The 72,089-nt window shown below is 43.3% G+C and overlaps 1 protein-coding gene across 1 annotated transcript; it reads right to left on the bottom strand.

The window, feature by feature from the left end:
- Nucleotides 1-753: 753 nt before the first annotated feature.
- Nucleotides 754-42,935, bottom strand: RB1CC1 (RB1 inducible coiled-coil 1). Its single transcript, XM_079722360.1, has 23 exons — nucleotides 42,880-42,935; nucleotides 41,837-41,956; nucleotides 40,764-40,890; nucleotides 40,415-40,585; nucleotides 35,579-35,781; nucleotides 33,733-34,159; nucleotides 29,811-29,981; nucleotides 27,015-27,199; nucleotides 26,662-26,848; nucleotides 26,496-26,577; nucleotides 26,310-26,371; nucleotides 24,961-25,064; nucleotides 24,092-24,218; nucleotides 22,103-24,003; nucleotides 13,832-13,997; nucleotides 11,136-11,244; nucleotides 10,824-11,052; nucleotides 9,659-9,713; nucleotides 8,596-8,643; nucleotides 6,460-6,518; nucleotides 4,553-4,680; nucleotides 2,524-2,594; nucleotides 754-1,779 (listed from the first exon to the last, which is right to left on the bottom strand). The coding sequence occupies exons 2-23, from the start codon at nucleotides 41,905-41,907 to the stop codon at nucleotides 1,702-1,704; spliced, it is 4,761 nt and encodes a 1,586-aa protein (XP_079578486.1). The 5' UTR covers nucleotides 41,908-41,956; nucleotides 42,880-42,935; the 3' UTR covers nucleotides 754-1,701.
- Nucleotides 42,936-72,089: the final 29,154 nt, after the last annotated feature.

The raw sequence follows: 72,089 nt of genomic DNA on the forward strand, positions 1-72,089 counted from the left end.
CTCACCTCAACGACCCAATGGTAAGAACTCAACCAGGCTTCATTTTTCTTCCTTTTAACTAAGAAAACTGCATTTTCTTTTTGTTTGTCTTGTGAAGGTTTATGTGACCACTGATAGCATGGATATGAAATGGGATATAAGAAAAACTCTAAGCAACAGAAGCCAACGTTAAAGAGTGACACTCCTGAGATGTCACACGTCAGCCCACAGCCCCACGGCACAATGACAACGTGAAATCTCAAGTCAAACAGGCCCCCGGCAGATTCATTCAGACCAACCACATCTGCTTAGCAGGACCACTCTGTATATAAAGTTCTTTAGTGCTTTGATATTCTCTGCGTGAAGATGTAATGGAAGGACTGAATAGAAACATGTGAAATCATTTGTTCATTTATTCATTAATATGTTGTCAAATTCAGTTTTCTATACACTATGGTGTTTATTCCATTTTCTGTACTATTAGACATACATATTTAAAAAAATATTTAACTTATTTTTACGAAGAAATGAAATATTTTCTGAAAAAAGAATCACTTTATTATTGTTCTCTAGCAACAAACCTGAAACAAGTCTCAACCAACTCAACTACTCGTTTAAATACCCCTGCTCTGTGGCCACTTAGCTGAAGATCGGCTTCACACAATTCTATTCTACGTAACACTGTTTTACCCTGTTACATAGCATATAGTTAAAGAACATTTTTGTAATAAATATGTTTCTCTTTTGATATGATACAGAACAAGTTTTTCACACTTCCCAGCAATCACTCAAATATATTAAAAATGTATCCTTCTTTAAAAGGCACACACACTTACAGGTTCAAATCTTTATTGTTTTAAAATTCTACATGTCTTTTACAATACAACATTTTGTTATATTTAAATGACCTCTAAATGGTTAATGTACAATGAATATGTTTTTTCTGAAACTGAACCATGAATTACGACTTCATCCATATGATTATTCTAAACAGAATAATAAAGTGTTGGGAAGGTGTGTGTGCTGCTTGAGAAACCATCACTAGCACACTCCTCCCTGTAGAACCCAGGCGACCAATCTGTTCAAAGTGCTTTTGAAGATTGCTGATTATGGCTGATCTTAAAGTCAGTCAATCAAGTTAGAGTTCCTTTTTGTTTTGAAACATCAAAGGGCATTTAAAAAAATAAATGAAACAATTTGTTTTAGTAATCTACAGAGGCAAACTCAAAATTATGATTATCTGCATGCAGTAACACTCCTCCTTAAATAGTTTTGAAGAATTTATACATTTTATAAAGAATGTGTTAAAGAGTGCAAGTTTTCTGATATTGATTTCACAAAAGGACAAATGCTGGTAATAACAACTAACACTGAATATCTAAGTTCAAGCTAAGGTATATGCAACAGGCAAAGAATATGGCTGATCATAAACCACAATGCACGGGGTGTGCCCTTTGAGAAAGTGAACTAGTTTGGTCCGCATTTCTAGAGTTACTTGGGTAGAAAAACAAAAACAAAACCATTTTAACTCAGCCAAGGGTTTTGATGAATTTATTGTTCCTAAAATGTAGCCAGGTAGAAAGTAAATGATATACACGAAAGAAGTATGCTGTCGTGTTGACCTGTATATAAAAAGATGGCCTGCTGTTTTTGGAGTGATGAATGAGCACTGTTGGGACAAATCAGAAAAACGTCACAGAATGTCTCAATTTCTTCCATAAATTATACTTTCTTATTCCATGACACAGCTTTCACTCTGTAAAACTTTGTCCCCAAAGGAACTTTAAATCTGTTTTGTGCCTAAGACAGAAAGAAAAGGGTGATTAAACCAAATTACAGAGGTACCATCCTACCACACTATGCAATGCTCGATCATTGTGGGGAGAGGGGTGTCTTTATCAAAGGACGCAGATCCGCCCCTCACCAGATGAGCATATAACAGACGAGCCACTAATACTGACAGAGGGGTCGGTAATCACTGCTAAATAATACACTACAAAGTGAGCCATATGTTACTATTTTAAACATCAAAGAAACCTCAACAACACACAGGTCAAGTTCTATTGCTGTTTTGGCGCACAGGGTCCACAAACGAGCTAGGAAGACCGCTCACTGCATCTCTCTGACTCTACAGCACTGACACTGCCAACATCAGTCAGGTGCGTTCTGAGCCATCAACATCTCACATTATCTTTCTTCAGTGGGGGTAGCATTATAAAAGTAAGGAAACATCAGCTCTACCTACAAACAGATCAATCACCAGTTATGTTGTGTTCTTTTTTTGCACATGAAAACACTAGTAATTTAATACTCAGAACAGAAACTTGTAGTTTTCCTGGATATGTTGATAGCTTGTTGGCCATCTACCTCTACTACTGGAAGGTAAATCACATAAATATTCATACAATTGCTGGTGCAAACTCACACTCATTAAATTCAGGCCTAATTCAAGTGAATTAGAAGGCCAAGAAGAGCACTGTTCTGCATAAAGCATCCTGAGAATCTTCTTACAACTCCTAGGTCCATGTCCCACGATGGGCTTACCTTTTTGGCCTGACAGTACTCCTTCTCCATCACTTTTCCAAGGACCCATGGTCTTCGAGATGCACCTGAAGCTATGGAATCAAACCATTAAATTTTTTTTGAAAGTACAACTATAATTATTCATGAAAACATAACTGCCAGAGTCAAAACAGTTTAATGACATTCTCGAGAGTGAAATCACAGAAATGCATAACAATTTATAAAACAAAACTGAATTCGTTTTACTTTTCAACCACTAATTTTGGCTTCACTTACTCATTAAGTGCAGATGGTAAGTCAAACCACAGAACTGACAAAGTTCAAGAAACAAAAACACAATCTGAGAACAAATCATGAACAAATAAATCTAGGAATTCTAAATTAGCTCAGCAGTGCCACCTACTGAAAGTGCTAACACATGACCTTTTCTGCTACTGAAAGCAGACAGTTATTACACAGACAAAATTTATATTCTAGGTTCAAAGCAAAGCATTGTCTTCTCTCTTTTTTTTGGCACCGCAATGCAAACACAGTCAGTGCACAATAAATGACTAATAAGGATTAAGGATGAAAGAAAGTCTAAAGGGCAGTACTTGTGTGGAGGGGAGACAAAAAAATGTGGAAGGAGACACAATGAAAAAGCTAGTTCTCACACGGCAGTGTGTAAGAGATAAATACTCAGTCTCTTTTAAAATTCACCGGAAGAGAAGCTGTCATAAAAGAGCTGATTCCAAAAGTATTCGACCGATAAATTACCTGTTGAGGGTAAAGCCTCTGAGAAGCTAAAACTGATTTTTATTCCATAAACCTTACTTGGCATGACATATAAAAAAAGATATCCTGAATAAACCATCTGAAATGAACATACAGATACTACCATGTGATACAAAGATAAAAAAGCTCCTGGACCACAGGACATGGCAAGTCTACTCTAAGGACTAATAGGGCCCTTCAAGGATAATTCACAATTTCTGAAAAGAGTCATCTAACACTCATGTCCAAGGAGTGATGAGTCCCCGTCATGGGCATAACAACGCCCTGGTCACGCTGGAAACAAACGTGTGCATGCTTGTGTACAGCCGTGGATCAGTGCATTTAGACGTGCATAGGCAGAGGTAATGCAAACGGGGCAGAACGTTAACCGCAGGTGACTCTCGGCGAAGGATATCCGGCTTTTTTATACTGTACTTAGTTATGCAACTTTTTTGGTAAATTTAAAAATCATTTTCAAATAAGTCTAAATAAATGAAAAACAAAAAACCTACAAAAAAATTAAAGAAAAAAAATCAAGTTCATTGTTTTCAAGGTACAAAACCAGTCAATTAAATTGCAAGCTTCTCATTTTTCACGGTCACATTCTACATAACCCACCGCCAACAGCCATGGTGGTGTGATCGTGTGCGGCCTACTTCAGACAACGGGCATATGACCATGTTCACAAGTCATTGCAAACAGGAACATCAAACCAAACGGACACACAGTCTTGTTTTTGAATAATTCTATTTAGCCTAAGTATCCCAGGGTACCTATTCTGTTCTTTCTGAGTTCTTTAAAGATCAATGTAATAGATGATAGTAATATACTAATTGTAATTTAGTATACTTTAACAACGCTTACTGCCTTTTTAAAAAAAATTACTGACAAGTTCAATGAAAGAAAAAGGTAGAAACAGGATGATAAATAGGAGAGAAAAGACATCTTATAATTTAAAAGAATTTATTTTTGCCGAAACAAGTAATGCCCTTATAAACAAATGAGCATGTTATATTGAAGCTTAAATAGGGAGGAGAATTTTAACAGTGTAATTCTGCTATTGCTACAGTATGAGATATTTGACCCAACTGCATCAGCAGAATCCAGGAAAATAATCTGGATAATGAAGATTTTAGAAAAACAAACAAACGAACAAACAAAAACCAGATTAGGCAGAGTTCCTGCTTACCTATTGAATTCTGATATAATGAGACAACGTGGGAGAAAAACCTTCCATATATTCCCTCCACGCTAGGTTTATTGTTCTGGTTACAGATGTGACACTTACCCCCCTCACCTGGTTTGAGGTCCAGGGCAGGCAGCGACTCTGAGTGCAGGAAGTACAAGGTGGGACTCACGGTGAAGAGCACGTAATTGTCGTGGCGCTCGTCCAGGATGATGAGGACCAGATCTCCCACCTGAAAACTGAACGAAGGAGTCACCTCGATTCTGCAGTGTTCGGCGAAACACTCGATGAACAGTGCAGGAGGAAATTTCATGTTTACCTGATTTTTTTTTACTCTACCCAGGCCCTCACGGGAATGCTGGACATACGCAGACGCTCAAAGGCTAACGCGCGCAACCGCCAAAGACCCAAAAGTTTTAAAAATAAAATTTCCAATACAATCTTCCGTTTAAAAGAGCGCAACCCAAAACAATGCTTGGGTGAGGGGAGAAGGAGAATACCCATCGTAGTTCATCTCGCTGTAGAAAGAAGGCGTTCATCCTGATCTTCCATTTTACAATAATAAACATAGACCGAGGGAGCACACTTGGTCACGGTGGGAAAGAAAGAACTACCTTACACTACCTCATACTACTTCTCCGGTCTCCAAGGAGTCTCCTCGATTTGCAAGAAAACCCAAGTGAACCAGCTGCGTGTACTTAGTTGGGCTCAAACAAGTCAACAGCGATGACCGACTCGGGGTGAAGCCAGCAAGGAGGGAACAGGAGAGAGTAGGTGTGACCGCCTAGGGTGCCTCAGCTGGTGCCTGTCTCTCCAGGGCCCTTCGGAAGTGTCGTTTGGAGTATCAGTTCAAAGTTAACCTAGATCTAAGATAACTTAGTGGGTCCGACACCTAATAAACCATTAACACCACTGGGGAAACTTTAAAAAGTTAACAGTCTATCATCCTCTAATTACTTATCCTACACTTAACTGCCTGCCTAAAAAGATGTGACAGGCAATGTTTTGGAGGATAATACCTTAAAAAAGGACACTTAACTGCCTGCCTAAAAAGATGTGACAGGCACTGTTTTGGAGGATAATACCTTAAAAAAGGACACTTAACTGCCTGCCTAAAAAGATGTGACAGGCACTGTTTTGGAGGATATTACCTTAAAAAAGGAAGATAGGGCCTCTCTGAGGCAGTTTTTTTTTTTTTTTTTTTAAGCTCATCTCTCTCTAATCTTTGAAAAACCTTATATTGATTTGACTTGACATACAGCTGGTAGATAAAGACTGATACACCCAGCCCTTTCAAATCACTGAGAAAAGATAAAACTCTAATGAGAAGTTAAAGATCAGGAGTGCCTGATAACCGAACGTATGGTCGATGGATCTATTACAGACAAAACAGAGGGCCTTATTTATTTTTAGGTCAGTCCTGACAAGCAGAGAAGAAATGACCAGTGTTCACGAGCGGCTAACAATGCTTTATCAGACACCTCCTTTCCAGTAGCCCATGCCAAAAATCAATACATTACTATGCGGTAATTTGGTCCTGGAATATTGTCTATTAAATTATTCAAGTGATAATTTTAACAGTGTATTGTGGATTTGTAGCATATCAATAAAATGAAGTCTGAGAAATAAAAACGAAGAAACACTCCAACTTCAAATATCAAGATTCTCCAATCTAAAATGAAAAAGACTAAGGTGATAAATGGGATTTAAAAGAGGTGGCACCAGCTGAAAAGGAAGTAGAATCCAAAAGCCTTCAGGAATGTATGTGTAAGCGATAATTAAAGCTATGAAAGGAAGGACTTCGAATACAATCCTAATGTGCCCAAAATAATTTAGAGAAACCTTGCTTTTCAATAAAAAAAAAGTTAACTATGAATGAGTACAAAACACTCAGCTGACTGAACCTGAATTTGAAAGATTATAGCCATTGAAATACATTTTCATTGACAATTCAATACCACTCAGTTCAGTGTATTATTTTCACAGAAAAAAGCACAAAATACAAATCAAATACTTACTCTCTAATAGCTATCTTTTCCGAATGCCTTGAGGATACGGAGGACATGCTCTGAGACATCTAGAAAGAGAACAGTTCACAAAGCTTACACAAGTAGCATGTTCTCTCTCGATGCACTTACTAGGTCCACGCTGCAAACATTTCTTCCAACGTTACACACATTCACGTCTGTGTCCCAGCTTTCAGGGTCCAAACTTCTCTGCTCCATTAATGTAATTCCTTTCCTTCAACAATTACTTTCAGTGGACAAATTTACCTACACTTTTACTTATGTAATTTCTTAATCAGGTTCCGCTAGATTAAAGACTGAATATAGAATCACTTTATTTACAAATACATATTTAATCCTAAAAAATATCACTAGGAAGGAGACTGATGTTTTTCGAGAAGAGTTTAAAACCCACTCTTCCGAGCAAGCATGACACAAGGAAGGGGCTGCCCTCCCTCCCCCTCTACTAACGAGCATCGCAGGGGGACACGACGGGATGGGACTGGACGGGACGGGCTAACTGCTCTGTGGCTGCCTCAGCTCGGCCGGGACTCTCCGCTCCTCAGTCAGGCTTCAGCACATTTCTCACACTGTCACATGATACATGGGACACGGGTCCCAAGGTATCCCTCCCAAGCAGCGTGGGCCCAATTATAACCACACAGATCAAGGACAGAAAAAAATGGATTTCTCTTTGTTCATAAGTTTAATTCTGACGCTCAGAATTTTTTCCATTTCCCTTTGAACACTATGAAGGGTCTCAATTAATGTTTAAAAACAAAAGAGAAAGAAAACAATAAGTAGGGACTAGAAAGACCTAAAAGTGTATTCCAACCTGTTTTCAAAATCATCCAAATAGTCTACATGCTGCCCGTGAGAACAAGTTTAATGATCCATTTTTCAGACTGTATTCAACTCTGTTTAGATTTTCTTAAAAAAGCTTAAGCTCTCCACGTATTTGTTACAAACAAGGGCTTAGACGTGAGGAAGCACTGGCTGAACAGAGCTGTCAATCGATATGAAAGTATGAGTGACCCGGAGGTGCCGCTCGCGGGGGAGCGGGTGCGCTCTGGATCTGAAGGACCAGACCCTTTCCCTCGTAAGCCTTTCCCCAGCATCTACGGTGTGCTGTGCACCACCTACTATTCCGGGTGCCAGGAGCACAGCCGTGAACAAAGTCCCTAAACCCTCGCCCAGCACAGCATCCATCCCACTGCGGACGCTGCATGGAGCACACGTGGAGCATGTCTGTTCTGTGCAGCGTCCCCAGTGGCCGCAGGCAACTCCTCCAAGGCTCCTTGAAAAGGGTTTGCTTCACTCACGGAAACAGCAAATAGCCTTCAAAAAATTGTTTTGGTGATAAATTCATGACTGACACTCTGGCAGAGCTATGGAATTAATACGTAATTTTTGCTGTTCAAGTTAAGAAAGGCAAACGAAAGAAAGCACAGATGTTTCCCTACAAGACACTTTATTTAAAAAAAAAAACTCAATTCTAATCTGTACCTTAAAATTTTTCAAAAATCCTGAACACAGGCCTTAAACTGTTCCTATTTCCTCATGAACTGTCACCATCAGAATTTGAAAAATGAAGCAATTGCTTTATTAAAGCAGGTAAGATTGACTGTAAAACTGACTCATCAAGCACTTGGTTAGATTCACAGGCTAGAGGAAAGCCAAGGCAATTTAGAGGGCCACGCAGGGTCTCAGGCAAGGTGTCAGGTTCAAACACCTTGAGTTAAAAAAAAGAAAGAAAAAAAATCCCTGACGGACAGAAGGTGCTGATTCCACACACCTACGGGCGGACGCGCCAACAAGAGCCTCGGGAGGAGCAGCTCTGACTATTCGCTCACTTAACCAAGAGCCCTAACCTGACGTTACAAACACATGTAATTATGCAATCCTAAGAGATTATAGCTTATTAATAATCAGAAAAGACAATCTGGATTTTGCCGGCTGCTTTTAACATTGTAAGACTGAGGCAGTACATGTGGTCAGGCTTAAGAGTCAACTGTCATCAGTGACCAGCGCAGCTCAACGAAAACTACCAGGAAAGAACCAATCACACCACACAGCCTTCTGATCTTTATAATGAAATGCAATGCAAACACTTTAAATGTCAAGATCAACTGGGCGAGAAGACCTTACCAGTCTCTGATTCAACCGCTTGTTTTCTTCTTCTTTCAACTGTAGTGTCTGCAGGGGTGGGAAAGAGAGACCCCTGGTTTATGCTCGAAAATATAGTCTGCGTACTCAAGTCTGGTTCTACTATAAAAGGTTTGTGGGGACATTCTTTTCTAGGAATCCTTTCCACCTGTCTTATTTACTGGCTTAAAAGAGAATAAGAACAATTTTAGGTTTATTTCCTTAAGCCAAGGATTCTCAAAGTTTAATATGCATTAGAACCACTTGTGACCTTGTAAATATGCAGTAACTATCTGAGATCCATCCCCAGAGGCTCTGTTAGGAGGTCGGGCCCAAGAGGAGGAATCTGCAATTATAATACTCAGGCCAGCAGATGCTGATGAACCTTCACTAACAAGGGCACACGTGCAAGAGCACAAATCTGTACAATTCTGACTCTGAGTTCTTATCAGTTATCTTGTAGGGAGCTAAAGTGTTAAAAATCTTCAAAGCCTAAGCAATGAAAAGTGGTCTCTGAACAAAGATGTGTAAAGTCTGCAACTGAGAAGAAACCCCTTATTACCACTTTTTTCTCTTCACTTCAATTAATCACTATAAAAACCCTAACTTTTCTTCATTATTCACATATTCTACTTGTGCCCTATTTTGGAAAATAGTTAATATTTTGTTCTTTGAAATTAATATGTGAAATTCACACTTCTATTGTACTGCTGAATCCTGAACTGTTCCTGGCCACTTGGATCAGAGATGACAGGACTTCTCGAAAGTAACCACAAAAATAACCGTTAAAAAAGATCTAATTTGGGGAAGTCCCTGGCGGTCCAGTGGTTAGGGCTCAGCACTTTCACTGCCAGGGCCCGGGTTTGAGCCCTGGTTGGGGAACTAAGATCCTACAAGCCACGTGGTGCCGACAAAAAAATAAATTAAAAAAAGAAAAGAAAAGAAAAGAAAAAACCCTAATCTATAAACACAAATAAAGTCTGCTTTCAGCGTAAGGTTTACTTCACTGCATCCCGGAGTGAACACATGTATTAAACCCTGTGTTTCAAGAAAACGATGCACTTACTCGTTCCAACAGCATTATCCTCTGCCTTTCTTCAGAGAGCATGTGGACGTTTTCTCTAAGAGAGAATGGCTTATTTTAGTTTCAGTCTTAAAATTCTGGATTTCACAGTCTCCAATAAGGTTTTGGAAATGTAACTGTTAATACACAGCACTTTACAGATTTAAGGGTTTGTACTAAATTTTCAGAAGCAGCCCATTTAAATCAGGACACATTCTGATGGTGTAGGGTGGTATAAAATTTATACCACAGACCCTGGACCTGGATTGATAAACCTTCTGAAATTATGAGCAAAACTTTGTGCATGCATTTTTCTAGGGATAATGTCTTTGAAATTTCAAGCTTTCTCCCAGGGACCATTCTTCTTATCCATGTTACAGATAAAACGGTCATTCTTGGGCGGCTTCACCGTTAAAACTAAAAACAAACAAAATGCCACAAGTCCTTGAGTGGGCTATAAAACTCAAAGCTTCAGTTCATAAAGAACCAAATCTATATAAAGACTACAAAAGTATTCCTACATGTCTACAAAGCCCTAGTCACTGTCATGTGTGAATTTGCCCATCACATTGAGGTAGTCAGAAACGAATCAGAAAAGAAAACAAGAAAGAGCGTGCAGGCTGTTTCATTTTTTTAAGCTGAGCCATAAGTAAAGCCGTAATGTATCTAAAGTGCGCAACGCGATGGCCTGACGCACGTCCGCGCTGTGGGAGGAGCCCCTCCGTCAAGTTAACTGACACACCCGTCACCTCACGTCATTCACCCGCCTCTTCGTAAGAACACGGCCCACGATCCACCCCAGCCCCTGGCAGCCACCTTCCTGCTCTCTGCTTCCGTGAGTTTGACTTTTATCTGATTTAACTTCAGTTTCCACACAGAAGTGACAACTCCCTCCCCCCCAGCACGGCCTCAGCACGCTGGACACACTGGCGACCCTAAGGAAGCCCTGCGCCCCTGACGCCATGGCCTCAAGGCCTAGACCCCCCTGCAGGGTCCCCGCCCGGCCGCCTGCACACTGCGGTGGCACCTGGGCACGGTATGAAAACGTGCCGAAGTGGATTCCTGCACACCATCAGTGGCACTATCACAGGCCGTGGCACGGAGAATTCACACGCGCAGCGCTCAGGTCCACGGGCCGCGGCCCCCGGCGGGCAGGACGGGCACTCACCGGACAGACATCATGCTGGTCTCCAGCGCTGAGTCCGGCCTGCCTTCGCCGAGGGCATCCGGGGCCTCCGCCAGGGGCTCAGGCGCACAGGCCCCATACAGCTCGGGGGCGACGGCCACCCCCGGGGAGGGGACAGGGCCGCCGCCCCGCAGCCGGCTGACCTCCTCCTCCAGCCTCTTCTTCTCCTCCAGCAAGCGCGCGCGGTCCTCGGACAGGGACTCGATCAAATCTGCAGCCCCGGGCGGACGTGAGCGTTACAATCGTTGAGTGTGACACGGAACTAACAATGTCGCATTAGGAAGCGTCACTGACCTTTGTCCCGCTCTTGCTGCTGCATCGTGCTTTTCAGCTTGTCACTGAGATCACTGATTATGTTCTCTTTTCTCATTTTCTCTCTTGTTAAAACAGTATTAAAATTGGTCTGGAACAACAGAACGATAACTACTTAAATTATCTGCATGCACAGGGCAGCTAGAGCTAAAGAAAATACGTCTGTTTTTGCATGGTGCGCCTCTATGGGGAGAAGAAAAAGCGTAATTCACAAGTGATGTTTATTTTGAAATAAAAATGGCACGCTGTGGTAAACACATTCGATTGTATTTTCCTAGTTCTGTATTAAGATATGTTCCAATTTAATACCTTGAAAATGAATGCTATTTTCACATTACTGTCCACATATTTATTGTCAGAGGAAAAGCATTAGTAAATATGTCTTAAATGTGGGGAAAAGAAATAAAATAGCCAACACTTTAACCAGTGCTGTTATGTACTGAACTGTTTTCTTTTAGTGATCTCCCTGCCTCTGGAATCTTCCTTCTGTCCTTAGCTAAATCTCGATTCCACAGTCACGTTTTGGACATGACTGTATCCCATCTCCTCCTCTCATCTGCATATCTGCTGGCTTATAATGGCTGGACCTGCCACTCCTCGACTTCTAGGAAAGCCTTCTCACCGCGGATCTCATACATACCAACTGCCTGCAGAGATCCCGTGAGCCAATTTCCCAAACTAAGAGTCAAAGATCCTCCAATCAATCATTAATGCCAATGATGCTAGAAACAGAGACATTTAACAGGAATGTGGCATTCTTGGGCCAAAATTAGTGAATTTGTTAAATACTGAGTTAAACTCATTTCTAGCCAGAAAGCAGACAGGAAGATCCCCTCAAAAAGAATATTTATGATATGCCTTTGTATTAAGCCATTGCTCTGTATCATTTATGGTAGAAAATTAACAAATATTTATAACAGTATATTAGTTACTTTGTTTTCATAACCTCTGGCTGTTTCTGCAATATCAAATGGATTTTCAGAAAAGTTAACACAATTTATAACATACAGATTAGAAACAAGACTAGTTAATGTAAGAGCCAACTAGGCCCAAGTAGCCCTTATAAAGCTAGTTACAAATCAACTCAAGTAACTACCACTTAACATCCAAACACCACTTAAAATTGGCAGGTACCTTAGGAGTCACCTCCCCTCTCGTTTGACAACTATTAAAAGAAGAACTACATGTGGATTAGATGGCTGGCAGCTTTCCACGCTGGTCTCCGTCTTATTTCATCCCCCCTTAATCCTGGAAGTTTGCAGTTGCACAGACTCAGGGGAGCACAGAGACAGGCAGCAAGAAAGCGGGAGAGAAAGACGTAGCTCACGGAGGAGGAGACATGAAAGAATGCGCAACTTCAGACTTCTAAAAACAGAGACCTGAGCGGCCTCTTCACTTTACCCCTGGTGGCTCCTCCCCAGCCCTGGACAGTTCATCTCCCTGGTCTCCGTGAAGCACACTCTGTTTCTGGTTCCTCTTTCTCATTCCCCGTTTTCCAGGCTCCTCTGTCTTTCCCCAGGTCTTAACTTTTTTTTTTTTTTTTTTTTTTTTCGGTACGCGGGCCTCTCACCGTTGTGGCCTCTCCCGTTGCGGAGCACAGGCTCCGGACGCTCAGGCTCAGCGGCCACGGCTCACGGGCCCAGCCGCTCCGCAGCATGTGGGATCCTCCCAGACCGGGGCACGAACCCACGTCCCCTGCATCGCCAGGCGGACTCTCAACCACTGCGCCACCAGGGAAGCCCCAGGCCTTAACATTTAAAGCTCCTAAGTGTGTGGAACTACACTTCTACATTTTCTTTCTGTTCTCTGGTTGACATTTTTTTTAAACTCTAAAAAGACAATAAGAAAAGGAAAACTGCACCACACCACGTTCAACGTGCACATCAACTGTAACATGCCTAGCGGTCTCAGAAACGTACTCCTCGGGGTAAAAAGGGATGTCGCGCTGCCCCCGGCCTGACTCACACCTGCTCTCACCCCGGTCCGGTCCGCTCTGGCAGCCCTCACCCTGCCCCGCGCCCCAGCCAGCGATCCTGATTACGTACAAATCCGACCGCGTCGCTCCTTTATTTCCTCTCCCACTGCCGCCCAGCACCTTAGCTGATGTAATGCTCCCTCACAGGGCATCCTGACCCTCAGTGGACTGGCCGCTGCTGACCTCACAAGCGTCAGCTCTCACCACTGATCCAGATCAATAAGGGAATCACCAAAGTTCAACAGTATTCCACCATAACCTACCGCCAGCCTATCACACGGATAAGAATTATCAGCCTGTAATTTAGAATAAAATTTTAGAGCTTAGAAAAAAAAATTCAACTATCATCTATGCAGTAGTACAAACACTTTCAGCTGCAAAAAAACTGAACTGATGGGAAGAGGTTAAATGATGTTTACGAGATCACATAGGTAGCTAAGGAACCAGGAACAGAATTTACATTTCCTAATTTCTAATCTAGCACTGCTTCATTCTGAAACACCTATGTGACATAATGACCATTAAAAAGAAAATGCTTCTATCACGAAGAAGATATTTAATAATAAATACCATCATGATCAATGTGGGAAAATCACATTTAAGATATAAGAAACCTCAGCTACACAAAGAAATTTTACTTGTTAATGTATGTTCATCTCCTCTAGACCTAGAATGAATGCAGTAAGGTGGGAGACCTACATACCTGTTGTTCAGCAATCAAAGATGTTCGCACATTCTGCATTTCTTCGTTTTTTCTTTTCTCCTGCTCTTCAAGTTGTTCTAGAAACTTAGCTTTTTCTTCCTGGAGCTTTTCTTGAAGTTCAGCGACTAGGCTTGAAGAATCTTCTTTGGTAGATTCAATGGTATGACTTTAAAAATTAAATACAGCATTAATTTTTTCAAAATTACACAGAACTAACACAACATTGTAAATCAACTATACTTCAATAACTTTTTTTTTTTTTTTTTTTTGCGGTACGTGGGCCTCTCACTGTTGTGGCCCCTCCCGTTGTGGAGCACAGGCTCCAGACACGCAGGCTCAGCGGCCACGGCTCATGGGCCCAGCCGCTCCTTGGCATGTGGGATCTGCCCGGACCGGGGCACGGACCCGTGTCCCCTGCATCGGCAGGCGGACTCTCAACCATAACTTTTTTTTTTTAAGTAACCAAATGTATTTTAAGTACAATGTAAAGTCACTGAAGAATTTTGTCTAGAAAGAATGACATATAGTGAATTTAGATTTTTAGAAGACTGTTGTAAGGATCCTGGTCAGAACACTGGGGCATGTCTGCATGAGAGGTTTCAGCTGACACAGGACGCTAAGTAGTAAGAATCCTGTAGGAGTGCAATTGTGCGCTCACATCGCGTGTGCGTGCACAGGCAGGAAGTACTTTCCTTCCTAGGTGCCCTGCACCTGTGCACTGCCCAGTGCACCGAGGGCAGTGCTGTTTCTATTTCAGGGTCAGTGCTGTGCGAGGATGAGGCAGGAAGGAGAGGACAGTTCCGGCACAAGGACGTTCAGACACTTCTGACTCTGTAAACACACGGTCATCCCCAACACCCAGGAGGAGCACCTGTGACATCAGCACAGGGTATGTGCTGACCCGCAAGGTGAACATTTTGGCAGTAAAAACAAAGAAAGAAGAGCTTATGGGGCTTCCCTGGTGGCGCAGTGGCTAAGAATCCGCCTGCCAGTGCAGGGGACACGGGTTTGATCCCTGGTGCGGGAAGATCCCACCTGCCGCGGCGCAACTAAGCCTGTGAGCCACAACTACTGAGCCTGCGCGCTACAACTACTGAGCCCGAGTGCCACAACTACTGAAGCCCGTGCGCCTAGAGCCTGTGCTCCGCTACAAGAAGCCACCGCAATGAGAAACCCGCGCACCACAAGGAAGAGCAGCCCCCGCTCGCCGCAACTAGAGAAAGCCCACACACGCGGCAACGAAGACCCAACGCAGGCAAAAAAAAAAACAACAAGAAAAGAGCTTTTAACATAAGAAATGATCCAGAACCACGCTGTGCTGGGGCAGGGCTTCTCGTGGCTCTATGGTCGGCCCTCCTTATCCTTGGGTTCCGCATCCACGGATTCAACCAACCACAAGTTGAAAATATCCCAGAAAGTTCCAGAAAGCAAAACCTGAATTTGCCTGAGGGCTGGCAACTATTTACACAGCATCTCACTGTGTTAGGTATTACAGGTAACCTAGAGATAATCTGAAGTGTACAGGAGGTTATATGCAAACACCACACCACTCTATACAAGTTGACTTGAGCTTCGGTGGGTTTTGGTATTTGGGGGAGGTCCTGGAACCAACCCCCATGACATCGAGGGACTGTTATTATTAGTCTGACCAAAAGCACACACTGTGTCACATTGCTGGAGGCTCCCATAGAAAACGCTCCAGATTACCACCAGCCCCATCATTCAGCTTTAGTTTGCAGGACTCTAAGGCCCCAAACGGCTCTGACCTCAGGGGGAATTAACCCTAGCAATTGAGCAGTAAGTAACAGCTGAATATTTTAAGTAGTTTTTTTAACAGCGTCACTGGCTGGCTTCCTCTGGGGAATTAGGAGCCATGTTTGTGTTGTGTGGGGAGAAGACGTAAAAAAGGGTTACAGTATCTCACAATTTAGTTAAAGGTGTTTCTGATCCAGCGGTGCTACCAGGGAAATCTAAGAAATTTATCAATAAAGGCTGCCCTCCCCCAAAAGAGAAACTTACATAACCCTATCTTTCCATATATTAATTTAAAACCTTAAAAAGGCCCTGAGCTTAAAACTCAAGGAAGCAAGGTGTATCTGTTATCAGCTGGGAACGTCATCCCATCACACGGAACTTGAAGCACAGCAACTCTGGTTCCCCCACGTCCATTAACCAGTGTGTGCGAGCAAAGCTATTTCACCCAGTGCTCCTCGTAACTAGGAAACCCGCACTGAACACACACCAGAGTGGCCTCTCCCCCATCAGTGACTGCATTAGATTCGGGCCTAGTAACCGAGTAGTTGATCGTGGGTTTTTTAAAACTCTTCTGAGATCACAGAATAAGAGATTCGAAACGACACCCTATTCCAGTGTTCCCGTCCCCAGGCAGACCCACAGCAACTGCTCCTGGACACACGCCTATGAGCGGCACGGGAGGAAGGCTTCCCGACACATGCAAACCACACACACGTGTCCTGCATGCGTGTTCCGTGTACACGGGGTGTGAGAAAGCCCCTGCCCTCAACTCTCAAAATAATATATACTACTGAGCTCATTTTTCCCAGTTATATGGAGAAAAGGTACCCACTTTTAATTCTGCATTTCCTTAATCCCAAGTAGGCGGAGCAGCTATTCGCATCCTGGCTGTCTTCTGTCTTCTCTGATCTGTCGATTCACATCTTCTGCCCATTTTTCTCATGGACTGTTTGCCCTTTTCTCGCTCATCTGTGGGACCTCTCTGACATTACAGACATAATTAATACTCCCATTTATATCTCGCCAACGCTTCTCCCAGGCAGGTGGCCTCTCAACGCTGCTGCTGGCAGATGGACAACCGGCCGAGTGGGGACGGCTGGGAGAGGAGGTGGCCTGGGTGCTGTCACATCGGCACCACTCCCTTCAAGTCTCCTCACTCCTTTTCAAGGGCTTCCTCTGTGCGACAGCAGCCGAGAACGACACTCTGCAGAATCCCCTTCCCAGGAGGCTCTGGTCTCAAGTTTGGCAACAAAAAGTTACCTGCATAAAGGAGTGCTAGAGTCTGTCACTCCAGAGGGGGCTGTGACCAGAGAGGGAGGCAATGAGGGTCACAAGGGGTTTCCAGGTGAACTCCCTGGGTCGACGTCTCCGTAGACACCTGGCAGAAATCTCCAAAGAATCTGTAACGGTTTCCTGATGAGCCACCAGCTTTGTACTCAAGGTGACTGTGAACCTACCAACTCCCAGCCCTTCAGCAGCAACGCTTACCCTTCTCTCCGCCAGCCCTCCCCAAATTCATACAAGTTCTAAACCTAGTATTAAACCCTTTATTCTTGGAATACTTAAAAGAGGCTCTATTTTTCTAAGCTCATATCAGACAGATACAAATACAACCCTAGGGGAGAAAACCATCAAGACAGAGACCTGGGACTGATTCTCTGACCGGCTCCAACCGGAAGGCAGCAACCACCTTGGCACCAGGGCAACGGGCGCTCCGGTGGAGCCGGGCCCCCACTGCAGAGCCGGACAGCTGTGTCTTCCGGGAGTGAGAGTCTGGAGACGTCCAGCAGAGCCCCCAGTGCCCACCAAGCTCTTCTGCCCCCTTCTCTGGAGAGATCAGGATCACCTTCCTGAGGTCCCTTCTCAGTTAAGCTGATCTTTCTTCTCGACAACCTCTCCACCACTTCACTACTACTCGACCCAGCGCGGCTTTCAAATCCCCAGATCCCAGAGGAGCTAAAAATCTAACCAAGGAGAAAATACAACTGCAAGATTTTCTTCATTTATTTTGGCAGAATCATAGGAAATATGTACAGGGATGGACCCAATGAGAGTTACAACAGGAAGAATCAGGCCAAAATTTGTGTGGATGTAAAGACCAGAGATTCTAGATTCAATATTAGCTATTATCAGTTTGCTATGGTGATAGCCTGAAACCTGGACCTAACGGGTAAAACACGGCCTGCGGGCCAGATCCGGCCTGTGACCTGTGAGTTTCACCGGAGCACAGCCGTGCCTGTTCGTTCATCTCTCTCACTCCTCTTGATACAACAGTGAAGCTAAATAGCTCAGAGACCACTTATCCCTCAAAGTCTAGAACACTGAAAAGGAAGCCTTTACAGAAACTGCCAACTGGTTCCCTACACCAGTGACGCGCAAAGGGCGATCCACAGAACCCCGGAGGTAACAGTCAAGGGATCACTAAGGTCAAAACTACTCACACGATGACGCCAAGATGCTATCTTTTACTCCCTGCTGGCGTCGCACAGATGATAAAGCTGTTGACACCTTAATGGAGAGACAGTGGCACCAACTATACTCTCAATCACCGTATCCTGCACTTCAAAGCACTCCAAGGGAAGGCAGGTTTATTTTGGAATATCCTTGATGCAGTAAAATTATTAATATTACTGGATCCTGACCACTGAGCCTACATCTTTTAATCCTCTGTGTGACAAAATGAGAAGTACCTACGAAGCCCTTCTGCATCACAAGGTACGTCTGTCTCATGGAAAAGCACCTGCACATCTGTTTTGTGTGTGACGAAGGAGCACCTTCTTTCATGGTGCACTACTTCTATTTGAAAAATGACGAGCTCTGGTTATTTAGACTTGCATTTTTGATAGATGTTTTCTCAAAAATGATCAACATTACTTCAATGAATAAGTGACATAACTTGTTACCACTGACAAAATGTGACACTTTAAAAAGAAACTAAAATCCTGGGATTTATTATATACCCCCGGTAGGGCTCAGAGAATGCTCCTTCACCAAGGCTTTCAGAAACACCACCCCAAAGGCTCTGCAGGGTGCCTGCAGAAGAGGGAGAGTGGCGGGACAAGCCAGTAAAATTCAACGAGCTTCACGGGCAGGACAGGTTCTGGAGGGGAGAGGCCGACCAGCACCACTTAACCAGACGCAGGACGTGGTGCCCTCACAGGCAGCAGAGCCAGAGCAACCAAAAGTCTGACCCAGAAAAACCTCTGGCAGTGGCTGTCACTAGGGCTCTAACAGAATGGGCCAACAAAGGCTTATTAAACTGATTTTTAAAAAACCCGGTAGCTGGCGTTCAGAGATCTAACTTCCAGAGAATCGCCATCTTTCACCCAATTCCAAGACCTGAGTCAGTCACCAACTACAATGCCAAAATTTTATACTGAGTTTTCTTTCTAACCTTCAGAGAGACCCACGGCCATTTTCCAGGCTGAGTGTATATTCAAGGAAAGTAATTAATCAACTTTTGAGGGAATACTGAGCACTGGTTCTCATGTTACTAATGCCGCTGTGGTCCACCAGGACACCACTGACAACCATACACGAGAGACGCGTCATTCCATCTAGGATCTGAAATGGAACAGATGTAAAAGCAACTGTTGGCGAATCACTGCCGGTCCCCCTACTGATGGAACGAGGACCATTATGGCAGAAAGAGCCAGGTAAAATCCCTGAAACACAGAGGAGATTTCTACCACTATCTTGCTCAACTTAAGTATGTGTCCTGTCGAAAACATATAAAAACAAGCAGTGGGTTACCATAATTTAATCAGGTAGTGACTCCAATAAAACTGCTATTTCTTACACAACCTCTTTACTGGAGCAAATTAACAAGACCACTACTACCTGACATGTAGCTACTGATACGGTGATTTCTTCCCCCTTTATTCTTATTAGTACAGACCAGGGATAAACAAACTTTTCTCTGTAAAGACAAATACTGAATAGTATAAATGTTACTCAGACAATCTCCACCACAGCTACTCAACTCTGCTGAAAGCAGCCACAGGCCACAGCTAGAGAAATGGCCTCTCTGTGAGCCAATACAGCTGTGTTTACAAAACCAGGCTGTGGGCTGGATCCCCACAGGCCACAGACTATCAATCCTGGGTAGAGACCACAGGAAGCAGTGTGATTTCACCAACAGGGACCGCAATCGACTGTCTTATCCAGGATTAGATCAACTCTCCTCCTCTGTTGAAATCTCGTTGGCAGGGATATCGATCTTCCTGCTATTCCTCAAGAAATCACACTAATCCAACCCATTTATGGCAACATGCTCCTCAGGCCTGGTAAACAGGAATTAGCCACTACTTGAGCTACCAGGGCAAGACACGTGAGTGCCGGTGGGGTGAGCAATGAGCGCCGTGGAAGCCCACAAGCCTGTGAGCACAGCGAGATTTCTGAGTGCCCAGCGGTCCAGGCCTGCGAGACGCCCGTCCAGGGTGCGGGTGAGGACCCCGAGGGCTGCGGGCAGCACCCAGTAGCCAGCTCCTCCTGGACACCTGCCCAGCCTCCTGCTGTGTGGGAGCCCCTGCAACCCGTGCCAGCTGCCCTGCGGCGGGGCCGTCTCCCAGCGGGTGCCTGACGTGTCTGCGGCCGAAGTGGGCAGTGTGCGGAGCCTCGGCAAGTCCTCCAGGAGAATCGCGGCTGAGGCGCTCAGGATCCCGAAGCGGGTGAGCGTCTCCCTTCCGTAAGGTGGCTCAGGGCTCGCTCCTGGGTCTAGAGGCCGAGAGCCTGACCGTGCTCTCCCCAGTTACCGCGCGACCTGGGACGCCTGTCAGGAAGGGGACACTGTCTCGCCCACGGAGCCAGGACGCCGGGGGGGACACTCGGGTGACGACGTGGTAGGCGCGAGGCGGGCCCACACGAGCCCCGGCAGCACCAGGCGGGCGCAGGAGGCGCTTCCCTTTTCTCCATCACAGCCACGGCGAGCCCGGCAGGGAAGCGGACTGGCGGGCCCGGCTCCAGAGCCCAGGGGCAGGACGAGAGCCCGGCGGGCAGGGGCGCCCGAGATCAGCGGTGAACTCGAGGACGCCCGCCCCGGGGGAGGACCGGCCAACAGAGTCTTGGAGAGAGACCGTCCGTGTGGAAAGGGGAACTTGGCGCCGCGCATCCACTCCGGGGTGGCGCATACGCCCCAGGGAGGGGAGACGGGGGACAGAGGCCGCGTCGCGGGAGCCTGGCTCCGGCAGGTCAGTGCGGGTGAGAGAGACGCGGGAGCCGGGGGAGGACAGGGTGCCCGGTGGCGGGCGGCCCGCCGTGCCAGGGCCTCACCTGCACCGGATTATTCCCAGAACCCCCTCTGCAACCGCAAATCCGCCAGCGAGGAGGACGAGCGTGGAGTCCGGAAGGAGAAGGGTGGCCGGGCCCGCTCCCCGGGGCCGCTCCCCGTCGTCCAGGAACACAGTCCCGGGCTGAGCCGCACCCCGAGCCCATCGCTGGGCCCCGTGGGGACGCCCGGAGCCGCCGCGCCGTCCCAGGGGCCCCGCCGGCCGCCAGCCGCGGTGGGCGCGCCAGCGTCTGTCCTCCTGCTGTGTCACCGGTGCCCTCCCAGCCTTCTGCGGTGACTGCCCGGACCTCGGCGTCCCCCAAGCTCTGAGAAGGTTCGTGTACGGCCTAGTTCCTCTAAGAGCCCGCCATCCCTCCGGAACACATAAAGGCTTTCTGTCTTCAAAACAGACGCGGAGGGTGGACTGCACACCAGGGTATGAACACCACACAGCGGACAGTCGATCACAGGAGACGGTGTAAAAGTCCCTTTAACCTCCAGCCAGAGGTTAAAATAGCCAATGCAAATATACCTATACATATGTTCCCTTGGAAAAATTAATGATAGAACCAACTGATAATGTTCTAGAAATTGTTTATTAGGCCACAAACCCCTTCAATGAATTTTAACGAGTGGAAATGCAGAAGCCCACTTTCTCTCAGCCAAGGCAGTAACGTCCGGCAGCGACCATAACGACAACGCAAAAACCCTCACCACTGTATAAACCCAGCATTTAACATTATCTTTTGAATCACAGAGGAAATAACCGAAATTGTAATATCAAGAAAATAAGCACCAGAAAGCTAACCACCAACCCAGAAGTTACTAACTACTTCTCTTTTATGCATACATACATACAGTATTTTAAAAGAATGAAAATAAGTAACTTCCAAATGAAGAATTTAGGGAAAGAACTACAAACAAACCAAAAGGAAATGTATAACTTAAAAAAGGAATAAGAAGATCCCGAAAACATAGGAAATTTTCAAAAATTATTCCTCTCAAAATCCAAAATACGAATCCATTTTTAAAAGCCATCCTAATGGATTCACGTAGCCTGTTCATTTTTTTTAGATGTCTGTGAGAAACACTACTTTAAAACGTACGTTTTTACCTCATAAAGTATCTCCACCATTACCTTTACCTAAGGTAAATGAGTAAAAAATCAAGGTGCCGTGATGACACTCACAATTAAAATCTCCATCACTGAGACTTTAATTTTATGATCATAGACTGAAGTTCATTCTTACCTTTCTGCTATGTGACTCTCAAGATGTGTAATTTTTTCTAACAGCTCCTTCTCAACAGCTTCCCTTTCCAAGCTCATTTCTTTACGGGCAGTCTCAATAGCTGCCTCTTTTTCACAATTAAGCCTCTGAATCAGCTGTCCTCGGTCCTGTTCGTGCCTCATGACACATTCCTCTTTGTCTTTTTCAAGTTTCTGGATAATAGCTTCGTATTTCTCTTCTTGCTGGGTGATTTTCTCATCTTTTTGTTTCTCAAGAGCACTCAATTCTGAGTCCAGTTTACTCTGCAGTTCAGCCAATTCTTCTTTCAGGCCTTTTTCTACTTCAAATGCTTGGTGACGCAATGATGTCACTTTGTTTAACTCGGCTCTAAGCATATCAGATTCTTCTTCATGTCTACTAAGTAACTCTGAAATGCACTGATCTTTTTCAATTGTCATTAAAGTTCTTAGTTCAGCCAAGCCCACCTGATAATTTTCATTATCATCTTGAATCTTTTGGTTTAGTTTACTTATCTCTGTTCTCAAATGTTCTGTCTCTTGTTCAACCAGAGATTTTAAGGTCTCCTTCTGCTGGGCTCTGCTTTCTTCCAGCAAAATTTTTATTTCGTCCGTTTCTGCTTCCTTCAGGGCAAGTTCAACCTCTAACTTACATCTCGTGTCCGACAAATCAGAAACCTTGAGTTTTAATTCCTGGAGCTGCTGTTCTTTTTCCTGGATGGCTGTGGCATGAGAACCTTGCATCTGCTCGATTCTTTGTTGATTTTCCTTTTCTAATTTCTCCAAACAGACCTCATGGGCGGTCATGGCCTTCCTGAGCTCCTGGGTGTGCCTGACCTGCAGAGTGTCCTCCAAGTCCTTCAGCTGCCTCTGCTCCAGGCACTGGAGCTCCACCCTCAACAGCTGGAGCTTCTCATCATTCTCCGCACGGAGCTTCTTTAAGTCTTCTAGCACAGCCTCTCGTGACTGCTTCAGTTCTTCAATCTCACAGTGTTGCCTATGCATTATATTTTCCATCTCTAACAACTTCTGATCCTTTTCCTTCTGCAGGCAGATGACAGCTTCTTTCTCACATTTAACCAAAGCAAATTCGTTATCTTTATTTTGTAAAACCTCCTCAAGGCACACCAAGTCTCCTTTCAGCTTTGTGATTTTGTTTTCATTTTCTTCACTCTCCTTGACTAGTGCGGCAAGTTTGCCCTCATATTCACTTTTTAAAGACTGTAGTTCTTTTTGGTGTCTTTCATTTAGTGTTATTTCCAAAGAACATTTTACTTTTTCAATAATGTTTCTTATTTCTACTGCTGTACACTTTAAAGAATTTGAGAAGTCACACTGTTCCTTCTGCACAAATGTTCGGAAGTGGCAAAGGTCCTCCTTTATGGTTTGTACACTGAGCTGCGAGTCGTGGGCAGTGACACGGCACTTCTCCAACTGGACGCTGAGAGACGCGTGGTGGCCCGAGTGCTCCTGACCTCGGGCACTCGTGTCCTGCATTCGCCTGCTGTCGATGGCATTGATGACTGAGGAGTAAAGGGATTCCACCATCATCTCTGGACTCTGTGGATCACTGATAGGATTGGAAGATGACAAGTTTTCCTCTATTACAAACTCATTCACTGCAGACATGAAATCTGATTCAGGACTTTCTGCTAATGAATCCAAGTCTAACGAAGCCTGGTGAAGAGTCTGTTCTATGTTTGGATGGGGGATAGTTTCAAAATCAAATGTATGTGCATCAATGCTATCCGGAGACAATTCTTCTAAGGGACAGACTGCAGGACACAAGGGGCCCCGCACAGCGAGTGGAGGGGGTGTTCGGGGTGAGGTAGTAGTTGTGATTCCTGTCGTGCTTTCTATCCGGGGTGAGGAGGCCGCCTGTGGGGACGTCTGACTCGCGGATGCCTGGAAAAGAGAGGGACAGGCTTACAGAGCTGCAGCAACACGGGCATTAACGCTAACGGGGCGAACCACTAGGAAGAACGGGATTTGCCTTTTGTTCACTCAGTAGGTCTGTAATGGTCTGCGACATTTCATCCAAACTTTGTGCTGCTTTTACCAAATTATGTAGAGCAAGTACGTGCTGGTGTAGAGGGTCAAAGTCACAAAGTAAGGGCACCCTGAAAGAGAGCACAATCAAGTTAGATTTCTAATTTCTCAACGAAAGATGGCTAACTGCAACCAAATACTATAATCTATGTCAAAAGCAACTCACCCTCGTCTTTCAATCAATACCATGAATAGTTTCAGCAGACTAAGACGTATCATTAAACGGGGGGGAAGGGGAGGCTGGGACGAATTGGGAGATCAGTCAGGATTGACATATATACACTACTGTGTGTAAAATAAACAGCTAGTGGGAACCTGCTGTAGAGCACAGGGAGCTCAGCTCAGTGCTCTGTGATGACCTAGATGGGTGGGAGGTCCAAGAGGGAGGGGATATATGTATACATATGGCTGATTCACTTCACTGTACAACAGAAACTGACACACCATTGTAAAGCAATCATACTCCAATTAAAACATATAGATATAAATATATATATATATATAAAAAATAAATAAAGTGATAACTCAGAAATCTCTCACAGTATGCAACAACGTCAGACAACTACCAGAAAAGAATTAACTTCACATAAGGCATTAATTTCCTCCTACTGTATCTTCTTCATTTTCTGATCTTTTTTCTGGCCGTTTTCATGCTCCCCAGAAACTTCCCAAAGCGGCCACGAGCGCGCCGGCCATCATAACGCACTCCTCCGCTCCGGCATCCCCTGGGGTGCTGCTGCCCTTCCCACAGCTCCAGAAGAACGAAATCACCACAAGGCAGTGACTAAAGCTAAAAATAGGAACGGTATTTACCTGAGGAATGGCTGAACCTCGGAAGGACAGAATGATTGCAGAAACTGTAAATCTTCTAATGAAATGTCTGGAAGTTCACAGTCAAACTTCCGAGGCTTCTGTGTCTATAGTAAAAAATAATAATGTACCAAAAAGTATACAGTATCCTTTTGTCACTGATTTCTTAGTATAATCAAATTCAATAACAAATAAACAAAAATGCTTCAAATGATCTACTCACACCTAAGAAACAGAATAAAATATAAAATGCAAATGAAGGACTATTCAGTGAGGATGGGGAGACCGCTTTTCTGAGTCCGAAATAACCGGGACGTGCAAGCTGTTGGTGATCAACTGCCGTGCTCACTCCCCACTTCTCTGTTCTCAGCGTCTTTTCATGGGAATTCTGGTATTCCCGCCAGCATTAAAGGAACCCATTTGTCTCGCTATTACACAGGCTATTCCCAAGTTTCTACCTGACCGACAGCACAGTCGTGAGGACAGCCCCAGCCCTCTGTATCTATTCCTGTCACCTAGTAGCGTGCTGTATTGTTTTAATGCAGTAAAGATCGTTTTTTCGTATGCCAAACTTCCTCCTTGCCCTTTTCTTCACCTCTTCATTACATTTTCCAAAATACAAAGTCTTAGCCAATTTCAGATTCGTAAAAAAATTATCTACCATTTCTTTATAAACATTGCCAAGAAATGCACCTTTTAGGATAACTCCAATGGTCTGAGTCATCACTTATGCAGATTTAGAGATGTCAAGACACCCTTCATTAAGCAGGGGTCCTAAATAAAGGAGTGTGGGAAATCCTGCCTATTACAACACTCATTCATAGATACACAAAAACACATATTTAAAGCCCTAAGGAATCCTGCAGTACAAACACGTTTAACAGTTAAGCAGTGTGTCTGAGGAGAAAACAACAAACCTACAGCATTTCCAAAACTTCTTTGATCACGGAATCACACGTTTCATGTAATAAAATTAGTGGTCCCCAGACCACTCTGGTTTAGAAATACAGCAACCTTATTTTTCATGGTTTCAATGAAGATGACCTGATGGGTCACCCTATTCTGATTTGTGCAACATGAATGATAGGGGAGGGGAGGGGAGGGAAAGGGCGGCAGGGACAGGAGGGGTGGAGACAGATAAAGTGAGGGGGAGAATCTGTTCCCACCCATCTCGACAGTGCAGTAGGACTTCATCGTCCCATGTGGTGAAGACTCCTGACCAAAAACTATGAATTCATCTTAAAGCCAAAAACATTTTGATAAAAAATTTGTTTCTGATAAATATCTCTACTTCTGAAATAAAGGTCTGAACACACACAGGATTTAGTCATATTAGAAGATAAATTACGTACACAAAAGGATGGGTGCCAGGAGTCCAATCCCCTAAACAGACGATTTCTTAAAAAGGACTTCCCTGTGTAAAGAAATTAACAATATGGTTATTTTACAACTCATGCTATATAATGCTATTCATATCTATGAAGTAAAAACAGCACTTTTTTCTTAAAAAGTATAAGTTATTAATAAAGAACACTTACTAAATAATTTCCCAAAGGATTCCCTTTTTGACTTTTCAGCCTCATATAATCGCTTTCCGTCTTTGACTAAAGCACCAGCCCACTAAGAAAAGGAAAGCCTCTGTTAGTGTCACACACCAAGTCACTGAGGCTCAGGCACAATCAAAGTACAATCCAACCTGCATACCTCCCTGTAGTGTTTTATGAACATTTTTCTCCTGACAACCTCAACAGCAGCTAAGCAGTACATCTGAGGAACTGTACTCAGAGCTTCAACGATCTTGACTCTCTCTAAAAGCTCTATAACGAGGCGGAGCAAAGCCTGCAACTTCTCTCCATCCTGATCAGCATGAAGCATCACAAAGCAACACCACCTACAGAATGAAATCAAGACACACAAACTCTGTAAAAATCATCCAAGCCCATGTTAATCAACCAGTGAAGTATGTCAACATGGTGATAAGATTACGCCATCACTTGGGAGAAATAAAAAAAAATCAACTCCCAACATCCCAAATTAGACACCCTAGAATCACTTACTTCAGTCTGACATGAAGGTTATTTGCTAGTTCTTGTTTGGCAGTGGTGCACTTCTGTTTAATATCCAACAGTTTTCTATGATTTTGCAACATAATCATCAACTGATTTGCATGACTCAGGCACAAATCAGGTAACACAGACGCATCCTTCAAGTTTTCAGCTCTCATCTGATTAGCTAAAAATCCCTTTGGGAGAGAATATTTTAAAGGATATTAACTTTCATGAAAACCATGAGCATTCATTTAAGAGGAAAAGCTTTACGTTAGACATGAACTGCTCTACTTTCAGATAAGATTTTAAAATCTCCTACTTTTCTGAGTGTAGTAGGTGTGTCCATAGCAAAAGTTCAGAGTTCTTAAGAAATTTATGCTCATCTAATTCTGTTCCATTTTCATGCTAGAAAAATAAATGAGACCCAGGAAGCTAAAGCAACATATCCAAGGACACAGCAGGCAAATCAGAACTAGAACCTATGAGTGTAAACTCCTGTTACACCACAGTTCAGTCAGAGCACGGGTAAAAACAGGGGCACTGACTTTAAGCCCCATGAAAACTAACAACAGATTTAATCTAATCAATGATATTCAGTAGCATATTATACACTTCCCCCAATAAAAATCAATCAATCGACTCTGCACTACTCGCTGAAAAGTCATTCCTTCCTCCGGTGTTTCTGGGCTATTATATAGTTTGTTCCACTGATCTGTGCTCATTATCTTTAGAACAATGACTTCTACAGTATATCTTATTGTTTCATAGGGAAAGTAATTATCACACTTTTTTCTTAGCTATCCTTATTTATTTTCACAGGTGAACCTTGCATCTTTTTGTTAGGCAGGGATTGTTTTTAGGCTATAGATTAATTCAGTCAGATGTGCCAAAGCCAAGAGCAAACACTTAAAAAAAAAAGTCCAAAGACATCTTGATGAGACATCTTGCTGAGTATTTCACTGTATTCACGGGTTTTTTCCCTGCTCGACTCACTAGTTACCACGTTATAGAAGTGTTAGGATCTGCACACCCATCTCGCTGTCACACTTACTACTATAGGCAATTATCCTTGTAGGGCTCAACCACACAACCAACAAAGGACAGCAAGTGTGTCTTCTTACTTTCTGGTAGGTCTCTCTCTCTTTTCTGTTTCATGTTTTTTTCTAAATATCATGAAAATACTTAAGTTTAAATGATGTGTGTTAAAAAAAAGTCGAGATGATTCAATATCTGAAAGTAAGATAATTTTATATCTTATTTTTCTTCCAATATGCTGCGTGCCTAACCGTGGCTATGCTTTTTCTGTAATTTAATCTATTTTTAAAAAGTAACTTACTGCTTTATTCTCCTTTGATAAAATCTTAATAGGTTTTCAATTGCTTTTTACTGAATCCAAGAAAAATATGGCATCAATCCACAATTCATGAAGTACAAGCCCAATGCAGGAGAAATACAAAGAAAGCCACACCTCACCGTATCACAGTCAAACTCTAAAACCCAAACCAAAGGCAAAGTGCTACAAGTAAATCAGTAACAGCCTAGAATTCTCTATTAAGAGAAAATATCCTTCAGAAACAAAGGATTTTCAAATGATAAAACCTGAATTTGCCCCTGGAAGGAAATACTAAAGGATATTTTAACGTATGATAGACTTTAATACATCAAGGATGTATGTATTCCTTAAAAGGAATACAGCTAATACATTAAAAAGACAATATACTATGACCACATTGAGCTTATTCCAAGAATCCAAGGATGGTCCAAGATTAGAAGTAGAACGTACCTTTCTTAATCTGATAAAGGGTTTCTATTAAAACAAGGAGGAAAAAAAACCTACTACGAACACTGTAATGGTGAAGCGTTGATCATTTTCTACAGATCAGGAATCAACCAAGGACACCCAGTATCACATCTATTTTAGCATTACACTGGGAGGGCTCCATTCGGTGCAAACACAAGATAAAGAAATTCAGTTCACAGTAAGGGGGCCGGATCCAAAATCAAGAGACAGAAAAAGAGAATCTGGTAATTACAAGATGAATTCAGTTAGTCAACTATAAAAATGCTATAAATATTTTAAACATGTTTAAAAAGAACTCAGCAAGGCTCTATCTACACACTTTATCTACCTACCCGATACTGCATGTCCTCAGCCACGCAGGTGAAATAAAACATTTGTACCCATTAAAATGACCACTCTGATGTTCTAATGAAAGAACACATTTAGAGGAAAAATGGTGGCAGGGAAAGTTGAACCAGAAAAGCGTGTGTGAGCGTCAAGATTAGAAAAGTGACCTCTTTTGGCCCCAGGCTGTTTTCACAGAAAGCTCTCACCAGGGAAGGGGGCACACAAAGCAGTCGAGAGTCACAGCCAGTCACCACGTGGAAAACTCCCCACGATTCCACCACCTTCTTCTGGTCATCAACCTAACCTGGCAACAGGGTTCCTAGAACACTGCATTAACAAGACCTACATTTTCTGAGGTTCCCGGTTTCCCCAGGAGGGAGCAGGAGGCTGCTCAGGGGGTGAGCACGGGGCTGTCGCGTGCGCAGGTCTCCCGCCACCCACAGCGTCTCCAGGCCGCCTCCCGGCTGTCACCCTTCGCAGCCTCAGCTCACGTGGTGTTCTCGAACCTGAACGGGAAGAACCGGCCTCCTCCTTTACTACGTGGAACCAGTAATATCGCGTTAACAGCATTCATGGGTGAAGTGAACACACGGTGCACAGCAAACTGACAGCGCACGTAAAAGATGTGTCTAGAAAACCGCAAATTCCTTTTCCTGAGAGAAGTCTGTGATAAGCACCTGAGCGAGTTCTTTCTGCTCGTTGACGAGTCGGCCACAGCTGGCGATCATCTGGTCCAGGGCGTACAGCCGGTCCTCCAGCCCCTTGATGGCCTTCATGTTCTGATTATCGAGATTGGCAATAGTCTGACGGCATTCTGCTATAAAGGGTCGAATGATCCGTGGATCAAGCTGAATGACAAGGAAACACGTGCGAATGAAATTTTCAGCAAATGGCTTAAAATGTATTTCACACTATTTTGATACACAGCTTTAATGGAAAACAGTAATAGTGAAAAATACAGAAAAGCAAAAGCACGAGAAATCAAGGTTATATTTCCACAAGAAGGTCAAGAACAGGGTAATTATGGTGTTAAAAAAACACAATTATTACTGATTATATTGGGATACATAGCTAGGAATCTAGTTCCAGGCATTACACTTTTTTTTTAACTTTTTTAAAAAATTAATTTATTTATTTTTGGCTGTGTTGGGTCTTCGCTGCTGTGCGCGGGCGCTACTTTTTGCTGCGGTGCACGGGCTTCTCATTGCGGTGGCTTCTCTTGTTGCGGAGCACAGGCTTTAGGCATGCAGGCTTCAGTAGTTGTGGCTCGTGGGCTCTAGAGCGCAGGCTCAGTGGTTGTGACGCACAGGTTTAGTTGCTCCGCGGCATGTGGGATCCTCCTGGACCAGGGCTAGAACCCGTGTCCCCTGCACTGGCAGGTGGATTCTTAACCACTGCGCCACCAGGGAAGCCGCATTACACCTTTCAATTCAAGCCACAGTTCATTCAATTCTCAATATCCCACCGAAAATGTTATTTTCAAGGTCTTATGAAGTCGGGCAGAACTAATAACGAAAACACGTTCTTCGGTCATTACCCGTCTGATCAATCAACTTCCCCCTAAAGCGTAGCAACACCTTCAAACCTCCCTCCCTCCTGGAGAGACCTTTATTCTCGGCCTGTAGCTCCTCAAGGAAGCTGCTTGATCAACAACACTCTCTTACTCTGCAATCTCTCCTGTTCCCGGGCTTTACTTCTCCAAGATTTCTGGGATTTAGGTAATTCAAGGAACCCCCCAAATTCTCTCCACCCCGCTCCACTTTCCCTCGGAAGAACACTGCACACTGGCGTCTTCGGTGCACTGGCTTCCGCCGGGGCTCACAGTGTAGCCCACCTACCCGTGGGAGGGAGACCACCCCTCGCAGCTTCGGGCGTCCCCTGCGCTGGGTCTGGCTCCTCTTCTGTCTCCTCCACAAACAGGCGAGATCCCGCAGGACTCTGTGCTATGGCCCATCCTTACTGCTTCTTACAGGATTTCGAAGGAGGTGAACTCCCCACGCCTGTCCAACCCTTCATCCTTCTCACAAATGTTCAGCCTGGGTTTCTGCCTGCCTGCTCACACCTCCACGCGGACACCCGCCGTGATTACTAAGCTGTCCTCTGCTGGCATCCCGAAACAGCTCCCTCAGCCCCCAGACGTGTCCCCAAAGCACAGACACTGAACTGCAGACAAATGCTGTTTCTCTAGCTTGATCTTTGTTCTCACGGGTTGTCCTGCCAGCTGCTGAAGCCCACCTCAGCCTCCCTGTGAGGGGCCTAGCCAACACCACCTCCTTCGTGTCTTCCCTGATCACCACAAAGGGACTGTAAACTACTCATTTTAGGTGCAGTTAGGTTCACAGACAACATATGAAAGCAGTTAAAAGTGAACTGTTCTACTGTTATCAAGAATTCAGTGTAGTCGATAAGAAGCTGCACTTCTAACATCACAGAAAAGTTAACACAGCCGTTATGTAACACAGACAGCACCTGCTTCACACAATATTAACGAAAACCTGTGCATATGTGAACATTTCCTCATTTCCACGCTGAGTCCAATGTGCACACATTTCCAATCCAAAGTATTGACTAGTTATAAACTATGAGGATGATAAAAGGCTAAAAAAGATGACTAAAATAATTCAAAATTTCAACTTGGGCCAAATTACAGCTATACATAAAACACAGCAGTGATTTAGGGAAGAAAAAACAAACTCCAAACCATGGCTCCTGGTTCTAATGTTTCTGTATCTCATAATTCACTCAGAGTACAACACAACTACACAGACAAGCATGGAAGAATATTTTAAGATTCACTGAATTCTGTAGGTATAAATTATTGTGAATTTTCATTATTAAGCCAGAAAAGGATCATTGTTTCTTCTCTCTTGTCATATAAAGTGAATAAACCTTATGGCTTTGCTAGATTTCATTTAAACATGCAAACACAAAGCCAACTGCAAGCCCTTTAAAAAAGTGGTTCTCGTGGCCTAGAGCCCTGTTCTCTGATCCATGTGGAATTATAAAAAATGACGCTTCAATCACCCATCACAATCATGTGGTTGATTTTCCACAATCACAGATGGAATTTTTAGGCTACTAAAATGTCAACAGTTTGAATAGGAACACTAGTTTTCATTCATTTTTGGCAGTAATCTTTGCACAATATATTCCATGCTTCCCCGCCCTGGCAAATGTCATAATTGAAGCATTCTTTGACAACAGATAATAAATGGTCAAAACGAAAGAAGTGCCTAAAGGATGTCATCAAGGAAATGGCTGTACTGAAAGAATTAAGAATAAACTTCAGAATGCACTCCATTTTTACTGTCCAATAACTTAAACAAGAAAAAATGCTGCTGTTTTCCAGGCATCCCAGACAGTGTGCTGCCTTTCCCCCAATAACCAACCGAAGATTAATAAGTCTCTTTTCCAACTGAGTCAAAAGTTTACCTTTGAGAAAAGTTTAAGTATTCTGCCCATCATCTTTAGACAACAGCAGCCTTCAAAATATTGTTTCACATGGTCTGCATCACTGACGCATGTGCCTCAACAACTTCCTCTCAGGCCTCAAAGATTTTCTATCCACTTACTGATCAGATCTGAAGAGGTTTATTCCAGATTTATTCCCCAGGTTTAAAAGTTTTTATAAGTGTACTTGGGGGAGAACTTAATCCAAAACACAAGTCACTATAGTTACAAACTAAAACTAAAAAAACAATGTCTAGGTTTTGAATTTTAAAATATCTCAGGCAGATACTGTATCTAAAATTACTTCTTTTAAACCTCAGAGACGAGTTCCCTGGGAGGGGGTGGGGCTTGGGGGCGGGGGGGTGGAGGGAGTGATGCAAAAGAGGCCCATGGGGGTCTTCTGGGAGGTGGAAAGGTTCAATGTATCTGCCTTTGGATGTTGGTCACTCCCGTGAACTAACCACTCCAGACTTGTGTATTTCATCGAACGTCAATCATTCTCAGTGTAAAAAACTGTTATAGATAAAAACAAAATTATATCATTAATATTTCCCCCCAAAAGCTTGAAAGTTCTACAGCATCTGTAAATGTGAACATATGAATCATTATTAAGTTAATGTAAGAAACAGCGATGGCCAAATGTTATCATTTTACCCATTTACTTGTAGATTTACTTGTAGAGAATGCTCAGTACTCAAGGCACAATAATGAAAACCAGCAAGACTGTTCAAGTTTTACCTAGTAGATCAAAGAGCCTAACTGTAGGGACAAATTAGAGGATAGGAGATATTAAAAGGTCCAAGTAATATTACAGGATCAGGGGGAAAAAATTTCAAAGTACCACCACCACCAAGACCATCCCCATTGGAGTGGACACCTCAAGGCTCGGCACTGCATAGAGATTTTACCTATATTACTTCTAATAATCTTCCCAAATTTACTATCAGTTCATAAATAAGGTTATGCATTAAATGATTTGATTTGTCCGAAGTCTTAGATATGGTTGTACAGTTTTATTCCAAGGCTCATTATTTCCGCTATAACATGGTACGACCCCCGCCCCTTCTCCCATTACTGTACAGAAAATATGTAGTACAGGTAACATAATCTCAAGTGGTTAAATGACAAGAAAAATCAGATGACTCTTACCCTGCTCATGGAATCAAAGCACTTCCTGACCAGCGATTCCACGTCATTAGGCCTATCCTGCACATTGATCCAGTCTAACAAAGAAACATTAAAAAAAGGCAGGTCACCGTCTTTAGCATCTACTGCAGCTTCGTCCTGCTGGACAGGACTTGGACAAGGTTCCCTCATTTCTTTTCCACTTTCGGCATCTGTGGTGTCTGGGGCTACATGTTCCACGGACTTGTGAAATGAGGTTAAGGAGGGTTTGTTCATTGTTGCAGGCATATCGGGAGAGAGCACCAGTTCAGTGGAGGTTTTCATATCGGCCTCTTCTGAGCCTTCACGTTCAGGCAAGGAATCCAGTCTTCCCAAACATTCCCTGTAACTATGTCTGGTTAGGCACTCCAACAGTGGAATCTTGGCCATGACTGAAACCGCAGTTCCTAAACTTAAAGTACAAGAGACCTGTCAGTAAAATAATGGGACTGCTCTAGTCAGAGGTTAGCGTTTTGAAAGAAATAATATGTTATTATCACACACAGAAATCTCACCACCTCTCTGTTAACACTACATGCATCTAAGTAGTCCATGAGGTGCTCTTTAAAAGAAGACAGAGAGAAGGAGGATATCGTTCACACACTGAAACACCCTCTAAAGTAAAGATAGCAAGTTTACACTAGACATGTGGACACTTGGTTTTTAACAAACCTTAAGGTATAAAAAATTGGAACTTATAAAAAAGATTTACCACAGAAAGTTTAATGTTCGACTAGCTTAAAGACAAAACATTTTTGATATATTGAAAGCAAAGCATAAAATTAACACTCTTATTAGAGATTAAGGTTAACTCTTGCATTCGTCACTCCCTGAAAATAAACAGGTAGATAGATGTATGCTGTCAAAAAAACATGGGGAAAAGATGAAATCTTGATGATTTGACTTCTGTAAAAACTATGTAAAATGATTCAGGATCCTACATTAAATTAACATCTGAGAGAACTACCCACCCCCCAAAAAACAGTTACTTGAAATTTCAGGTTATAAAAAATTTTAAATGCTCTTTCCAGTCTTCATTAATCATTCCTTCCTTCCCAAGATGCATCCCACTGTCCAGTTAAGGCCAAAATGTTCTAAATATTCATACCACAAAATAGAGAAACTTGAATTAATAAAGTTCACTTGAAAGAAGAAGAAGAAAATGATACTTCCCTCCAACTCTAGTTAAATAAAAAATTTAAGAAGAACCAAAAAAATGAATACAAAACACTGAAAGCACAAAGACACAAACAACAAAGGGCTACATTTGTGTGGAATTATTGCCGTGCTGTTTTACATTCATTATAGCCCTTTTAAAAAAGAACCAATGGGTATCAGATGGGCTTATATGCAAAGAACCAGAAAAACATCTAAATGAGAACCAGAACACAAAGGCTTTTTTCCACCTCAGCAAGCCTTCATCATATGGCAATATTTAAAAAGAAAAATAGAGTTTTCCTTGACTGCCTAATGTTTGAAAACTTTTCCACTCCCATTAGATTGTTATTTCTGCATTTTGCTTTACTTTATTGTAAAACTGGTAGCAAGGCAAGAGACAAAGGTTCCTGGTTTCTAAGTGATTTCAAAAGTATTTTGAGAAAATACAAGAAAAAGAAACATGGCAGATCCATAAAATATATGGAGGATAAAACTGTCCATAATTTAAGAAATTTTACAGTCCATAAAAGTCAGCATAAAAGTCTCAAAAACATGAACCTCAATTATAATAAATATATGGCCTACTAGAAGCGAAATTACTGTTACTAAAACTACTGATAAATTGCAAAGGTATTTTAAACAAATATCTTATCCATTTTAATGGCATACATACTGAGTAAGTTTTAACTTGATGTCCTCTACGGACTGCAGGTAATTCGAATAAATACTTTCAAATTTGAAAAGTAGCTTTTGGTAGGAATTTGAACAATCCTCCAGATTGGCCATGATTGCAGCCCAGCCTTGGTGTTGAAGATGTTCATCATGGACCAGACCTTCACAGAAAGAGCAAAGTTTCTTGGCAACTTCATACATTTCCTATATTGGAAAAGAAGAAATAATCGGTAAAAGAAGGTAATGTTTGTGTGCATGTCTGCATATGTGTACTTATGTACATGTGTGAATGTGCTCTGAACTCATTTCAAAGGAAGCACTGTTACAGGAAAGTTTCCGTTTCTGGTTCCTGCTTGTTGCCGTGATAATGAGGAGGAACTCATTGCTCCTGGGAGTAAATGCGGCCTGAGGTCCACGCAGGGCAACGCAGCAACAACCATCAAAAGTAAAACTGTGAACTTTCTATGGTGGAATACTACACAGCAATGAATACAAACCACTAACACACGCAATTACATGAACAAGTCTCAGGAACATAATGCTGAGTCCAAGAGGCCAGACACAAAAGAAAACAAACCGTTTTAGGAGTCAGGATATTGGTTAACTTCATGAAAGAAATAATGGGTCCTGAAAGGGAGAAAGCATGAAGTAGGGCTTTTGGGGTGACACCGTATTTTAAAATTTGTGTTCACTTTGTGAAACTGCACTAGTAATTATGAATGTATAATTGTGATATGTCCATTTTCAAATGTTTATCAATAAACAACACTCTATTATTAATTTCACTAGCAGTAAAGACAACAGTCCAAGGTCACACAAGTAACTGGGAAACGTGACTCTGGAGACCACGCTCTAGATGGTTAAAAGACAAGAGGCTCGGGACTTCCCTGGCATCCAGTGGTTAGGACTCTGCGCTCCCACTGCTGGGGGCCCAGGTTTGATCCCTGGTGGGAGAACTAAGATCCCACAAACCCAGTGGTGGAGCAAAAAAAAAAAAAAAAAAAAAAAGACCGAACCTCTAATTGCTGACGTGATGGACAGTTTGACTGTGGGTCTCTATCTTGGTTAGAGTAGCTTTGGGTGAATGTTACAATCTGAGAGGTACATTCTTCCCTCCACTTCCCATTCTTCTTTCTCATCACTTTCTTAGCTATTCCTGGACAGTGATCCTTCCAAGCAAACTTAATATCCATTTTATGCAAAACAAATAAAACAAACAAAACAACCAAATTTCCCTCACCCCCCCAAAGCAAAAATGCTTCATCATAGCAATTAACTAATTAAGCTAGTGAACAGATAGTAATTAGAATATGATCATGAACATTAAGAATATATCTTTTCATTTGATTATGTTTTATTGTTAATAAACTATGTTCCATTATAAAATAAAAATTTTTTTAAAGATTAGAAACATAATAAGTTTTTATGTTCTGGAACTTTATAGACTTTTGTTGTTGTTGCTATTGAGAATGCAATGTATTTCCCATTTCTATTCTAAAGTAGTGCCAATACAGAGAAATAGGAATGATGTTTATATATTTATCAAACACCCAATCAACCTTACAATTCCTTCCAGTGGGTTTTTATTAAATTCTCTCAAATTTCCCAAATATGCAATCATATCACCTAAAATGGATGTTTTTCGCTTCTTTTCCATTAACTTCACCACTTACTTGATTTTTTTTATTTCAGTATATTTCCCAGAAGTTCCAAAAGAATACTGAACAGGTTTATTCTGATTTATGCAAGTGACTCTAGCTTTTCACTTACTTGAAAGCTGATTATCTTTTTATATTTGGTCAAGTCTGTGTTACATTTATTTTGCTCCCTTTTAGGGTTATTTAATTAATCAGGAACAGCTGCTGAATTTTAACACATGCCTCTTCCAGACAACATTAATATGATGCTCTATGTTTTCTCCTGTAAAGTATTAGTGATTGAGGCAATTAATTATATTAATACATATCCAAATATTGAACCATCCTTGCATCCCCATAACATCTGCTTTTTGCTATTAATATATTAGTCTTTTGATACTCTTCTGAGTTTTTATCTATAAGGAAAAAAGTATATTCTATATTTTTAGGATTCAGAGAATTCAATCTAGTCCACAAGATCCTTTTGATTATGAGAGAAATGTATTAAAATCTCCCTTAAAAAATTTTTTGTGGTGAAACACACATAAATTTTACCATTTCAACCCATCTTTAAGTGTATGGCTCAGTACCATGAACTCATTCACGTTGCTGGGCAACCATCACCACCACCCATCTCCAGGATTCTTTCATCATCCCAAACTGGAACTCTGCATCCATTAAACAATTAACTCAACATTCCCCTCACTCCTCGGTCCCTGGTAACGTCTATTCTACTGTCTGTCTCTATGAATTTGACTATTCTAGGGACCTCATATAACTGGAATGATACGCTATTTGTCCTTTCGTGTCTGGCTTATTCCACTTAGTATACTGTCTTCAAGGTTCCTCCATTTTGTAGCTCATATCACAAATTTCCTTCCTGTTGAAGGCTGAATCATATCCCACTGTACAAATATACCACATTTTGTGTATCCATCCGCTTGGACATTTGAGCTGTTTCCACCATTTGCTATGAACACTGACGTACGTCATTATATTAAAAGTTCTCCTGGGATTAATATTGTTATCTTTAGCCTGTGTTGACAGGCAAATACAGATGTGGCTTGTCTTTTTCATAAATTAAATCTTTTATTATTAATTTCACTTTTTTCTGTTTAATGCTTTTAACAACCACTATCTACTAGTTCCGTGCATATCTTTCTTCTCATACTTTAGCAACCTGTTTTAGCAGTATTTCTTGTGATGGCATAGTTGTTTTCTGTTTTGATCATACCATAAAATTACTTTTAATAAGAGAAAAGTTGGCTAATTAATAACCAAATACTGGACTGTATTAATCTCACTCTTTTATGTTTAGTATTCACTTTATTATTTCTATTATATCCTATCTAGATTTCTGCTAGTTTAATGAAGATAGTATCCATTCCTAGCTCTTCTCTGCTACTCATTATACCCCCTTCTCTTTCCTACTTGACTTAATCCATGCCTGGATTAAACCTTTACAATCTTTAACCTGCCACCTGGCATCACCAGATAATGCAAAGATCGTTTGCTGCTACACTAATCCTCTCTCTCATTTCATCTGTTTGACTTTTAAATCTTTTCATCAAGTTTTATTTGTTCTTTTGATTTCTTACTCTTATCACTTAACAATTATACATCCTATTTGGTTAGCCTTTAATTTTTATATCTAATATTACATTTTTCTATTAGCACGTAGTATCTATATTTTTCAATTCAATCAAAACTATTACTTTTTAAGTGGCATGCAACTGTGTAACCTATCTTTATTAGTTTTATTAATTTATTTATAGACCAATAATCAGAAAACAAATCTAAAGGGCTCTATTACATAAATTCCGTTTAAAGAGTTTGTCTTTTTAAAAATAATTTTGCTTTCTAAAAATTATTTCCAGACTCTTTAATGTTTATTAAGCATATTCCAGAAAGATGGGGTTATTCTCTTTTTATGTTGTATCCTGTGTGAAAAATGGTATAGTTTCACAAATGTATGTACTTACATTAAAACAACCTGCTCTGAAATTTCTTTAAAAATCGCAAATATTACTACTTAATAGTTTATTTCATTAATTTATTTTTATAAAAGGTAAATACTCTTTTTCAGTTGATTCCAAAAGATAACATTTTTTTTATGTCTGAAAGCAAAATGTGTCCCACGACTGATAGCTTACAGCCAGTATTACAGTAAAGTACCAGCAAGTCAAAAACAAACACAAAAAAACAAAAACAAAAAACCAAAAAATAAACCAAATGACTGGGAAACAATGCATGGGGACTGCAAGTAGCAACACAAGAGGTATGTATTAGGAAGAAACTGGGTGCTCCTCCAGGACCTAAATATGGATATGAGAGAAAGAGTCACAATCTTAAGAGTTCTTTAAGCTCTCTGTGCCTATGTCTGTCTACTCAAACATAAGTACTGCACTGATCAAAGCAATGTCCTGAAGTCATTATCTGCACACCATCATCTAGGAAAGAGTAAACAAACCATGTTTAAGACAGTTGTTCCACTCTAAGAGCTTGTAACTGTTTGCAAACGTAGGATGACTTACAAAGCACATGCCTGAAATTTAAAAACCAGACAAAGTAATCACAAAATATTTTTTCGAAGTTTGTTATTTTTCATGTTTTTGGCATGTTTCTTCTATAATTTAGACTACTCTGCTATTTAGATTTGAATGCTTTTATTTTTTAATGAATTTATTTCTTTTGTATTTATTAATTTTTGGCTGCATTGTGTCTTTGTTGCTGCGCACGGGCTTTCTCTAGTTGCAGCGAGCAGGGGCTACTCTTCATTGTGTGCACGGGCTTCTCACTGCGGTGGCTTCTCTTGTTGCGGAGCATGGGCTCTAGGCACGTGGGCTTCAGTAGTTGTGGCACGTGGGCTCGGTAGTTGTGGCTCGCGGGCTCTAGAGCTCAGGCTCAGTAGTTGTGGCGCATGGGCTTAGTTGCTCCATGGTATGTGGGATCTTCCTGGACCAGGGCTCGAACCCGTGTCCCTGGCATTGGCAGGCGGATTCTTAACCACTGCACCACCAGGGAAGCCCAAGACTTGAATGCTTTTAGAAGCAATCAATTTTTTAGATCATTCGTCAATGCCTAGTAAGCTAATAGTCCACAAAAACATTACCAAGCATGGGAAGAAGACATTATTCTGTTAAATAATGCCAATTTTTAATTTTAAACTGTACTGGGTATAAATAAATATTACAAATTACCACTGCAAGTTGTGTCCTTGAAGCAACAGTGTGAAAAACTGCAGGCATCATAAGGGACTCTTCAACTTTTATTTCCATGTCATTTTCTGTTGAAAAGGTAGTTTTAGGAATAGCAGGTAGACGTTCAGATAAGATCATTTCCTTGTTAAAAAGAAAAATTGGATTTGTGTCCTATAGAAGTAAAAATGCAAAAAAAAAAAAAAAAAAGGAAGTAAAATGTTACAAATACTGAACGCGCACACTGCCCTCCATACACCAATCAGATACACAGTCCTTGCGCCCACGAGCCCCGAGCCCCTCCGTGAAGCTGGAGCGCGTCTGCGTGGAAGGAAAGGCCCTGGACACCTACCGTCCCGGCACTGTAGGTGCACACTCTCCGGTCTGCAGCCATGCACTCTCCCCCGTTGACCACCAACACCTGGTGCTGAACAGCGATCTTGTACTTGCTGTGGATGGCATGCTTCAGGTCCGCCACACTTTAAAAGAGGCAGGGGGGGCAGGGGCCAGAACATCAGCTCTTTACATTTGCCCAAGGACAACTCTTTTCATTATCCAAGTGGCACTATGTAAAACTACCTGACGGATAAATGAATTTCACTCTAAAAACGTCCCCCAACACAGTAGTAAAAACTACAAGCTTCTTGTTTCTGCAGCTGGATTCCATAATCAACCAGCCAATCATAAATAACTAGAAGGTCAACGATCACCCGTGTCCCACACCGAAAAGTGAGCCTAGGAAATGCAGGCAGTAGAAACATTTATTTTTGTGATCTTTATATAACGTAGCAAAGGAACATGCTCAAATTAGCACCAGGTCTGTTAAAATCCTCAGAACAAAGGATGTGTGTTAAAATTGCCACATCACATTACACAAAACACATGAAGTCTACACCATATGAAAACTGCTTCCTTTTCCTAATCTTTCAAAAAACCATTCCTTTACAGGTCAAATCAGATTTTATAAAAACGAGAACTTTCAAAAAAATAATTTCATAATTCCATTAAAAAAATAAGATTAATTCGAAATTTTACTCTATCATTAGCAAACAAAACAAACACTATTGACTCTATTCACATAAAATAATAATAACAATGACGAAAAACCATAGGACTGGTACATGCTGGTTTATGTAGCTAGCAATAACCCCCTCAGCAACATCCTGAGCTTTGGTTTGAAATCAGTATGTTTACTCTGAAAAATATAGTCACGCAAACAGAACAAAGCACAACTTAACAAATTTATCATTAGCACTTTAGAGAAAGATGACAACTGCATACGTAATATGCTGAGGATAAAAAAACTTAAGACTTGCCATACTGCTACTCTTACTTAATAAAGGACTAGTATTCTCAAAATCAAATCTTTAACTTTTTACATGTACAAAATGCAAAACTGATGAGAATCCATGAAACCCAGCTCACGTTTGCACTGTAAGTTCAGTGTCAAATGTCAGGGTGGTTCCAGTGTTCACCAGAAATACATACAACTTCATGATGATTTCTCTGGATTCTGTGAGCTTATACCTCACTCTGATACGATTACTGAAAGAAACAGACAAGAAAAGTGGTCAATTTACAAACCCAAGTACAAAGACAATTATGCTCGCGTAAGACAGAGCACAGTTATACTACATAAGCAACAAAAAAACAGAATAGGTTTTGATGTCTAGAACGGCTAACTGGACAATTCAGTAAACTTGTTGCTTAAAAAACAAAAATGAACAGTAATGAGGCTAATGAGAAGCGTAACTTCTATCATAAAGAAAAACAATTTGTTCTGAGGAAGAAAGAGGACAGTAGTTAGAACACTGTGGTGTACATTTCACACTGCTCTCATGGACCACCCGACGTCAGGAAGAAAAATTAAAATTAAAAATTTGGTCCAACATCTTCCTAACTCCAAAAGTTCTCCCCCTGCTTCTTCCTTGTAACAATGAAAAAGTCTTAAGGTTAGACTTACTAACGGCAAATAAGAGGAGCCCCTATTCCTTCCGCCAGGTGCCTCTTACTCTGCGTTCCACCTCCACGCTGAGTTAGAAACACCTGACGGAAGAAACTCTGGCCCTAACAGTTCATCGCTTTGTGGAACAGCAGAAAGTGCACAGGTCTGGAAATCAGAATATTTAAAACAACCCTGCCATTACCTAGGTGTCCAAGTCAAAACCCCATGTATAAAATAAAGCTTCCTCGTCTATAAATAAAAGGGACAGATGTCCAGAGCTAGCGTTCTATTTTTAACAATTGGAGGTAAAAACCCCCAATATCAATGTAAGTGATGAAAGATGACGATAAATAAATTTCCAGAAACTAGTAGTTATCTTTCTTTACGCTCTCTCCACATGAGCTTAGAGCAGAATTATGAGGGAAGAAAAAACAAATAAGGCTTTAAAATTAATGTTTCCAAAATCGCTATTTTAAATGCATTAGATCAAAACTCCGTTATAAAGGCAGGAACTGTGACTTACCGTCAGGCACTGTGAAAAGGATTACCACTTTTCTTAAAAAGCAGATTAAAAGTGGCTTATGTTTGCTTTGCTTGATATTGGCAACTGAATGGCATTACTGGTTAAACTCAGTGAACTGGAAAAGAAAAATTTCTGATTATAGAGAGAAATAATTCAATGTGACTATAAAAACGGTTACGTGCTCTTCCTTTTAACATTACCTTCTGAAAGAGTAATCTCTACTCAGCTTCTCTTCCCACCTGCACATTCACTGAACCACAAGCACATGACCTTGACCTACAGCGCTGCAGTAAAAAGACACCAGACGAAAGTCCCCAAAGAACTCCCCGACACTGTCAAAGCGTAGAGCCGTTTTTCAGTCCTTAAAATATAACGGCCCCACTACTTGCATGCTTAACGGTTTCAGTTTCTTCGTTTGTAAGACGGGAATAAAATGGTGCCCATAGCACTGGGCCTCTGAGCCAGCCCCGCGGCTTCCCCAAGTCCCCTTGGACGTGGGCGGAGCCTGTGATCTGCTTTAACCACTGAGATTCGGCCAAGGTGATGGGGTGTCACTTACATGATGGCTACTCAGGACCGTGACCTCCCTCTTGCCAGCTTCCATGGAATGCGCTGTCATAGGGAGAGGCCCACGTGGCAAGAAACCGAAGCCAACAGCCCGCAAGAAGCTGAGGGCATCAGTCCGACAGCCTGCGAGGAACCGGCCGGCTCTTGACAACCACAGCGAGCTCTCGGAAGCGGATCATTCCTGCTGAGCCTCAGACAAGACCCCACCCGGGCCGAGACCTTCACTGGAGTCTTGTGAGAGACCGTGAAGCGGAGGACCCAGCCGAGCCGTGCCCACGAACGTGAAATGATACGTCTGTGCCGTTTTAAACAGCGAAGATCGTGGTCATTCTTCCTCAGCGACGGGTAACACGGTGCTCACACCACAGGGCCCTCACAGGGCAGGGCTGGGCAGGGCTGAGGCCGTCACCGCCACCCTGTCTGGGGCTCCTCGCCCTCCTCGGCCACCTCTCCAGCGTTCGGCTGGGACCTCACCGCCCCCCGGGGCTGTAGAGGCACCACTGCCGACCACCGAACCCAGCCTGAATCGCTCCCTGGCCCCGAGTTCTCCACGCAACCCCTCTGGAATCCGCTCTGCCACCTGCAACCCGCTGTCCATTTCCGCTCCTCTCTGTCGATGGAGCCGACACTCACCCGCTGTCCTCCGTCCTCCGTCTTCCTCACAGGTCCATAAACGTCCGTAACGATCCACGTCTGCGTGGTTCTGGCGCGGTATCTACGCTACCTACCCCTGTTCCTGTGGCTGCTCAAGCCCTCGCTGGCTCTGGACTTTCTCAGCCGGCCCCCCACCGCCTTGACCCCCCCCGCATATACCCTCCCACCGCCCTCAGGGAGGCCGTTCTCAACCCTTCTGCTCCGGGACACCAACCAGCGTCAGGATGACCTTTATAGCAGCGGCCACCGTTTATCAGGATTTACTCTGTCCCAGGCGACTGTTCTGAACACTTTACTAAATGAAACGTTTTCATTGGATCCTCACAAGAATCCTTTACGGTAGATACTATCATCGTCCTCACTGTATAGACTAGGAAACTAAGAATTAAGGGCTTCAGTGATGTCACAGGGTAATGAGTGAGGACTCAAACCCAGACGGTCCAATTCCATCTTCTCGAGTCTCTAACCACGATGGTAACATCCAGGACAACAGCAGACGCTGCGTGGCTGCTTCCTCTCCACCCGCAGCCTCCCCACCCTTTCCCACCCCTCCGCAGCTTGTCACTCCCAGATACCACCCTGCCTCACTTCCTGAACAAAACTAGCCCTTTCGAGTCTCTGAGCCTTCGTGGGGGCTGTTCCCCGGCCTGGAGCCTCCTTCCTTGGTTGGCTGTGGTCACCCTGCCCCTGTCCCCCCCACAGTCTTTCACAAAGTTAATCACACAATCCTGCTGTTAGCCATGCTGACTATGTACTCCACGTGCGCTTCTACGCTGCATATATTGTGATGTTTCTTTACAGAGTTCTCACCTCTACTGAACGGCAAGCTTCTTTAAAGCAAGGACCCTGTGTTCTTGGGAACTAGCTCTAAAATACTTTCTCAATAAAATGAGTGATTAATCTTACACCAGTAAAGGATTATTCTATATCCTTATGAAGACTGCTAAGAAGTCACACGCGTGGCACTGACCACAGGTTCTTTATCTCCACCAAGGATAAGTAAGGCTGCATTTCACCCACCACCAACACACTCGCCCCACTACCGATTATGGGTGGTGCAACTACTCTACAAATGCAACCCCAGTGGCTCAGCACAACTAAACAGATACCTAACTTATACGAAGAGATATGCTCCTGTTACACGGCAGTAGAACCAAATCTTTTAATGAATGAAGGAGAGTGACTAGGAAGCCAACAGACTGAAGTGATAAAAAAGAGCTGATTATCAGGGCATCCCAAGCAGCAGAGCTGGGTCTCTGGGTAGTAACAATAAGCACGGTCCCCTGCCCACCCCTGCGGGGCTTGTAGTGCGAGAGAAAAACATGTGAAAAATCACTGAGAGTTTAGATGAGAATTCCATACCAGAGCATCATCCAGTGTACCCTGACTTATCTAAATTACCTGTCCATCACTTAGTAACCATCCTTCCACACCATTACAGATACTTCATAAACATCGATACTGATGGCCAAAAAGCATTCCAACGTGTGAATAAATAGACCACAGTCTATTTACTATCTCCAGGTTTTTGTTTTTTAATCTCACAGGTACACATTTTTTCTTATGCTTAGGATTATTCCCATAAAGTACATTCCTAGAAGTAAAATCGCTGGGTCAAAGCATTCAAAGATTTTAAGGCTATGAGGCTTGCTTCTCTTACCAGTTTATACTCCTCAGGCAACGCACCCAGTCAACAAGGTCACTGTATCCTTGCCATCATCCTATTTTCAAATGCTTGCTAATATTATTTCATTACTTTATATGTAAACCCTGTCTCTGATTATTTGTGAGTTTGACTTGACTCATGCATAGGTTGCCTACTACGTGCCATGCACTATGTTAGAAGTGGGCTGTAACAGTAAATAAGACCAGCACAGTCCCAGAACTTCTGTGAACCTCAATTGCCAGAAAAAATGGAAACTCATCTTAGCCAGTGAGCTTAAAAATTAAGCAACACGATATATATAAAAACATCCAATGCAATGCCTAAGACAAGCACTCGAGAAACGTACTCAACATACGTAGATTCTGTACATTCAAGGGCTGAGCATCGAAGATATAGAAACAATGAAAAAAATGTAACATCTGCCACCAGGAAAAGTAGGCAGAATGGCCATAATCGCAATACTGTCTAAGAAGTGTGTAGAGAGTGACAGGGAAACACGAAAGGCACTCAGATTGACAAGAAAAGAGTAGCCAGAGGCTGCATCCCTAGGAAAAGGATGCAGACCTGAGCTGTTACCAAGAGAGGAAACAAGAGATAAGCAGGAGATCACATGACTGCAGTCAATGAAGGTTTCATGGATAAAAGGGCAAATTCGTTAAAAAATGTCAGTGAATGCACAAACTTTATCTTACAGGTGAAGAGGAGCCATGTTGTTTCACGACAGATTATGTAGCTGAGGTATGTGACTAAAACAGAAGTATAAGAACACTGGTGGCGGAGATGATTCATTCATTCACTCACTCACTCATTCATTCATTCATCCATCCAAATCCAACCATTGCCTATGAACTTATGTGCCAGGACTGGGAATTCTGTGAACAGAACAGATGTGGTCTTTGCCCTGATGGAGTCCACCGTCTTGAGGGAGAAAAAGGCATCAAACAAGAAGAGAGTAAACAAGATGTCAGTTGTGATGATTACAGTGAACGAAGAGTGGGCAGGAAGGAGGACCTACTTCAGGTTGGGGTGACGGCAGCAGGCCTCTGTGCGGGTCCATGTAGACAGGGTCGCAGGGGGTGAGAGGAAGCCTGTCCTGGGAAGGCGGGGAAAGCACTACAGGAAGACACAGCATTTCTCTGAGACTAAACAGGAAGTCTTTATAATAATCACTATATTATTCTAAGTTTTCTTTTTTTGTTTCCTTTTCAATATTATATATCTTTTTTGTTTTGATATAGTTTCACACATAAGAAAAAAGGTAACAAAAATAGTACAAAAAACTCCCTTCTGCCCTTGGCCCAGATTCACCCACTGTGTTCCACTGCTTTACCATTTGGACCAGTTCATGCTACGTGCACGGTTTTCTTTCTTTCTTCCTCTCTCTCTTTAGATACATATAAATATTAGATCTATTTTTTCTGAACTATGAGAGTAATCTGAAGACAGAATAGAATGTCTCTTTATCCATAAATATTTCAGAATGTGTATTTTCTAAGAGCAAGGATTTTCTTGTATGTAATCAAAGTACATTTATCAAATCACTGATCACTACTGTTTATCTAATCCACAGTCAGTATTCAAATTACTGCCCCAATAATATTCTTTAAAGTTTTTTTCTCCCAATACAGGATCCAACTCAGGACCATATGCGGCATTTAGCTGTAAAATCTATTTAATCTCCTTCACTCTGGAACACTCCATCTTTCCTTTTCCTTTTCACGACCTCACTCTCAGTCAATCAGGAGCATCAGAGATTAGCGACACCTCAGTGTCGCCGCCCTCCTCCACAACACCTGCAGCAAACGAGAGAAACTGACAAGCCGCAGCAGCTCCTGCATCCTTCAAACAAACACCGGTCCTCTCTGGGTGCTCACCCGAAGCCGCAGCTCAACCTGTGACCCGCAGTCGTTCACAACGCCGACAAAAACCTGAACAAAACGTATCTGAGACTGAGTCTGTCTGCACACCTGATGAACAATGTAGCCAACTTCAAGGACAGTTTTGATGTCAGTGGCTCTAGAACTCAGCAGAACTCCACTCCACTGTATCGGCACACTCGACCCCATCACTGTGCATTCAGCTCATTTCAACAGCTCCGAAGCCCACCCGCCCTGATAGGATGTCCCATGTTTTCATCCCCTGACTATGGTTTACAGCCATCAAACCGGCAGCGTGAACCAGAGCCCCCTTCCGAATCTTCACTCCGCATTCTCACCGTCAGCCCGCACCAAGGGCCTCCCCTGAACAGTGTGCAGAAAACCCAGCTGGCGAGGTCAGTCATCATTTCCGGGGTCCACAGCACTGAGGGTCTGCGTGCAAATGTCAGGCTGCTGGCTGCCAGGACCACAAATGCCATTTATTCCAGTGTCCTAAGGAGACGGCACAGGAAATAATCCTTGCTAGCACTTACGGAGTGAGGCTCCACGTGCCAGTCATTATGCTCAGCATGACTTCACTCACTTCTCACAACATGTAAGGTATCTACAGTATTACTGTCCCCCTCCGCAGATGAACAAAAAGACTCAGAGGTTCCTCAACTTGCCGAAGGCAGAAACTTAGTAAATAAACGTTCCAGGGCCTTGAACCCAGGTCAATGAATAACATTCATTCAATAAAAATTCACCTGAGACTCTAGTACATCCTAGGCATTTTCTTGGCTTTGGGAATAAAGAGAAAACAATATGATAAAATTGCCTTCTCTCATAAAGCTTACATCTTAGTGGGCAACATGAAAATTTTATATCTAAACACAAACTCCATGATATCTACTTTCAGAAAGAACAGCGAAAGAAGGAAAAAAAAAAAAAGCACATTATTTTTAAGTAAAAGCAATTCCAACATCTACGCTCACTCTTTTCTGTTTTATTCCTTCAACTGTGCGTACAGCTGGGAAACACGGCATCAGTCCCGATCCCCAGAGGAAATGGGGAATAAAGATGTGTGTCTGGCCTCCAGGAGCAGCCAGAGATTAAAGGCCAGCCACGGGACGCTAGGTGATGAAGACTCAGTTACAACTCTGCCCAACGACTCGGGTAAGCCCCAGGGCGCCATACTCTGTGCTGCGGCAGAGAGGGCAGCATGGAACCTCCCTCGACCCTGTGGAGGGCACCACCAGAGCTCAGCGCCTGGAACCCTTCCAGACTCCCCTCCGTGCGGATCTGCCTCTGTCTGCTTTTCATATTAATGTGTATCCTTACACTATAATGGAACTGTAATCATAAGCACAGCACTTTCCTGAATTCTGTGAGTTTGGGGAACGCCAGACTTTGCAGTCAGCTGGTCCGAAGTGAGGGTGGTCCTGGGCACCACCAAACCTGTGGCTGGTATCCCAAGTGACAGAGGTCTTGTGAGGACCACTCCATCTAAGTCGAGATTCGACTAAACCACTGCACAGGGCTTCCCTGGTGGCGCAGTGGTTAAGAATCCGCCTGCCAATGCAGGGGACACGGGTTCCAGCCCTGGTCCGGGAAGATCCTACATCCCGCGGAGCAGCTAAGCACGTGCGCCACAACTACTGAGCCCGCGCGCCTAGAGCCCGTGAGCCACAACTACTGAAGCCCACGTGCCTAGAGTCCATGCTCCGCAACAAGACAAGCCACCGCAGTGGGAAGCCCGCGCACCGCAAGGAAGAGCAGCCCCCGCTCGCCGCAACTAGAGAAAGCCGGCGGGCAGCAACGAAGACCCAGCGAAGACAAAAATAAATTAATTAATTAATTAACTAAAAAAAAAAAAAAAAAGAATTACGATTCCTCTTTCTGGATGATAATAGCATTTTGGTTATAAAATAATAGTTGTAAAAAATAATTTAGTTCTAAAAATATTCATGTGTAAAACGATATTTGAGATGTTCTAAAATAGTCTAGCAAAAACAAATTTAAGAAGGAAGGAAGAGAGGGAGGAAGGGGAGAGTTTAGCTACACAGGTGGATAGATAAGATCAGCAAAAGACTGGTAATTATTAAAGCACACAAGACATTCAGCATTCATATATTATAGGTGGGAATCTACTATAAATAATTATGACCTTCCTGAAAAGCAACCGGTGTTCCTGGGATAGGTAAGTAAAACTTTAATAAACACACACCTCTCTCATCTCAAAAGCAGAGATAATATCTTCCTTGCAGAGCTATCAGGGGCATATCTGTTCTTCAAAATTTACAAGATCAAAGTAGTGAGACAAGGGGAAGTGAGGGGGGGACACATACATGAAGCAAGACTGGCCATGAGATAACTACTGAACAAAATGACACATATGCCTGTGCGAGGGTTACACGCACACCAGAAACTATGAACCTGATCTCCCACCGTTCATGCTGGACACAAACTTAATTCCCCCCACACCTTTTGGTCATCCTTTCTCATGTTGATGGATACAAGTCACTGAAACACTTTTGGAGCAGCCTTTCACTGTGGTAAGACAGAGCTAAGAAATTTTCTTTTCCATAATTTCTCCAAGGCAATCTTCATCCCACTTTCAAGTAAGTCTGGACCCAGCATCTCCTGTCAGCTCTCAGCATATCATATTCACAGCCAATCCATGAAAATGAGCAAAATATACAAATAATGCCTGTACAGAGGGACTCTGTGGCCACTGTGTCCACGGCAAGGCATAAATATTATGCTTCACTACCTAAAAGAAACAGTAACAACTGCCAGTGAAATGAAAATCATAACTTCCTACAAGTAAGCATAAATATACGGAAACATACAAACCAAACTTCCATTGTGCACCAACACCTGATCGATATACAGTATAAAGGTCAGTCCAGGCTTTCTTATTCTCAAACTACAGACAGGAAAAATGAAATTACTTCTGAGTTAAGAGTTCCCCAAACCTGTCACTGCCCTGAGAGGAAAGACGCCCTGGACGACACCCACAGTACCGACCTACTCGAGGGAGGTTCTATAAGGTAAATTTTGTGTACTTGGAAACAGACAAAATTGAGTCTCTGTCCTGCAGGGTGTACCATCTTGCAGGGGTAACAAGATGTAACTAACAATTCAAAGAGCCAGATGTGAAATAAACAGTAAACGAGAAAGATGTCCCGTGACTCTCACACAAGCACTCTGTCCCAGTCCAAGCCAAGGCGTATCACAGAGACCCCTGCTTTTCCACCACCTGCATTTCCTCATAAAGCTGCCTGATCTCAAGTTCTCTCTCCTTTACCTTAGCTCCTCTAAGACTAAAGTCCTTTAAAACAATCTATTTCTATCTTGAGCTGTAACTTCAACCTTGTATTACTAATTTTTAGATGAACATGTCACAGCTTCACAGCAAGGAAGTTTGTTTGGTAGAGGAAAGATTTTATTTCTACATTTAATTTTATTTTTTTCATAATCTGTAGACTGGACACAATAATAAGGGAATGGAAATAGGAATGTGTATGTGAGCGAAATAAAAGCTCTGATCAGATTCTAACTGAAAAGTATGGGTTATAAAATTAAAAGTTCTAAAAAGGGTAACAGAATGAACAAAATATATTTATTCATGCTAATATTTTGAATTATTTTAAAAGAAATGTCATGAGACCTATATAAAGACCAATTTTGTTTAATCTAAATCAAAGTTATAAAATTTTACTGAGTTACATCTTTTCCAGCCAATCCATGAGCCACATGGCTTCACTGTCCAGTAAACAGAGTTAAAAACAAAAAAAAACCCAGCGTCCTCATCAGTGCACATCCAGCTAAATTTCCATTTCCTAACCTGTAAAGTAGGGATATTAGCAATACCTGCCTCATACCGCTTTTGTAGAAAACAAATAAAATAATCCCCACAAAAGAGCATATTCAGCACACTGCCAACTCCACAGTAAATACTCCAAAATGCTGCCTAGGGACAGGAAATACCTTGTGACATAACACGAAGTACTCAAGATTATCTGTTGAGTGAATAGGTCCTCACAAACAAAAACCCCGCTACTAGCAAAGCAGAGTTCAAATAGTAACTGAGAGAGATCACATCCAAGTAGCTAAGTTTTGGTAGTTTCTTTAGCAGCCAACATATTCCAAGTTTCCTTAATAAAAAAACAAAACAGTAATAACCACCTCCACCTTAAACGTATCCTTCTCTTTGTAACTACCCCTCCTACCCACCTCTTCGGTTTTACCGGTGGTGATCAGTTTGGCTTAACATGTCTTATGTGAAGAAGCGCTCCCTGGCGCAGACCTAACAGCCCCAAGTCTGTGCGCCCCTCTTTCCACTTTACTCCCAGGAAGCGATCGAACTCAGCGCTACTACTGCACACCTGAGCCAACAGCCTAGCTCAGTTCCTTCTACCCGCAGCAGTCAGGTCAAAGCCATCCTGGAGGACATCCCCAACTACGCAATCTTAGGTCTCATTTTAATGTCACTGTAATTCCCCCCAAACTAAAAACGCTTGATAACATCTACTCAATCATCTAAATTCCTTGGACTGACACTCCAGCATCGCCTTTCTACGGCTCGCTACATAAGGCTGCACACCGTTTACGCCGACCTCCTGAACAGGGAGGAATAAGCTTCACCTTTCGTGCCCTTGCTCCTATCATTTCATTGCCTCCATTTTGTAAGCAAAGAGGTCACAGACATCCTTCCTTACATGCAATTAATTATAAAGTACCAGCACAGAAGCCAACTGCTGCTGAAGGAATTAGAAACTAACTTTATGTGCCTCATATAAAATATAAGCTTAGTTCATAATGTAACATTACTTTCCACCAGTCAAGATTTTCTAAAATTTGGCATGTTCATTTTTTATATAAACTTTTTATTAATTTCTACAAGATGAGATCATACTCAATATTACACAAGTTCACACAACGCAATTCTAAATTAAAACCAAAGGGTCAGGGGCTTCCCTGGTGGCGCAGTGGCTAAGAATCTGCCTGCCAATGCAGGGGACACGGGTTCAATCCCTGGTCCGGGAAGATCCCACATGCCGCGGAGCAACTAAGCCCGTGCACCACAGCTACTGAACCTGCGGGCTACAGCCCGCGAGCCACAACTACTGAACCCACGTGCCACAACTACTGAGCCCACCTGCCACAACTTCTGAAGCCCGCACACCTACAGCCCGTGCTCCGCAACAAGAGAAGCCACCGCAGTGAGAAGCCCGCACACCGCAACAAAGAGTAGCCCTCGCTCGCCGTAACTAGAGAAAGCCCACACACAGCAACGAAGACCCAATGCAGCCAAAAATAAAAATAATTTTTTTAAAAAAGAAAGAAAATAAGCCAATATTAGATTTTTTTTAAAAATCAAATGATTAGTAACTCAACCACTGACACAAAATTTTCTTAAAATTATGTGGCCCTTTGCATAAACACTGTCTTTAGTTTCTGTCGGTTGAGAATACAACTTACCAGCCTGCTGTACATATACTGAGACACTGTAGGAAAGAACATTGATCAAAACACATCAGACATACTATAACAGCGATTAAAACTAGGATTCTGGCCCATTAATAGATAACACATGGAACAGAAGAGATTCAAACATATCTTTAAACACATACACACAGATACACAATAGGAGAAATCCAAACAGAGAGGAAGTAAAAACTGTTCAAACAAAGTATTATACTAAATGGCTATCCACAGCATGAAGAAAAACAAAGTCTATTTAAATACCATTTTTACACTTCAGATTACTATTAATGATTAATGAATAAAACTGCTGACACGGTAACAGCACACTGGCACAGTTCTGACAAGAATATAGATTGGTATACCTTTTAAGGAGATTTAATCTGGCGATATGCACCAAAACTTAAAATGTGCAAACCAGAAATTCCACTTCTTGAAAGGTATCGGAAGCAGATAACCAGGCAAGTGTACAAAGGTAAATATTCAATGATTTCCATTACACCGTTATTAACAATGAAACATCAGAACAATGACTATCACAGGTGCCGGTCAAATAAATTACAGTTCAACTATATAATATGACATTACTCAGACATTTTAAAATGTTCATTAGATCTAGACCCATCGATTAGTGATATATTTATCATTTAGTTACAGAAAGCAAGTTGCAGAATATATCATGTGATTCTGTTTGTGGATTTTATTTTTATTAACTGAAGGATATATACTCAGACACACGCGTTAAAGAAAAGTTTGGAACAACGTAACGTCAGTGTTTTTAACAAAGGCTACCTCTGGATGCAGGACTTTCATGCTCTCTGGTGTCTTTAAAATCACATTTATAATCTGGGGTTAAACATACTTGCTTCCATTTTGAAAAAGAAAAAAAGACAACACTCTACACGTTCCAAAGAATAAAGGACCTGAATATACTGCCCTATAAGAGCTGGTCCAGCTAAGAGACAAGACAACCCTCCCCACCTGCTGGTCCCAGGCTGGCCCCCAATCGGGCCCCAGGGAGACCCACCCCGCTTACTCTGCACACTTCCCTAGATGGCCATTCAAGTTTCATTCACTGTCTTGATGTGCACATAAGAGGGAGAAGAGAACTGTGAAAAGAACGTGAGATCACGAGTCAGAAGACCTACGTGCAAGTCCCGTCCCCACTACCGACTGTGTGATGTTGATGGACCTCAACTAACCTGAATTGTTCTGATACCAAAAGGAAGGAGACTTCCCAACTCACAGGCTGTGAGAATGCAGAGAAGAATCTACACATACACAGGAGGGTTATGCAAACCGCGTGCAAGACAATTAACTCTCCCAGACCTCTGTCCTCAGTTCAGGACCAGCGCCTGGCCGCTGCTGTCTCCAGTCAGAATCCACACTGTTCCTCAAACTCAACACGTCTACATTTCAACTCAGTGCTTTTCCTTTAAAGTTATTCCCTAAGTTCTTCTGTGAACAAAACGATGGTTCTCCTGCTGCCCAAGACTTCAGTTACTTCTGTCTAAATCCTGTCCCTCTTTCCTTTATAATCCAACCCCTCATTCTCCGACGACATCACCCTTCTTTCAGAGCCTGGAAGCTCCCCTCATGCGGCTCCAGCCCTTCCTGAACACGCCCTCCACTTACAACACTGCGGGCACCGCCGCCTCGCCCCTCCACCCCGGGGCCTCACTGCTGCCAGAGCAGCTGGCACACCAGCGGCCCACCGTGCCCCGCCGCCTGTGACCTGGGTGCAGGACGCAGTTCGGTACACAGTCTCCCTGAACTTCATCTTCTGCCTGCCCCGTCAGACGTGTGGAGCCACAGCTCTGGCCTGAAGCCAGATTCGCAGGAAAACGGCAAGAGCCCCCTGTATCTGAGGGCCAGCTCTCCCACCCTCAGTGCCCCTCTGCACATCCATTTATGAACTGAAATCATACCTTCTGCAGAGTGTACGAGAGGGATGGCAATAATGCATTTCAGGTTATGGTGTAAGGAATATAATAAAAGCTTCTAAAATGGTGCCAACTGTAATTTTACGTAATCTTCAACACCCTAGGACTTCATAATCAACCCCAGTTTGTCTTTCTTAAAAGTATCTCCAGCTACTCTCCTACACGAAACCCACACTCTCACTTTAGCTATACATAGTCTTACCAGATAAAATACTCGCCCCATTTCGTCTCATCTGAACTTTACTCATCCAACTGTGGTCAAAAGCCCTTCTGGGTACTTCCCTTGTGGTCCCGTGCTAAAAAAAAAAAATCCACCTTGCAATGCAGAGGACGCAGGTTCGATCCCTGGTTAACAAAGATCCCACATGCCGCGGGGCAGCTGAGCCCACTGTGTCACAACTACTGAGCCCGCGTACCGCAAACTACAGAGCCCACGCACCACAACCAGAGAGAGAAAACCTGCAGGCGCAACTAGAGAGAAGCCCGTGCACTGTAACTAAGACCTGAGGCAGCCAAAAATAAATAAAATAAATAATTTTTAAAAAATCTTAAAAAAAAAAAAAGCCCTTCTGGGAAGTCTTCCCTAGTCACTGGTGGCCCACAGTCTTCCCTTCCCTGGCTTGAACTAACAGAGCTCTGCACTAACTATCAAGTGGTGTGAATTATCTTATTGGGGGGGGGATAATCTCACATCATGAAAGGACATCTGTTTCTTCTGGATCCTCCTGGGATAAAGTCAGCTATAAATGAGGAGGAAAGGAGAGACGTATTTTTAAAAATACTGATTCCGCTGCATTTATTCCCAGACATACAGGTGTTACAACTGTCCTTTCATGCCCATAAAAACAAGAAAGCATCTCTCATACTCACAAAAAAGTGTCTATCATTTATCATTGGAGATTAATTTGTAATTTCCTCTTTGAGAGATTACCACCACAATGACCAGGTCAGTCACTCCAGCTTACTGTCAACGGGTCTAATCCATTCAAAACTCAGAATCAGCTTCCCTACTTGGGGAGACCAAGGGGAAAGCCCCAGACAACAACTCTGCCCTCCCAAACTGAACAAAGCCAGTCATTATTCACCCTACTTTTATCGAACACCCGACATAACCCAGACACTATGCCAGGTGCTGGGAGTACAAAGACCCTCAAGTTGCTTTCAAGTCTAGCAGAACACAGGAAATGTGGGTGACGCTGGACAAGGTGGACCAAAAGCTTCATAAAGAACAAGGATCAGGAAAACTTCTGATTTGCAATTCTGCAAATTGTAATTCAGCAGGTGGACCTCAGTGAGGGCCACGGGTGCTACATCAATGGAACTAGTAATGTTCACCACAAATGGAGTTGTCCGGGTTACCCAGGGACTGCAAACTGGGCTTCAACCTCCCCAGATCAGATTTATTCCCATCTGATCCTCCTCTTTCTCTTTCAAGAAGAAAAGAAAAAGAGAAAAAGAAGCAAAGAAGAGTAGGTCAGCCATCTTCCTTACACTCCCCGAAAGAGAACCTTTCCATAGCGGTCCAGGGCGTCCTGAATGAATGCCTCGCCGGCAACCAGACGGGCCACCTGACGGAAGGGCGGCCCGACAGACAAGCATGGAGGCAAGAGGAACGCTCTCAGCAGTGCGGAGCAGGCGCTTCGGGCTTTTCCTACGTGTACAGGAAGGACACGTCTATGTGTGGACAGTCTGGTTTCTCAAAAACGAGATAACATCGTGCATACGTGCAATCTGTTTGAGTTGAATATCATAATATCATGGGAATTTTTCCATATCAGTACATATAAATGTATTACACACTGTGGTGTCCTGACAGTCGTAAAAACTGCATAAAACACATGACTTAAAGATAATTTGGAATTGGAAATATTAGTAAATACACAGTCTAAAAAATTAGTCCCAATAGAGAGTATCATTCGATTTCATCCTTAATACATTTTAAAACTTTTCATGTGTCATTTGATAGATTCTCAGAATAACCATTAAAATGAATTGAAGTCAGTCTGCTACAAAATAGCTCTCCGGCCTCCAAATACCAACCATGGAAGCCACAACCGTTTTTTCTGTATTAGTGTCATCGTGATGATGCTAAATCCAGGGCTGTGCGTGGTACAATTCTGAAATATCAATATCGACTTATGACACCTTCTTTAAATACGAACTGTTTTTTGAACTCTAAAGTCTCACACAATAATATCTACAGCAAAATTTTCTAGTTCTATGCTTCATTTTATAATAGATGCTAACTATCTTTTACAGAACTATCTTTTACAGAAAACTATCTTTTACAGAAAATGTTGAATTCGTTTCATTCTATTAAACCAAGACTATATGTAAATATACAGCAATATCCAAAAAGGATGTGCACATCTGGAATTTGCAGTATAATGGCTAAAACAGCCACGAAAATATGAACAGGTACTGTACTGATGCGACTAACATTTCGATATTCTGCTGGTTACTAACCAGTTATGTGCGGCACATGAAGGAAAACATGATGCAAACAGTCCTGAACCAGCAACCGAAGGAGAGGGAGTCACCGTTATTTCGTCTCTTAGCGTAATTACAAGCCAATAAAATATGAGATTTCGACGGCAAACTCGGGGGAGGGGGGCGGTTGCGAGGAGGCTGCGTGACCCTCTGGGTCCCCACCGGACGGCTGTGGAAGCAGACGCTAGCCGACGGAGGAAGGGACCCTGGCAGCGCTCCAGCCCCGTACCTGCAGAGAGATTTAACCGAACAGCAACTTCACCGAGCCACGGAAGAAAGGCCCCCTCCCAGGGCCCTGCACAAGGGGTCCAGGTTACGGACAAATTAGCTTTACTGGGTCCCCAATATGGGAGAATCGGAGCCATGTAATAATGAGAATGTGCATCCTTTTCATCACTACGTAGAGACAGCAAGTACTCCACAGTCTGCTCCCCCAGCACTGTGTCTGCTTCAGCATCTCAGAGCAGTCTGCGTTTGCGATTTATCTTCCCGAAAACTTCCGGTGTTTCACCATTTCCTACAACCTTGTATACAAAGCTTACATATAAAGTTCCTTTTGTTCACTGCTCGTGTTGCTGGAGCTAAAACTGGGTCCTGCTGGGGTTTAACATTTCACAAGCAAAGGAATGACTCTCAGCCCAAGCTGCTTCCCAGCTCTGCCAGGTTTACTGAACAAACCTCTGTGGCTTTGCACGTGGGACTTAGAGTACGTGGGGCTTAGAGTACGCTACCTTCCTTACTCAGAGTCCGGAAACCTGAGTATCTGTGGAGCCTCTGCTACCACCACACGCTCCTACTGGGCTCCCCTCGCTCGCCCCGCCCACCTCAGCAACCTTCTCGCCTTCCCTCGTATATGCCAAGGTCCTCAGAGCCTTTGCGTTTACAATTCCTTCTTTCCCCAGACAGTCACACAGGCAGCTTCCTCACTTCTCTTGGGTCTTTCCTTCAGATTTCCAATTAATGCTTAAATAGTAATTAACTGTATACAGGACTTCCATTTTCTTTCTTTATAAAAGGCAAAAACAATATCGAACACATTCCTGTATTCCTTGCAGTAACTGGTTCAACGGTCTGCCTTGGTAAGGAAATAATAACCATCCAAATGAGTGCGCGTGGAAAGGGACTGCTAGATTTTTACCTGAGTTGCCTGAGCCAGTATTTTCTGAACACAGAAAGCTTAACTGGGGTTACAGAACAGCATTACCTGAATGAGAAAATTTCACTACCCACTACTTTTTTTGAAGAGTTATATACAGCTGAAAAGGAAAGCATAGGGCAGGTGTTCAAACATTTGCTTGAATGCATGACAATTAAAGACGGTCTCAAAATCAGAGGCTAAATAAAAGCTCCTCAAGCTTACCTAGTAAAAATGTTAAGTTCAAAAGTGCGGCTTTTCAAAAACAAAGGTCCTGGGCCCTCTGCCCCTCTGACTTAATGAACTTCATCTGCTAGGAGTCCAATCTGCCATGTGTTCTGACCTTGCGCTTGTTGGCAAGGGCCAGAAAAACACTTGTCCTCAGAGACGAGTTTCGCTTCCTCGCCTTCCCTGTAATCCAACATCACCATGTAAGAATCAGGCCCCAAACTAATCCTGTGACTAACATAAAAGGTTCCAAACAGACGAAATAAAATTACTTTTTAAAACCGTGGTCTGAGTCCATGTCCGATGTCCATCAACAGGCATTTGCCAACACAAACGTTTATCAACAGGAAGCATCTCTTTTCTAAAACTCTAGGTTTTAAACACAATATTAAACACGAAAATGTTGCTGAGAAAATGTGTTCATCCAGACCATCTCCTATTGCTGCAACATTAAAAACAGAAAGGAAAAAGAGATCTTCACCTCGCCAGCAAGGCTCTCCTTACGGATCGAGTCAGCCACCTTCCTCAGTGGCCCCTGGCTGCCCCTCACAGTAACGTCAGGATCGGAAGCGCGCTGCTTATGTCAAATACGGACATACAACAGCGAGATTCATCCAACAGGCTGTCTGTCTGCTTAAACTGAGTACCCTGCTCCTAAGCGGCTCACCTTCCCACCCTCGGGAGAAAGCACACAAGCAAGCACCACCCACACACGAAAACCTAGAAACTATACAAAACGGTGGTGAGGCCCTGCTCCTGCGGCCCAAATCATTGCTCCCTGCCTGGCGGACGCTCCTCTCCGGGTTCGGGTCTCGCAGCAACGCGCCTCTTTACCAACAGCGGGCACCTGCGCCTGCCCAGGGCCCCGCGGGACGACTACACTTCGGACGGAGGGGACGCGGGCACGAAACCATCTACAACGAACGCAGCGCACGCGGCAGGCGGTGGGAGGCACCGCGGCGATGACCCCCCACGAGGGCCGTCCGGCTCCGGCCGCGGAAGCTGTGAAACCCGCACCCGCGCCCCGTCCCGCGCCCGCCCGCGGGGCGGCGGAGGCTGAGTCATTCCCGGGAGTAACTTTATCCGCATCTTGCCCTCGGGGAAGCCTCGCGCTCCGCGGCGGGACGGAGCCGCGTCTGGGACCCTCGCCCCGTCCGGCCTCCGAGCCTGACACCTCGGGGCCCAGCCCGGCGGCGGCGAGGGTGCGTCCCTGGGCCCCGGCGCTCCCGACGCCGGCGGGAAGCACCGGGAGGCCGGGGCTGCACAGGCCCCCACGGAGCCGCCCGCCTCCGCCTCCCCCGCCCGGGAACCCACTCCCTGGGCCGCGCCCGAGGGGCAGGCCGCACTCACCGGGCAGCGCCTCCTCCTCCGCCGGCGGCAGCAGCAGGGCCCGCGGCTCCCGGCACCATCTTCCGCCGCCGCCTCGTCTTCGGCGGCTGCTACCAACCGTCCATCGGCGCCGCCAACCGACACAACCGCCGCGGCCGGGGCCGCCGCCTCTGGGCGGCGGGGACGGGCAGGCCCCTCGGCTCTGGGTCGGGGGCCGGGGGAGGGCGGGCCGCGGCCGGTCAGAGCCGAGGGGCCGGGCGACGGGGAGCCGAGGCAGCGCCGGGCTCGGCAGGGCCGCGGACACGGCCGCCGCGGGTTTGTTATTGTCGACTCCGGCCCTTCCTGCGCGGGGCACGCCGGGAAACGGGCGGGGGAGGGGCGGCGCGGCGGGCGCAGGGCAGTTCCGCGCAGGTCCGGAAGTCGGCGGGCCGCCGGGAAGGGTCGGACCGGGCTCCGCCTGGTGCCGGTGCTGGTGCTGGTGCTTCCCGGCTCGGGGCCCTGGCGTCCTCGCGTGACCCGGGAGACTCCGCTGGGCGGCCCGGGGCGGTGCTGGCCGCTGTCCGGGCGCGAGTGCCCCAAGGTGAGCCTGACCTTCTCCGCTCCAGCGAGTGGGCCTGCGCTCGCCGACCCACCGAATCCTGGGTTAGCCCGGGCGGAAGAGCTCGGCCCCCTCGGCCTGTCGCGGCCCCTGGGCTCCGTCCCTCCGCCGGGCCTGCAGGCCGCCGGCCAGGGGCCTGGCAAGCCTGCAGGCGCTGGCGGCACAGGCTCAGATCAGGGACGGGAAAGAAGGCAGTTAAGGCTGGGTCGGTGGGGTCGTTGGGTCGAAAGCGCCGCGACCACCCCATTTTCAGCTCGAGCCTGAGCTCTCTAGTGGGTTAGCACGAGCCCCCTAAGGAAAGCAGTGTCGGGGGTCCTGATGCTGATGCTGTGAAGACGGTGAGTCACGGGCCATGGCTCGGAGCCGCAGCGCGCAAGTATTTAAGTCTGAGGAGCGGGAGTTGCAGGTAGAGTAATACGTAAGACTTATAGGCTTCCTGTTAGGTCCAGGAATATCTGGTATGAGTAACAGCTTGGAGGTGCTACCGCTGAGTCACTAGAGGGCTCTTGAGTTCCGATTGCGTAAAGAGGCGTGTCAGCACCCTTTTCGAAGGCGCCCAAGCAGAACACACGCTACGGGCAAGCGAAATCTGCGCTCCTTCGTTTGTAATGGTAGGAACTTGAAAGAAAACGTCGAATAGCTGGTAAGCATTACGGATTTTTCAGTTTCCGTCGCGCTGACCCGGTATCTGAAAGTTATGGCTGAGACGGGCTAACACGTGTTACCCCTTGATTCTTAAGTTTACACTCCTGCCGATCCTGGAGAGGTCTTGTCTTTGGTGAGTCATTTTTACTTTTTTTTTTTTTTTTCCAGGTGGAGTTTTATTACACCACCCCAACAAGGTACTACTGCAGGGAACTGAAAATTAAGAGGCTGAACCGTTGTTACGCCTTGGGGGAAGCTGTGAACTGGCAAGATGAAGAAAGGAGCTGATTTTATCAGGCACAGCATCGTAACCAGCATAAAGAAAGTAAGTGGTCAGAAGGGATTCAGCCAGAAAATTGGCAAGCGGAGCACAGGATTAGGCCTCTAAAGAATATATTGGTGCTTGACCTTCCTCTTAGTTATCAGTGACGTTCGTCAGTACAAATTAAATACACCTTAGAATGTAAAATCATGACTGGAATATGCCAGTGATAATCTATTAAATAAAATGTTTTAAATGTTACTTGCCCGACTTCTTTATTTGGGGGAAAAAACAAAACAAACCCTAATTCAATCCTCATCTTCCTCTTCTCCAGAGTATAAATAGTAAGAGTTTATATGCCTCATGTCCTTGCCTAGTGATAAGTGAAAATGTATCAACATTAGTTTTCTGACATATATCTAGCTATCTAGAGGAAACACTGTTACAGTTTCCTAATGCTGCGTGTGTCCATAATAGTTGTCAGTAAGTCACGTTTTCCTTCAAACCAAGGGTATTGAAAACCCTCTGCACTCTCTCCCTTAAGAAATGAAAACAAGAACAAACAATCCTCATGCGGCGTTCCTTCTCAGCCAAGCTTCCGGATAGGAAGTCCTCGATCCACAGTCTCATTTTTGCCAACTGTACTTTTCTTGCTGAAATTGCGGATTAATAAGGACCCCCAAACTATTGTATTAAATGGGCAATGCTGAGACTTAATTTGAACTTTCTAAACCATTTGCCCTTTTACATTTTTAAATCTTTTTTTCTCCCCCTTCCCTTTGTAGTGTTTCCTTCCCGGCTCTTAAATCTGTTCTTTTACTTGGACCTCTTCTAAATTCTCAATACGGATGCACATGATGAAAATATAAGGTGCTGTGGGCGCAGAGATAAGAGACTTGATCTTGTCCTCATCACATTACTTCGTTAATTTGATAAACATTTTAGGTCCTTTGATAGATTTCCCATGAGGGCGAAAGACAGTGGTTCTCTTTCTGAGTCTTTAAGAGTAGGAAAAGTCTGCTATTAAACACCCTAAGTACTTCAGATCAGTGCCAGTCTTTAACACCTCTTTTTCCTCTAAGTCTCAACTTCAGTGTCACTTTCTCAGGGAGTCTTCCCTGACATGCCCGTAGTTCCCCTAGATCCTTGTATCTTTCAACATCTCTCTGACCTGCTGAAATGTAAGTCCTTTAATGGAGCTGTTTCCCCAAATGCATGCTGTACAGTGCACTCACACATTTGTTGACGGTGCCCTACAGGTTTTTTTTAGTTGATACCTCAGCTCACCACCCAACTCATCTTTTGTTATTTACTCAATCTAAGACCAATCTCATCCTGTCTCCTACCACCTACAACCTTCACTGATTTTGTTTGGCGTTTTACATACAATTTAAGCTTCTTAGCATAAGAATCTCTTAGGTCCCAACCCACCTCTAGGGTATCTCCTGGCACTTGTCATGTTGACACATGCCTGGTATGAGTTTCATCATCCAGGGATGTTCTTCCACTCTTGTTCATCTTTCAAAGTCACCTTTTAAAACAGAGCTTGGGCCTCAGCCAGCTGCCAGCTTCTAGACAATATAGCGATCACTCCCCCTTCCACCACCCCTGCTTCGTATCACACCACTGTAAACTGTTGTCTCCCCATCTAAATCTGAAACCCTTAAGACAAGGAACTATGAATTACTCATTTTTAAGTTCCTAGAACTTTATAGAGAGCTGGGCACTTAGCAATAAAGTATTGAATGTAATAAATTATGCAATATTTAACTTGAAGGTTGAGTAGGTAAGGTACTGTGGAAGATTTCTGCCCTCGAGGATCTCAGAAACTCGGACAGGGGATCATTCAAAAGTCATTGTCGTGACAAGCTTATGACATTAATCTTTGAACCAAAAATACATCAGGATATTGGGAAGATCACAGTACACAGCTTAATTTTGTTAACTGCCTGATTGGGGATTTCATTCTCCATTTGTGTCAGATATTTCTCAAACAATTTCGTGTCATTAGCCTGAGTTTTTAGATTATGTTCAAACAGCAGTAACCACGACTGACATGACTTAAAGTATGAATCATAATTTTCCATTTTAAAAAGTTAGCCCCTTTAAAAAGTCTCGGACTTTGTTTTGAAGACCATAGCTATTTGGTGTGTAAGATATGGTCACGTACAGTACTTGGAGGCTTCTGGCATTATTAAGTTAATCTGTCCAGTGCTATTTACAGACCTTAAAGCTGCCCCAGTCAGCTGCTCTGCTGGTACTCACATGTTATTAATGATGATGATGATGATAGTTAATGTACAAGTGAGGATCTTCAAAGCTAGTGAGCAGCTTCGTGAGCAACACTGTTTCTAATGCAACACCCACAAGAAAATACAGCATCCTTCATCTTCCAACAGATTTAAACCAATAGATTGAGACAAAATAGTCATTTTTTCACATCGAGTTTCTGTCTTTCATTATTTTGACAGCTTAAAATGTCAACAAATAGAACTGGGTTGTCTTAGATCTATTAAAAAAAAAACAAAAGAAACTACTGCTTCCCCAATTCATCCATTTGTTTTAGTGAACCCTACCTGCTGCCCATACATGTAAAACACTTCCCAGTAGGCATCCTTTTTAATATGGTTTATTAAGGAGAGCACTAAACTGGGTGCCTGGAAACCTGGTGTCCATTCCTGCCTCAGCCGTCTGTGCTATGTTTGTTTCTCTAGTAGTCAACTCTGCTCTCCATCAAACTGCACTGCTCTTAAATCCCTAATCCCCACCCCTTTGCGATTCCTCTCTCTTGGTCAGTAATCTCACCTCCTACATCACGAGGAAATGGAAGCTGTGAGAACTCCGCTCTCCTGCCGAGTAATCTGCAAACCTCTCCGTGCCTACTGTTGGTGCCCCTCCAGTCACTCTTCCTTCCCTTCTCCTGAAGGGAGTGGTGGGCTCTGGACTCCATCCCACCATCTCATTCAGTCATTCTGTGGGACCCCTTGGTAAATGCCAAATTAAGTGTACATGGCAAATGTTTTACAGAATTTAAGTAACATCTTTTGAAATTGGAATTTATCCTTAATTGCCTGTTGTTCCACTTAAAACGAAAATCAAGTAAGAAATAAAGCATTACATCAGCAGTATGATTTAGTAGTTACAACTAAGATCCCGCAAGCCGTGCAGCGGGCCAAAAAAAAAAAAAAAAAAAAAGGCATGTAAAATATACTGCAATTCAAGACATTTTGTGCTGGCCCAGAACGATAATTATATAATGGGCACTCGATACATTTTGAAACTCCATCAGTTCCTGAAATTAATAAAGTGTTTGTCAGTACACACATCTAGGTACATTTAAAACATAAAAGCATTTCCCAGATTTCTTTATTTTACATCTTTCTTGTCACATTCATATTATAGGCTTTTTACCTCTTCCCCTTTTTCCCTTCCTTCCTTTACACCCCTAAATTCCTAGAAGCTGACCCAAGAGAGATCTGGAATCAGAAGTTTCTAAGCTTGGCCTCAGTCGACCACATTTCAGTGTTCCTTTGCCCCAGCACAAAATGCATCGTTCCCAAATATTAAATAACGTCCTGTGCCAAAACTTGCCATCACTGGATGGTCAGTGTTCTAAAGTTCTTATGTGGAAGCTGCCCCTTTGTCATGATGTAAAAACCAACTGGTGAATCAGAATATATGAACTCGAACTTGAGCTTCAAATAACTGGTCTCGTTTTAACAACAAAGCAACCTAGCTGGATTTATTCTTGATTCAGTAAATATAAGCCACACTCAGGTTGTGGTGGCCTGTAGCTAGCTGGGTGTGTCCCTACAATTCAAAAGATCACTAATAAGGTACTGTTTACATTTAAAAGTAGAAAAATTATCCTTAATATACACTTTGATTAAGTGATAATTGAGGATATTAATGCCAATTATGAAAACCGAAAAATTATACAGAGCTTAAAAGCAGTAAAAGGCTATTCTTCCCCAACCCTTCCCATCCACCTCTAAGGTCTTGAAAAGACAGCAGGTAGTTGGAGCTTGGAGTTTCTTGGGCATCCCTTTGACACTGCAATTTGTAGTAGGGATTCTCAACTACAGTCCATACCAGATGTCTAGCATACTTTGCAATCAGTTTCTTTGCTACTCATTGATTCATTAGTTTATTCATTCACTCAACAAACATTTATCATGGACAAGGCACTCTGACAAGGTTAAAGTGACATGGGAAAAACGTAATTGTCCACTAGTGGGGATGTGGATAAATAAATAGCAGTATATTCAAGTTATACGATTGAATACTATTCAATGCATGAACTAGAGCTATATATATCTCCAAAATGTAGTATTTAAGTAAAAAATAGTGTTGGAAAGGAGGTGAGAAAGTGGGCACATATTTATTTCAGGGAGTGTAAGTGTATTACAACCTCAAAGGAGGGCAATTTGACAATCCATTGTGATTAATGTTACCATAAAAGTGTCAATTCTAATTTATTCTATAGACATAACTGCACGTATGGGAACTGAACAAGAACACATGAACAAGAATAATTATTGAAATATTATTTGTAGTAGTAAAATATGGATTGTTCATTAATAGAAGACAAGTTAAACAAATTATGATTATACATCCATGAAGGATTTGAGGTGAACTTTTTGTTTTCATTACAATAGCATATCCAGAGATAAATGTTCTAGTGTTCAGTATGAGTTACTTAGATTTATCTTATATTATTACACAGACAACTGATTTCTTAAATTTGCTCTTCTTGGGGGAACACCTAATTCTGCATAATTGTGGATTTTAAGGCACTTGGAAAATATCTATGTTTCTCCTTTTAGATATTGCCTTCCACTAGATTAGGTAAGTCTGAATTCCTATAATCACTTTTTATTTTTCCTATTGCTTTAATAGTTTTGAATTGATAAAATGAATTTATTTCCCAAATGGTTTTATTGTAAAATTTTAAAATAGCATGTGCAGGTATTACCTAATACAATGTTGCTCTTTTGTATGTTTAGTGCACAGAATCTAATTTCACGTGGATAAATTTGCTATTTACCCCATGGGTCACCAGGAAGGAGCAGCTTTCTATACAGTTTGCCCACTCCAGCCAGCAGACCATCAGTAGATGACCTTAAAGATATGAATAGCATACTGCATATTTTCAAAATAACACCAGGGGTCACTATAAGCTAGAAACCTTCAAATGTTTTAAAATGTTGAGTTCATGTCAATCACATGATTTTTATTTGAATATTAAGCCTCAACAAAATAAATTCAGTATTTATTATTCAAAATAAACAGGCAAATGAAGGATAAGGACAACAGGAAGAGTAAATTCAGGTTGAAGATTAGATAGAATACTTTTCAATTTTGGGGTCAGGTGGGATAGGGTATATACAGGAAATAGAGTTCCGGTTACCAAACTATAGATTTTAGCATTTTAGGGGATCATTAACCCCTTCTGGAATTTGCTTATAGCTACAGACATTCTGACTCAGAAAGATGCACAAAATTCAGTGTTGACCAATAAAGAACCAAGGATCTTAGGTTGAGAAACTCTACCATAGGAATTTCAGTCTGATTTCTCTTATTTGTAAAGCATAAGCAGGGATGGGTTGTGTTGTAGGTTTGCTTTTAGCTACAGTTAGATCTGTGCTGGGGTAACTCAGCACCCAGCAAACTTGCCCCACAGAAGCCACTGGCCAGTCACGATAAGTGCAATTCTACTTATTAGCAGCCTAACCTATACGTGAATCAGTACCTTCACCCAAAAGAGCCAGTCACACTGAGGCTGAATGCTTGCCCTCATCCTTTGGATTATTTATGAATTGCCCCTCCAGGGGCTATAAGTTAGGAGGCAACAAAATGAGGAACGAAAATGCGTGCAGTTTTCAGGCACGAATAATCATTACCGTGAAGTTCATCTTAAGAATGTGACTGCGTCATTTGACTTGCTGTGTGGTTGCCACCATGCCTGTTTCCTCACCCCTGCGAAGGCAAATTTAAAAAGACACTGTGGGGAATTCCCTGGCAGTCCAGGGGTTAGGACTCGGCGCTTCCACGGCAGGGGGCATGGGTTCGACCCCTGGTCGGGGGGACTAAGATCCCTCAAGTCATGCGGCAAAAAAAAAAAAAAAAAGGGCACTGTAGACTCTTGTGTATTTCATTATAATGCAGACAAGAAATATTTATTACTGCCTTTGCATGTCCATCCTTCCCTCAAGGGAAAGCAAATCAGAATGTGGAAAGGACTTGTTAGACTTCCACTTGTTTCGGGAACCAAGGAGGTTTGCAGTTATGACAATTAAAGTGTAGAGTGTAATAGAGAGGACAGTAGTATTAAATGAAGAAAAATTGTTTAAATAGAAAAGATATTTAAAACTTTCCCAACACCACAGGGAATAATTTATGTGCAAAATCGGTGGGATTTAGGGCGTGACTAAATAAAAGGGGAGAGATGAACTATGAATAAAGTCAAGCTACACTGCTGAGACTTAATCTTCAAGGAGGTATTGAAGGTGTTTAAACACAGGAGTGGCAGAAACGGTTTTGGCTTTTTGGAAAATCACTCTGGCAATCAGGGAGCAATGCATAGATGAATAGAGGCAGGAGGTGCAGGTGGGAACTAAGATGATGGACCTGGGAGTGAAGAGGGAAATACTGGGGGAGGCAGGAGGACGGGCTGGATGTTGTTTATTTTTGTCTCTGTGGTGTCCTGTGCCAACCGTGCCTACTACTAGTTTAGGCATTAATAATAAACTTATATTTATAATAATTGTTAACAAACGGGCCTTTACATAATAATGTATGTTTCCGGTTTCTGGTTTGGCTGTTGAGCCATTCATTGAGTTAGGTAAATAAGTCTTTCTAAGCATCAAAGGGATGGCAGGCCTCTGAAAGGAAAGGGTAGGGAGATCTGACTATAAAAGATCTAAATGTCTGTACATCACAATGGTTGTGAATTGATTGTGAATAAAATGAGAGAACAAAGTAGGAAGTAATATTCATAAAAAATAATTGTATGCTTATTAGCTAAATAGCTCATACAAATCTAAGAAAAACGTGAAGAACTCAAAAGGAGGAAATAAGACAAAATGACACTAACAGGTAACTAAAGAAATACAAGTCACTAAAACCCATCACATAATTCAGCAATTCACCCTCTGGCTATATATCCGAAGGAAGTGAAAACGGAATCTCTGAGAAATATCAGCACTCCCATGTTCATTGCAGCATTATTCATAACAGGCGATATATGGAAACAACCTCAGTGTCCACTGATGGGTGAATGGATAAAGATGATGTGGTAATAATACACAGTGAAATATAGCCCAGCCATAAAAAAGGAAACCCTGACATTTATGGTCACATGGATGAATAATAATAATAAACTTCAAAGTAAACATGCTGCCTTTCTGAAGACACTCTGGTGAGTCAATGATTTAAGGATTAATTTAGCATCTCATTTCTTGAAAATTATCTAATTCACAGTTAAATAGAATAATCTACAAGGAAGTATGTTTTTAAAACATTTTTTTCAAATACATTTGATTTAATGGCAAACTATATGTTCAAAAGACAACTATTTTCACTATTTAAGCTGGCAAAAAATAAATTCAGCACATTTTTTTCTGTACTTGAAATACAAAGCAATTGGAAAAAAACATCTCATTTACATTTAAAAAATTTAGTCTCACTCGCCTTTTCCTGGAAGACCTGTAGAGGCAAAAGAAAGTGGATACTGCGGAAAAGGTTAGTGTAAATTCACAGATCTTTAAATTCTCTTTTATGCTTATACCCCTCTCCTAACCATCTTCTTCTAAATTTAAAAGACGAAAGGGCCTTTTGGTCTTCAGGTAGGAGTTACGTCTGTCTGTCCTTGAGGAGATTTATCCCAGGAGGCGGGGACATTGTGAATCTTTGTGGAAGAGTTTCAAGTTCCAGGCTGGAATAGATGAGATCCGTTCATCTGGCTCAGTTAGCAGTTGTTGGTTGCCTCCTGTGTTCCAGGCAGCACTAAGCCCTAGAAAGTTAAAAAAAAAAAAAAAAAAATCCAACCAGACCAGGTCTTGTCCTCAGAGGACTTACAGTCCCTGGAAAGGAGGGAGAAGAAAGCCCTCGGGTGCCATGACACTTCAGTTCTGTGGTCGGTGCCCCAATGCGCCAACAGTGCTGGATGGCTGGGCATTACAGAGGGACACTGACCTTGAGGTGACACCAAGGGAAGGGAGATGAGAGTCAGAGAAGGGGTTTGGAAGGGTCCCTCGGCAGGAGTATTCTCTACGCAAATGAAAGGTAAACCAGAGCATCTGACCTAGAAGGGAGAAAGGCCCTCTCACCTTCCATTGCCCCGGGCTAAGGACCAGCTTCTGCAACCACCCAGGCTAGAAAGGGAAAAAGGATAAGGTATCCTTGGAGTTGAGAGTTTTAAGTTTAGAGGGTGTAGTATCTGTGGCTTGAGATTAACGGAGAAGAATTACATTGAATCAGGATTGTGAATTTACTCATGACAAGCTAAAGGCACTGAATTTTACTAGGGGGAGCCCTTGAAGGTTTTTTAACTGGCTGAGGTCATAATCAGACTAGTACTTCAGGAAGATCACACCCCAGCCCTTATTCTCAGAGACAGCTTGGATTAGAGGGGAGAACACTGAGAACTTACAATGTGGAAGAATTCCATGTCGTTGCAGGAAAGAGTGGGGCGTGAGAGGAGGGTCATGTCCCAGGTCTCAGGTGAGTCCCTGGGACGGGATGGGCCACGAAGTGTGGGTCCTTGGCTTCCTGCAGGAAAGAATTCAAGAGCGAGCCATAGTAAAGTGAAAGCAGGTTTACTTAAAGAGATACACATTCCATAGACATGATCTCGGTTGCCTCAGCCTGCAGCAGCTTGAAGCAGGATTTTGGTTCCCGGCCACAGACTGACGTCGGGAGTGGCAGGGAGAGCGCTGAATCCTGGCCTCCAGACCACCAGGGACAAGTGGCCAGTGACAAGGCCCTGGCCCGTCAGCTATGAAGAGATGAGTTTCCACATAGAGATGGAAAGTAGTGAAGCAAGTAAAGTGTTTATTAGGAGGAAAAAGCGCACAGAACTTGTGGATAGACACATGGGCGGGCTCAGAGAGAGGGAGTCGAGTGCTTGTGGCCATTTGAATCACTTGTATGGGGCATCTCTTCTGGGTTTCCTTTGATCAATCGACTTGCTTTGCCTGGTCTGAGTTCCTGTTTGGTTTACCTCAGGGTCCTCCCCTGTGTGCGAGCATCTCTTAGCCAAGATGGATTCCAGCGAAGAGGCCTATGGGTAGTTGGCATCACTTACTATGAGGTGGCACCCCCTCCCCTTTTGACCTCCAAGGAGCCTTTCTGCGCATGTGTAGTCGGGGAGGTCTCCTTGACTTCGAGAATGAGGAATATGCAGTCTCTTATCTTCTATCTGGGCAGGGCCCAGCCTCCTTCACCATCCTGCTTTTATGGAGCTTCTGCTATTATGTAGTTTCTGTCCACAAGGGAGAAACTGTTCAGCCTGGGGCCATCAACCTCCTGCCTCAGGCAGACTGCGGTTGTCTCAGAAAGTGAGAGAGGCCCCAAAATATGGGGTGGTTTTTATGGGCTGGGTAATTTCATAGGCTAATGAGTAGGAGGATTAGTCCAACTATTTTGGGGAAGGAGCAGAGATTTCCTGGAATTCGGCCACTGCCCACTTTGTGGCCTTTTATGGTTAGCCTCGGAACAGTTGTGGCACCTGTGGGTGTGTCATTTAGCTGATGTGTTACAGTGAGCGTATGATGAGGCTCAGGGTCTAGTGGAAGTCCGCCGTGTTGGAACTAGTTGGCTCTAACCAGTTTGTGTCGTGTTCTCAGTGGCTGTGTCACTCTTTTAAAGGTGTGCCCTGACCCCTTCCTGGTAATGGGAGTGTACGTCAAATACGAGAGAGAGAGATAAAGGCGGTAAATGGTCCAACTCTTGGGGGGTGGTTCTCAAAGGCTAAAGCGGGAGGAAATGAATGGTCTGTTTCACAGTAGAACCACCAGAATTCTGGCAGGAGTCGGGAGGGAAAGGAAGATTGTGAGTCAAAGTAGAAAAGTAATCATAACAACAACAGCTTATAGGAATTGAACCTTTGCTATGTGCTTGGCACTGTGTTAAGAACTTTATAAAGATTGCATTATCTCATCCCCAGACCCCTCCATGGACCATGGGCAGCAATCAGGGAGTCTGTATTTGACAGTGTTTAAAAGTGGTAAAAAGCCCAAAAGTCATTTGCCCCAGGATAGCAAACTGAGACTTGATTTCAGTTTCAACCCCTCCCAGATGTGTGATCTTTAAAACAATCTGATGACCTTATTTGCAAAGCAGAAA

The sequence above is a fragment of the Hyperoodon ampullatus genome, assembly GCF_949752795.1.
Source record: "Hyperoodon ampullatus genome assembly, chromosome: 17".
NCBI lineage: Eukaryota > Metazoa > Chordata > Mammalia > Artiodactyla > Ziphiidae > Hyperoodon > Hyperoodon ampullatus.

Bases quoted from the DNA above. Each gene is read 5' to 3' on its own strand.
- RB1CC1 (XM_079722360.1), bottom strand. From the start codon at position 41,907: ATGAAGTTGTATGTATTTCTGGTGAACACTGGAACCACCCTGACATTT. The intron at 35,782-40,414 runs GTAATTTGTAAT...TTTCCAATATAG, and splicing joins CAAGGACACAACTTGCAGTG to GAAATGTATGAAGTTGCCAA. The intron at 4,681-6,459 runs GTAAGTATTTGA...TCCTTCGTTCAG, and splicing joins GAAAAGATAGCTATTAGAGA to TTTTCAGGTGGGAGATCTGG.